The sequence below is a fragment of the Vitis vinifera genome, chromosome 4 (genome assembly GCF_030704535.1).
Source record: "Vitis vinifera cultivar Pinot Noir 40024 chromosome 4, ASM3070453v1".
Classification (NCBI taxonomy): Eukaryota; Viridiplantae; Streptophyta; class Magnoliopsida; order Vitales; family Vitaceae; genus Vitis; species Vitis vinifera.
Window position 1 is genome coordinate 15,274,400 of NC_081808.1, and position 72,089 is coordinate 15,346,488.

At 32.5% G+C, this 72,089-nt stretch overlaps 1 protein-coding gene and 1 long non-coding RNA gene across 2 annotated transcripts; one reads left to right on the plus strand and one right to left on the minus strand.

Moving 5' to 3' along the window:
• The first annotated feature begins 4,946 nt into the window (after window positions 1-4,946).
• On the plus strand, window positions 4,947-7,774 carry LOC132253589 (uncharacterized). The gene is made up of 2 exons (XR_009465451.1): window positions 4,947-5,013; window positions 7,505-7,774. It is a non-coding gene; the product is annotated as an uncharacterized LOC132253589 (long non-coding RNA).
• Window positions 7,775-41,650: 33,876 nt separating this feature from the next.
• On the minus strand, window positions 41,651-44,271 carry LOC100253522 (protein neprosin). Its single transcript, XM_002266794.1, has 7 exons — window positions 44,050-44,271; window positions 43,560-43,646; window positions 43,172-43,468; window positions 42,504-42,674; window positions 42,355-42,408; window positions 42,120-42,266; window positions 41,651-42,031 (listed from the first exon to the last, which is right to left on the minus strand). The coding sequence occupies exons 1-7, from the start codon at window positions 44,269-44,271 to the stop codon at window positions 41,651-41,653; spliced, it is 1,359 nt and encodes a 452-aa protein (XP_002266830.1).
• Window positions 44,272-72,089: the final 27,818 nt, after the last annotated feature.

Here is a 72,089-nt window from a genome sequence, read left to right on the forward strand (position 1 = left end):
ATGTTGCATTACTAGATTATATGGCAGCCTTACACACCAGAAATACTAGAAAAATTGCCTCCTATATGTGTTGCGGATCAGCAGATATGGCGCACAGTGGCTCCCCTTATTTGCTTTGAGATTGTAGAATGGCATCATCCTGATCGAGTTCTGCGTCAGTTTGGGCTACGTCAAGGGATTCCTGACACATGCGATACAGAAAAAGAACTGCATAAAATTGACAGACGAGGAAGGCATCGATGTAATTGGCGACGGTATCATGCACATTATATAAGGCTATGGGAGCAACGTGAGCAAAGCATCGTCACAGCCGTGCCGAATGAGCATCCAATGGATTACCATGATCCCTATATGGAATGGTATCGAAGCATTACTCGTCGCTTTATTGCTCCTCTTACTCAGAGACCACATATGCAATATCATCCTACAGCCGCAACCTCACATTTACTGGTGCAAATTATTAAACCCATTTTATATATTAGATTTAATTTCCCTTTGCCATAAGATTCACATTTTGGGATGTTTTACAGCTAATTCTGATATAACATACAGGTTCGGACTGTGACAGATATTCATAGGCGATGCGGTACTTCGTTAAGTGCTTTTTCTCTTGCCAACGTGCAGCAGTCTTTGATAGATATTCGGAATATGTGCAGTGACGTGCTGCATACAATTGGAGAGGAACACCAACTCCAACTTATAGAAAATGGGGAACCAAGGGCTCTTGCTAGAATTAGATCACCTCCCCTTAGTGCCCAAAGGAGGCGGAGAGCTTCGGACCGGGAGTATCAAGCAATGTCACTGCCTCCACAACCTCTGGTTGCACCTCGACTTGTCATAAACGCAGCTGATCATGAGCCATTACAGTCTATTCAAGAAGGTGCATCTACGTCTAACAATCTGTCCAGCACAAGTACAAATCTTAGAGGGCAAGGAAGAGGTAGAACTCGAGATGGAGGGCTTGCCATGATATCATTAGCACCATCATCATCATCATCAATGTCACAGCCACCTCGATTTGTACCTCAATCTGCTGGGACAGCTACAACTAATAATAGACAAAGCCAAGGGCAAGGGAGAGACAGAGCTCGAGGTGGCAGAAGCAGGAATCCGTAATAATCTCCAGTTGCAGATAAAGTATCACAACTACGTGTCTGGTCTACTTAATTAGGGTGAATGGATGCCTTAGAAAGTTGAATTAGGGTTTGAGATTTGTCTCGATAACAGGAATTCATATGTACATTACTATTATCTAACTTTTGGTTTATGATATGAAATTGCTTCCTGCTTCTACCTAATATTAGTCATGTTTAAATGTCATAGTTATCTTTTAATGGAAAATAAGGCTTTAGGACTTTTAAGATGCTCAAGAATCTTTTGTTATTATTTTATTGATCAATCTTCTCACAAAAAAAGGAATATATATATATATATATATATATTTATTTTAATAATGGCAATGAACCAATTTGCTACTCAGCTGAAATTGTTAAAGAATGGTAAAAGTAAAAGCTGAAATATGTATGTTATTTTAAAAATTCAATACAAGTAAAATAATATAATTTCTTTTGAACTTGTAAAATTATATATATAGAAAATTACATAATATAATTTTTCTTTTGTTTTCAATATATATTTTCAAATTTAAATATTATACATATTTTATTTAATAGAATTTAAAATATTATTAAGACATCTATATAAAAGCTGAAAAAAATAAATATTATTGATTTTAATTATATGTATATATATATATATATATATATATATATATATATATATATATATATATATATATATATATATATATATATATTTCTTAAAATTAGTTTTAATTTTAATAAATTATAAATTATATATTTATGACGTTACCGATTTGATTGTGGTTCGATCATCGGTCTGATAAGTAAACCGTGAATCACTAACTTTTCTAATTTAATGATCAAACCAGATTTTAAAACATTGAAAATAATGTCCTAAAACTCCTCAAATAAAACCTAGTTACACTTGGACTTTGGTAGTGTCAAAATTCATCAATTAGTCGTTTCTTTATTTTTCCATTCATAAAGTTACTTTTTGAGTACGTAATTTGAATAACAAAAGTTTTTACTTATCCTCTACTACTACAAGATTTATTTAATGGACAATTTTACTACTTAGCCATTTCTATATATAGAAAAATTAAAAGTGGGTTTTAATGAAAAAAATATTATTCAATCAAAATTATAAAGTAATACTTCTAATTTAAAACGGCTCTTTGAAATGTCAATTATTGTTTGAAAAAAAAAGAAATTGATAATTTTTTTTGTCCATATTTCTTGTGTTAATAGGAAAGTCTACAACTCAATTGCCACATAAGAAAGATTATAAGTATTTGGTTATTTATAAATAATTGAGGATAGTTTTAGGATTAAAAAATTACAATTTTTTATAAATTAAGACAACATTAAAAAGGGGAAAACATTTCCTTCATTCAATTTTGAATTTTCCACTAAAAAATTAATTGAAAGAGTTTGGTTTTTATATTTTTATTTATAAGTTAACAATTTATTTTTTATGTTTTATGTTTTTTCTATTAATAAGAAGCCAAGTTACAAATTTATGGAACCTAGGGATATGGTTGCAATAACCAGAATCTATGGAACAAGAAAACTAAAGAAGAAAAACTAAGGACTCGATTGTGATGAAAAAACCCAAGGAACTCGAAGATAAAACTTAATGACCTAGTTGTAATGTTCAGGGTCCATGAAATAGGAAACTAAGAAAAGGAATACCAAGGATGTGATTGCGATAACTAGAATCCATAGAACTTGAAACTAAATAGGGAAAGCCAAGGACGTGGTCACAAAAATTGGAGTCCATAAACTAAAGCTAAATAAGGAAAGCCAAAGATGCAATCACAATGATTAGAAACCATGAAACAAAAAATTAAAAATCAAGGATATGGTCATAGTAAGTGGAATCCAGGGAACTAGAAACTAGAAGTTAAGGACTCAATCACAATGACTAGAATCGATAGAAGTGAAAACTAAATACAAAAAGTCAAGGACATATTCATGATGGTCAAAGTCAATGGAATAAGAAATTAAAAGTAAAAGAAATGGTCACAATGACCAAAATCCATGGATTTGAAGCCACTGACACAATTGCACCAAAATCCATAGAACTACAAACTAAATTGTAGACCATCTATTTTGCCCTCTTAGCACATATAATACTATTTTCTACCCTGTCTTTCCCTTTTACCTTGTGAATGTTCCTTGGTAACCCATTGATACTCATAGAACTTTTTCTAGGCCATCTTCGGGGACCCTTTTGTAAAGGGGCGCATCAGGACCCTCACCATGAACTTAGTTACTCTTCACACCTAGTTTAGGCCATGTAGGCGTACCCTAACTTATTCAGACACGCCTGGCTCATTTGGACACACTTAGACCCACCTAGGCACACCTAGACATCTTCTACGCAAACTCACTTAGTCACAGTTCAAATCATTCCAATCCACTTAGTTACACTTTAACTTAGTCCACTTGGCTGCAATGTAGGTGCACTTCCAATTAGTTAATTTAGATACATATTCATTTTAACTTGAATTTTGGTAAGGTGATTTTTATTTAATTTAATTATTATTATTATTATTATTATTATTTTGGTAAATTAATTTTTTGAAATGTTTCAATATAATTTTTTTTTAATGAATAAATTTTTGGTAAGTTATTATTATTATTTTAAAAAATGTGTCAATATAATATATATAATGACGTGTATGTAAATGGAATTTATTGGTTATTATTTTTTTCTTTTTTAAAGTAAAAATCAAATAATGGTCGTATGTGAAAAATTATGCATGATGCAAATATATGATGTTTGAACCAAAGAAAAAAAATAAAAATAGGATTCGTTGAAAGTGAGTGGCGGCCATGAGGATTTGGTGTGGTGAGATCATGATATATATATATATATATTTGGCTGAATTAAAATGATATAAAAAATGATTGACACATGCATTAAGAGAATAATTGAAGAGCCGGCGGTGGAAATGCAAGCTGCCACATGGGGAAGTGTTTTGAAAAAGGAGGGGATAGGGCGTTTTGAAAAAGAAAATTAGGGGGAAGTGTTGAGAGGATTTAGGAAGGTGGATTGGGGATTGGAAGAAGTGATTTCTCTTTTTGGGAAGGGATGAGGAGGCAGAGAGGTAAAAAAGAGATTATGATATAAGAAAGACATGGGAGAAGCCTGAAAAACGAGGGGGTCTTCTGAAAAATAGAGGTGGAGAAATTCTGGTAAAGAGGTTTTTGAGAAGCAAAAATAGAGGAGTAGAATCAGAGTGACACCTTGAGGTATGACTATTCCAAGTTTCCTATTCATTCTCGTTATTACCATGTTCTTCATTCATTTCTTGTTGTCCCTGGATATCTATTTGACACTTTGGGGTATGGGTAGCAGATGGCCATATGCTATTTATTAAAGTCTGAGACGTTTGCATGTTGGTTGCCATTATTTCCAGCTACGATTTCTTTGCTTTTGTTGAATGAATAATACAGATGTAGTTTAGTTTTGCTGCGTGATGATTAAAGATCATCTTCTTATTATTTTTTGCTTAGAATTCATGGTTTCTCTTATCTACACTACTACAAAAATAATATATGATGTCACTATTTATGGTGTCGCATTTAAAATAATGACACCATTGAACTTAAAATTTATAAAGGTGACACATCATATAAAAAATCTTCAATTAGGATAGTTAGATGATGCTAATTTCAGATTTACGGTGTCATTTTTTGGAAGTGACACCATATGAAATAAAAAGTTTTAAATTTTATAACTTAATGAGCCCTTTTTAAAAATAGTGAGTAGGAACAATTTATGAAAAGTCCATTGTTTCCATAGATACATTAACTAATATAAAAGATCTTATTGCTTAACCCTAACCATCGTTTTCTTCTTCTTCTTCTCACACCCATGGTCGGCACACCCATAATTGATATTCTTTGCTTCGTAAAATCTCGGGTAAGTCAAAATCTCTTATCTACCATTTTCATTTTTTTTATTAATGCAAAAAACTTTGTTAGTATAATTGTTTTATATCTCTTGATTTAGTATATCTATGATGTGGGTTTTGTAAATGGTGTTTTTTATCGAGTTCCAGGGAAGTAAAAACTAGGTTTAACATTCTAACATATTTTTTGTTTCATTGCTAATAAGCCCCAAAACAAATGAAAACAAGAAAAATGAATTATTTTTAAAAATTTTGTCTAATTGAGAATGAGAGATACACTAGTTTGTAGTAATTTTTCACATGAAATAGTATTTTATTGAAGACTTGACTATATTTGATACTTTTTTCCACCGTGCTAGGAGCTTTTTGGTGAAGTCTAACAATAGAGATTGACATTTACTACAAGATGATACTCAATTAATCCAAAAGCACTTAAGTTATTTAGGGTTTTCTTCAGTTAACCTAAGAAAACATTCTCATTTTCTTTGTATTGAGTCACCTAAATAGAATAGAATATTGGGTATCAGAGTCGTAAAGGGTATTATAAATATGACTTTTTTTTTTAGAGTCACCTACATGGAATGAATTATTGGTAGGTGAACAAAATATTGGGGTGATTGTAATAGTTGAATTAGTAAATGGAAGATAAGTGTATGTTGCTTTGTTTATTCTATAAAAACAATAATTTTAGTAGTTGAAATTTACATGCTTTGTTGTTTTATAAAAACAATAATTTTAGTATTTGAAATTTTAAAATGTGAATGAAATGCCTGAAAATATGTTTTGAAAAATAGGATAGTAATAAATGGAAAATAACTCATTTCCTAAAAATATTTTGATAAATTAAAATAATATGTGGTTAAAATATATTTTTGTGAAAGTATTTAAAAATGAATCAAAATATTAATAATTTTTATTTTGTTTGAAAATAATTTAGGAATATAAAATAATATTGGGGATAATTTTTGAGTTTAAATTGGGTTATAAATGGTTAATTTTTTTAGGATTGTCCTTTTTGAAAATAATCCAATGATAATTTTTTTAAATAAGAATGTTGAAAATAATTTTAAAAATAAAATTTTGTTGGTAATGATTTTTCTAAAAGTATTTTAGGCATAAATGGAAATTTCTTGTATGAAAATAAGAGAATTTATATATATATATATATATAATAGACATAAAAATAGACTTCTTTGATATTTAATAAACAAGTGAATTTTTCTCTAAAAAAAGAATAAAATAAGAATTTCTCTATATAATAAAATAATTTATATATGAGATAGTTTTCAATAAGAAAGTTTTGAAAATAAATTTGGGATAAAATATTTTTTAGTAAGTTTTGTTTAGATAATTCAAGAATAAAGTGGTTTATTAACTTTTCTTAAAAAATAACATTCTTCTTTCTTTTTTGAATTGATCAATTTTTTTAGAAATAAAATTGTTAGATTCTATCTTTTGTAAATGTTTAAGATATTCTAAAAAATTCTTTAAAAATGAAATGACCTTTCTACCACATTCCTTGTAATAAATAATTGTTTTTTTTAAATACATATTGTAAAGTAAAAAAAAAAGTCTTTGTTTAGTTAACCTAAGAAGACATTCCTACTTTTCTTTGCGTTGAGAGTCACCTAAATGGAATAAAATATTCAATATCATAGGAGAGTAAAAAGTATTGTAGAAATGATTTTGTTGAGAGAGTTATCTAAATGGAATGAGATATTGGTAGGTGAATAAAATATTATGGTGATTGTAATAGTTGACTTAGTGAGTGGAGGAGAAGTGTATGCTTCTTTGTTTATTCTATAAAAACAATAATTTTAGTAGTTGAAAACGTGTATGAAATGACTGAAAATATTTTTTGAAAAATAAGAAAATAATAAATAGATAATAGCTCATTTCCTAAAAATCTTTTGATAAATTAAAATAACTTGCAGTTAAAATATATTCTTATGAAAGTATTTAAAAATGAACCAATATATTAATAATTGTTATTTTGTTTAAAAATAATTTAATAGTAAAAAAATAATACTGAGTTCAAATATGACTACTTTGTTATGAGATTCATTAAAGAAATAATTGTTGATTTTACAGTTATTGCATTAAAGGTTTTACTCGTTTAATGAATTGTACATAATTTCATACTTTCAATTATTGTGATATTAATGTTATTCTCATTTGATTTCAGTTTGATGACAAATAAAACATATTATCAAGTAGAATTTGATGAAATTAGAGAAAAATAGATTACTTTTGTGTTATAACTAATCATGAATCATATTGATGTATTGTGATCATTCATGGTAAGTCCCTTATTTGTTATATGATTGAATTTTCCATTGATATTGTATAACATTACTTATTCTTTACGAACTATTTTTATACCAAAATGAGAAAAAGGAAAAATAAAAAGAAAACATTAGTACTTAGATTTGTTTATTGTTTATAGCATCACATTTTTATTTTCAATAAGAACTCTAAAACTCATTAAACTATGAAATGCAGGTATACACTCTTGGGAGGACAATATGAAGAATAAAAAGAAAGGAGAAAGAGGCAACAAGATTTAGGTTTTTAGATATGACTCTTATGTCATACATTATAGGACATAAATGTTACTTTATTTGGAATTGAGAATTTTGGGTTTTTGGATGCAACTCTTGTGTCATTTTATGGTTAGCCGGTTTTATGCATATGAAATGCAAGTATACATGAATGTTGGGAAGCTTAACATTTCTAAATCATGTTTTAATGTGTATTCACTTTTCTTTTTTAGTTTTGGTGGGTTTGATGTGTTTGATGTACTATCATTTTTGTGAACATTTGATATACAAATATTATTGGATGATGTAATATGTTACAAATTAATTCATAAGCATTATGAAAATATAAGTTAAATGTAATATGATTATTATATTTATGGACAATTTACACAGGTTAGTCTTATTTATTAATAAGCATTACAAAAATCTACAAACTAATCAACAAAAAACAACCCTATCTTCCATAATCATTTACAATGATATGACACCATAAATTAAAGGTGATACATTTAATGTGACACCATAACTCAAAGATGATGCATTTAATATGACACCTTATATATCTCATACAACTCTATATCAAATTAAGCATCACTAAAAATATATGGTGTCTCTTTTGAATGTGTCACCATTTATCTGTTTTGGTGTCACTTCCAAATATGTCACCAATTGATACCCTCTATGGTGTCAGTGGATAAGGTGACGCTATGTTGTAGTGACACCCTATGTTTATAGTGACTTATTATAAATGTCACCATATATCTTTTTCCTTGTAGTGCTAGCCTGTAAATGCATGAGGTGAAGCCTCATTTAATGGCTTAATGATTTGTGTTTATAATATGTTTCTTTTGTTGTTATATGGTTGTGGTTTTCCTTGAGTTTTGGTGTCCATCCCGTAGTGTGCATTAGGCTGTTTACCACCATGTGATTTTTCTGGGTATAATGCCTTGGTTATGAGTATGGTTCAGGTGTGGGTGACGGTGCTAGAAGTGGAGCTGTTTGGTATACAAACCAAAGTTAAGGAAATTATGTAGTGACGGGTGTCTTTGAGAACCTCTGGCCGGATGTGAAATCAGAGGTGCGAGGGTAAGGAGAGGAGGATGGAACTTCTTAGTGATATCCAGCATTCTGGATGGGGTTTGGAGCAGAGTTCGAAGGTGAAAATGAGGCAGATTTTTTTTTTTATAAAAAATTTGGAACAACCCGGGTTTTTGAGGGGCTGCATCAAGGAAGGATTTTGACAGGATGCAATCTTTTGGAATCGACATAGGACGGGGAATGCACTATGGGAATGAGGTTTTTCCATGGACAACATTTATGCATATAGGAGTATTTTCCATGGACAACACACATACATATGATTGTAATTTCCATGTACAACACACATGCATGGATTTGAGAGTATTTTTCATGGACTGCAAGTATGAATGTGAGGATATTTTCATGCACAACACGCACATAGTGGGTTGCAGGGAGATACCTTCTAGAAAATTCAACATGAGTGCTAAGTTACAAAGTTATAAGCTTTGATGTTTTGATTCGTTTCATTTTAAAGTTTGTAATTGTTTTTAGAGTTTTGTTTGTTCAATTTAGTTAAATCTCATATTGTGGTTTTCTTGTTCCAAGTTTATTAATTTTTAATTTTTCATACCCCAATATTTATTTTATAGTCATTTTAGAGTTTTAGTCAATCAAATTATTTAATCATATGTAATAATTGCTTTTGTGTGTGTGTGTGTGTGTTTTTTTTTTTAAATTTTGGTAATTTTAATTTTTATCCATCAATATTTAGTTTGCATTTTCTGGAATTTAAGTTAAACATGTGCTATTATTTTTATGTTTTTAAGTTCGATAATTTTAATTTTGATCCATCAATATTTAGTTTGAGTTTTCTGGAATTTCATTTATTTATTTTAGTTAATTTCATGCGATAATTTTTACGTTTCAAATTTGTTAATTCTAACCTTTGATTTATCAATAATTAATTTTATAGTTATTTAGAGTTTTAGTTAATTAGTTTGGTTAATCACATGTTACCATTTGCATGTTTCCAAGTCATTTATTTTAATTTTAATCCATCATACTAGGTATACAATTGTTTAGAATTTTAATTAATTAATTTAGTTAATCTCGTGTTTCTGTTTGCATGTTTCCAAGTTCGTTAATTTAGGTTTTAATTTATCATATTGATTTTGTAGTCGTTTATAATTTTAATTAATTAATTTAGTCAATCTCGTGTTACTGTTTACATGTTTCCAAGTTCGTTAATTTAGGTTTTAATTTGACAATATTTTACTTTGTAGTTGGTTAGTGTTTAAATCAATTAGTTTAGGTAATTCCATGATATTGTTTACATATTTTTCAGCTCGTTAAGCTTAGTCTTTGATTTATAAATATTTATTTTGTGTATTTATTGGAATTTTAGTTAATTGATTTAGTTAATCATAGGTTATTGTTTTCAAGTTTGATAATTTCTAGTTTTTGATCCATCTTGTTTTAGCCCACGTGCTTTTAAAATTCTAATAGTAAGATTTATTTTATTGTTATCATGTTATTCTATTTTATCAAAAAATACTTTGCTTATTGCTTTGGTGATCATTTGTTTTATTTTCTTTTTTTAAGGCATTTGGAAAATGATGAAGTTTGACCTCTATCCTCACCATATCAATTTAGTTAGTTGTCAAAAATTTTCCTTCTCAAATTTCCATTTTATCTTGTTTTCTTGATTTTTGATTCCAATTATTTGTTGCTTTCAAACAATTATTTATTTATTTATTTATTTTCTCTCGAAAAGAAATATTTTTATCAAAATACTCTTTATTTAAATGCATTAAAAAAAAAAACTCACTTAGGATCCATAGGATCAAAAATCTTCCTTTTAAAAGCATGCAACCAAATTTCATTCAGTTTTCACCTTATTTTAATTTTTCATAAAACTTTGATTTTGAGTGAATCATGAACCCAAGCTTGTAGTCCTAAATAGATAGGAATCTATAAGCTAGATTTGTGTATACCAATTGAGGAATTGGTGGAACCTCTACATAAAATCATTTTTCAAAAACCTTTTATTGATTATCTTATTCAATTTATTACACATTTGAAAATAAAATTCTATTTGACTTATTTATGATATTTTGAAAAGTTTCCCAATAATTATATGATATTATAGACATCTTAAACATGAATTTAGAACTTTGTTTGAATTAAAAAATTTTTTTACAATGAAAGATATAAATGAGATTTTTAGGGGTTATGTTTTCACCCTGTTTTGGACATTTAGAATGTTTTTTTTGTAAAATTAAATTATTAGATGACTTTGTAATTTTGATTTGATATTTTTCACTGATTCTATACTTCTTAAAACTGAATTTTGGCATGTAAAATATAAAAAATATATGTTTTCTTGAGGAAGATATGATTTTTGAAAGTCACACTTATTGCACATGATTGAATATGGACAGTTGATCAATTATAATGTTCTAAAAATTCTTATGAATGTTTTATACCCTTGGATTAATTTTTTGTACAATCCAGACATCTTAAATGACTTGTGTAATTTTTTTAATGAATTTAGTAGGCCTCTAGGTATTTTCTAAAATTCAGTATACACTGGTTACTATTTTTTGCCAAATTCTAGACCTTTTGGAACTTTTGGATATTTTGAATTGAATATGTTGTTTACTTGAATGCTTGAACTTTTTGATGTTATTATAGACATTGACAAGAAGTCTTTTGTGATTTTGTGTGATCAAAGTCCATTTTTTATGTATTTTTTTAGGATTTATTCTTAAAGATGCCTTATTTTGATTATGTACTAGATGTTTTGCATCATACCTGCATTGTTGTTTAATTCAAGGCCATTTAACATCTCATAACTTCTTGTTGGTTGTTGCATTGTTGATTTTTGGAGTTGTATACATGACTTGTGTGATAATTGGTGTTTCCTTATACTTTGATTATTTATGTTATGCTATTTGGATACCATGCATGCTAGCATTACTTTTCTTTGTTTGTTATTGTAACTTTGATCCAACCTCTCATGTCTTATGGAAGCGCATTGTAAGCTATCTATGTTATTAAGGTATGCTTATTACCTTCACATCTTAATTTCATATTCTTTTGATTGCCTGTTTGAATTTCCATGTAGGATTAAGAGCCTAGGGTAAAATACAAGTTCTGTGTTTTATTTTTAACTAATCATTGATGTCTTGTGATAATGCTTAAGTTGCGATTCAGGTATGCTTACTATTCTTTCTTTATAAATGTGTTTAGAACCCTTTTTGACATGCTAGTATTGATAGAGTTTTGAAATCACCTTAGCTCATCTAAGTATCCATAATCAACTGACTAATTGTCATATTTCCCTCAACTAAGCTAGTAGAGACCATTTAGGGCTTAGAAGGGTGCTACCTCTTTGGAGGTGCCTTCCTAATAGGTAGTCTGATCCCTGGACCTAGACTCGGGTTTTTTGTAGACAATTTTTCCAAAAAAAATCAGGAGTCCTTTTAGGGGTTTTGTTCTTACTTGTTTTCCCCTCTAAAAATAAATAAATAAAAGTAAGTGGTGACTCCAACTTTTTATAAAAATCGGTTTTTCACTTTGATCAAAAGTGAGTCTCGCCAATCGAGTGGGAATGCATCGTGAAAAATGTGAGTCCACATAAATAGGGAAAACTAAGAATAACGTTGTGATGGTTGGAATCCTAGGAATTGAAAAACTAAAGAAATAAAAAACAAGGACACTGTCAAGATGAAAAGTTATAAGGAACAAGCAAACTAAAAAAGGAAAGCTAAGGATGTAGTCATAAAGATCAAAATTCATGAAACTAGAAACTAAAGAAAAGAATATGTCAAAGACACTATCATGATGATCAAATTTCATGAAACTAAAAACTAAATAGGGAAAACCAAGAATGTAGTCCAAATGATCGAAATCCATTGAACTAGAAACTAAATAAGGATGTTAAAGGACCATAATCCATAACACCACAAAAAAGAAAAGAAAAGATAAGGATGCTTCTCTAAAGTGCCATTGAATACCTTTTTAAGAAAATTAAGCAACTATAGAACCTTGACACTTCAAAAAAGCACCATCTTCTTTCAATGTAATATTTCACACTTACAAGAATTATCATCTTTCATCACTTCAAGCGTTATCATTTCTATCACAATTTCTGCTACAAGCCAACCTTGATGCTTCCTACAAGCATCAAGAAAATTCTAAGCATCATTGTTTAATGCTTTAGTAATGTTGATACAAGTAAAAAGTGTCATATTACAATTTACATAGACAACAAGACTTGTGAAAGTGCCATTATCTAATGTCTTGCCAACATTGACACTTTTATAAGCATCATTGTATATTGCAACAAACTTATCATTCTTTGTGAGCACCATGAAATGCAAACCTACATTTTAGCCTATTTCCATTTAAAAATGGTACCATAACTCCTATTGTAGGAGAGAATATTTAAAATTGTATCATTTATAAATTAGATTAGAATACGTACCTATTAGCCAATTTAGATTTTTTTTAAAAAGTGTGTGTATATATATATATATATATATATATATATATATATATATATATATATATAATATTGTATCTAAGATTTTCTACATTGTGTTTTTTTAATAGGTCCGCCCAATTATAAAAAGTGACAGTTGCATCATCTTGGTCCAACCCAATAAACTTGTAAAGAATATTAGTTAATGGAAGGATTAATATGTATGTAGGAAGCTCAGTAATATCTCTTATTCTTTGGGTCAAATTTTAATTTGTTTTAAATATAATTATAATTGATAGGTTTATTTAGAATAAACTTACTAAAGATGCATGTAAAGATCCCACAAAGGTTCCATATGTCCTATTTCCTTACCTTAGATTATTGAGGAGAGACATTTAACTTTAAAATATGAATTTCATTATAAGTAAATTAATTATAGACATTTACTTTAGAAGTTAAAATATTGTATTATATAATGAATTGTAAAGTTACAAAAGGTTGTAAATTTACAATAGAATAATGTAATGTAAAAGATACTAATGAATTGTGAAGTTACAAAATGATAAATTTACAATTAATTGTATACAAACAAAAGTTATAAAATCACCAATGAATTATGAAAATAAAAAGGTTGTAAATTCACAAATATATGTGATGTTATTGAAAAATCAAAATTCCAATAAGGAACACCCAAAGGGTGGGGGAGGGAAAGGGGATGAATGAGTGATTTAAAATTTAAAATAAAGATTTATATGTATTATCCCCAACTTTTTATCCTGAGAGATACCTAGGAATACCCTGTATAACCAAATGAGTTATACTTGAAATTTTTAAGTATAAAATTATGATTTTTATTTTCTAGGGAAAACCTGTGAGATGTTAGGGATAACAATGATAATCAATTATTCAAAGACATAGCAATGAAATTAAAAAATATGTAATGAGAACGAGATTTTTACGTGGAAAACTCCCACACTAATTATGGCGATAATTTAAAAACTACAAGGTTTAAGACCTACTAATCTAAATCTATTATACGAAATCAAATTACATAGATTTACTTGACAGTTTTACCCTAAAGACTTACTCTCCAGTACCTATAACTTGATTCACGTCCACAACGACAACCTTCGATTGTTCCAATGGATCACTTCAGCCTCACTGAAGGGATGAAGGCCTTCAACCCAAGATTCAACACTTCAATCCTTTGTATGAAAAATCAGGAATGGTATGACACTTTAGGCTTTTCTCCTCAATGAAACCCTTTAAAAAATTATACGATTTCTCACTCCTAAGGGGTTATAATGAGGTAGATATAGGCAAAAAACTCAAAGAGTTTCGATTTTGGAAGAATTCTAAAATCAATTTGTGTGAAAAAAATCTTGGCAAAATAGGTATGACCTCTCAAGTGGACTTACACTACTTGAGCGGTCCAGGCCGCTTGAGCGATTTGATCATTTGAGCGGTGTTGACCACTTAAGTAGTCATTTTGCTCTTTAAAAAAAATCAATAAAATAACATTTTAACTTGAGAAAAGATATTGATTCTCTCTATACCTCAAATGAGCCTAATATGCCATAAGTTAAACCTCTTTAGACGTACCTGTGACTTTCCGGTTGGTTGAATAACAACCCTTGATCTTTAATGGAGAGCAAGTCACTATTTAAAAAGACTTCTGTGACCAAAATTAAATTGGAACAAAATTGTCAACATACAAACAAGACTCAATGTCCAAACAGTCTCTCCATTTGGCAATTTTGTGACAAAACATCGTCACATAAACCCACTTGCACTCTCATAAATGAGTTTAGATAATGCACAATAACATTCAATTAAAATTAAATTAAGAGAATGCTTTTCACCATCTTGTAGTACTAATCTTCCAACTTTGTAGCCTACACACATACAAAAAACTATACCAAAAGTAAAGTAATGTGTGAGATAAGATATGATCAAAGAAACATAATATGATGGTTAGAGATTTTTCTTGATGCATTGTGAAAGTATGAAAAATGAATAGATCCCTATAGCGACACTAAGGTACAAAGCTAAGCTCGAGAGGAATCTAGATGTATGCAAATCAACCAAACGCAATAAAAGCTTAATAAGACACAATAGATCAACAATAATACCTAGAGGTCTATCTCCAACTAGAAAATAGGTAGTGAAAACCATAAGAAGAAGCTTCTATAACTCGTAATAGTTCTAGAGAGATAGACAATTCAAATAGAAATATCTTATAGGAAACATCTATATTAGGTATCTCGCTTTAACTTCTAAGTTATGCTTCCAAAAGTTGATTTGGTTTTCTCTAGTGTCTTAGGTTTAATATCCTCCAATATTTCAATTAATTTCTCTTAAGAATTAAAAGAATAAAAGAATGAATTAAATAAATGATTCAAAAAATTATTAACTCCTCTTAAGTTAAACGAAAATAATCTAACTCCTCTAAGTGGAGACAAGTTCTCCTATTTTTTACTAGCTTTGACTTTATCTAGTGATGTGTTCTCACTTTTTAATTCAATGAAACAAGGTGATTAATAATCTAACTCCTTAATTTTCTCCCCACTTTTGATCATAAAAATGTTAAAGAAATAAGAAGATATTAGTGTGAAAGCCTAAAAGAGAAAAGAAAGATACATAAAAGAAAGGAAAAGATCATTATATATATATATATGTGTGTGTGTGTGATTCTGGATACAAAAGATATATAATATAAAGTAAATCTAGATAAAGTAAAACATAAAAAACACATAAAATCTAAGTATTAGGAAGAGATAGAGAAAGGTAGAAACTTGAGGTACTCTATGAATGGATCCATGAGATGATATATTAATCGAGTTGTTCTCGAATCTCACAGAATTGAAAATCCTATGAGTCTATCCATTGATGAACGTGCTCCATGAAGTCCATAAACTCTCTAGGAGTTGAGTCGGTAGATATCGATGTGTCGTGAGAAGCTCGGGAAGAACTAGCATGACCACGACTCAAGCGACTCCTCTGAGCTAGCTCGAGGAAGTCATCCTCTAGAGTGGGAGCATCCTATTCCATTGCTAAGATCTCGTTCTTCTCAATGATAGCCTCTTGAGTTGCCTATTGTGTTGGTATTGCATCTCGTGGGCTATGGGGAGTTGGAGGACCCATGAGACCATACACGTTACTATAATGCTTGGTCTAAGAGCTCTCACTTAGTAGGACATGAGAAGCTTGGACCCTTTTTGGTATCATAGATCTCAAAGCTAACATTTTGAAGGATATGGGAAACTAGGAGTGTGAAGAGAAGACTACTCAAATGAAAAAAAGGATCATAGTATCAAGAATGACCTGGTTAATGTCGAACTACTAGCTAGTGATAATGACATGAATGAATCAAGCAATCAATTTCATTGAATCTCGGTACGATGGGTAAAAGGGTAGAAAGAATAAGTGAGAAACATAGCAATGATCCATGCTGGCTTGGATAAACCAACAATGGAGATCTATGAATGAAAGACTTGATTGGCACCGACAAGGGTGGTTAAGATGGTCGCAAACTTTCCTCAAGTGAGAGCCTATACCTCTGGAGTGAAGGAAGAAACGCAAACATCCAATCTAGGCATGTTGAGTACATGCTTGATGGAGCGAGAGGAGACGAGAAAGGACTGACCATACATCATCACTTGGAAGGTGACACCGACCATGACGGAATTCATGTTCACATAGAACATGCAAACTAGGTGGGAGTAGTAGGTCCCTTAGAGCAAAAACAAAGGTTCCCAACCTCATTCTCAAAGAATGATAAGGAGAGGAGTATCTTAGAATGGTAAGAGATCGATGGCCTGCTCGACCTCAATGTGTTGGCAATGGAAAGATGCATAATACCGATCCTAAGACTCCTGATAGTAAAAACACTCTATTGGCAATATAGTAGGATGAAAAGGACCTTGAAGCGCGATGCCTTGGATTGGCTTAGGTGACTTAGGAGGAATTACTTCTCATGGACATCTACAACTTGCCATAACAAGATGATAAAATACAGAAAGCCATGAGAAAGGAGAAAAACTATGGAAGAAAACTAAATTTCTAGAAATGGTCTAAATGATGTGTAGAACAATACTGTGAAAACGAAAACTCAAAAAAACAAAGTTGACCTCAAATGGCAAAGAAACAAAATCCTAGAGTACTCAAAGAAAACATAAATGTTTGAAATGAAAATGGTGCACTGGATGTTTAAATAGTTGTTAGGACTACTAAATGTAGAATCACATATTAATGCTCAAGCATCACGAGCATTGGAAGCACCACTAGATGCAACTTATAGTGCATGAACGATCTAACTACTTGAAATGACATTGGATACAACTTACAATGCTTGAGCACTAGAAGAAGTGCTAGGTGTGTTGGAAGGAACACTTGAGTGTTGGTAGCAGTGCTCGAGTGTTTGAAGCCCCAAAACAATTCAAAGAGAAGAAAAAAACCAAGCCAAGAGAACCAGGAAACTAAACAAGATTAACTTGAAACTAAGAAATAACAAACATAAGACGAGAAACATAAAAACAATCAACTTAGGTAGACAATCGAGTTCAAGAACTCTCAAGATTAGTTTAATTAGTAAGAAATCAAGTAAGTTTTCTAGATATTATGCATCAATCCATCAAGGATGAGGTTTGAAGTTCTAAGGTTAGAGTTAATCATAATCTCAAATTCAAAACCTAATACATAACCATTAAGAATAGAAAAGCCAACATAGAAACATAAGTATTGATATTCAAGGGAACATGACTTGCTGTCAAATTCTATATTTCGAAATTGACCACTTAAAAAAGACCCAATCAAGTATTTGGTCAAATTATAGTACACATCCAATAAATTTATTCTAAGATCGCTGATTTTTTGTTTAACATGGTCTCGTTGATCTACATACAATACAATTTGACTTTCCCTTAATTTGATATCATATTTTTTATTTTATTTTTCTTTTGAAAGTGGAGGCATTGTACACCATGATCAATATTGAATTTTTCATTTTATTTTCATTCATGGTTGCCTTTATATCCACTTTGGGGGTGTTTCCAAATGTTGCAAGTGAGCAGTATACAACTAAGAGCATGAATCTTGGAGAAGGTATAAGAGAGTTATGCTTAACTAATGATTTAAGAATTTGGCATTGACTCACTTTGGGGAACAAGTATAATGATCCGAGTCAAACAAGGTAAGTGGATAATAAAACTTGAGCATGAAAAAGAATCCTTCCAAAGTGAACAAAGTCTACTTTATGAATTAAACTTAAGAAGTCTACCTTTTGATTAAGCACAAGATGTAACTAAGGTTGAACTTCCACTATATAGAGATATTTAATTATCAGGAATCAAGTATGTTAATAGTGATTAACAAATATCTATGAATCAATTCACATCAAGTCTTGTAGATATAGTATATTTCTCTAGTTCACAAACTCAATATATTACAGATCATGCTAAAATATCAAGTAATTAAACAAAAATCATATGCCTAAAGTAAAAGAAGACTAAAGGAAACAAACAAAAAATAGACAATAAGCTCAAAACCTTTGAAGCCTATAAATCTAGAAGATTGGTCGATTAGGCATTTGCCCAAGGATTTCCGAAGGAACTTAAACCTAAGAGAATCCAGGGGTTTGGTAGGAATATTTGCCAATTGATGTTCAATGGGGATAAAATCTAGAGAGACAACCTTTTCTTCAACAAGATCTCTAATGAAATGATGAAGGATTTCAATGTGTTTAGTTCGAGAATAAAGAACAAGATTCTTTGAGATATTTATAACACTAGAGTTGTCATAATGTATGTTCATGGTCCTTTGCTTAATTCCATTCTTTTAGCATTTGCATAATCCACAGGAATTGTGTAAAACTTCCAACAACAATGTATTCAGTTTCGGTAGTAGATAAAGATATAGAGTTTTGTTTCTTACTAAGCTAAGATACAAGACAATCACTAATAAAAAACAAGCATTGGATGTGCTTTTTCTATCCTCAACATTTTCAGACCAGTCAACATCAGAATAACCAACAATCAAAAGACAAGAATCATAGGGATACCATAAAACATAGTCAGAATAACGTATAATTCTTTTAACAAAAGTTAAGTGTGACTCTTTAGGGTTTGCTTGGTACCTAGCATAAGCTCCAACTCTAAAAGATATGTTAAGAAGACTCACTTATGAGGTGTAGTAAGCTTCCTATCATACTCTTGTAGAGCTTTTTCTCAACATCTTTTCCAGATACATCCTTACTAAGCTTAGTGGTAGTTTTCATAGGTGTTCTAGAGTGTTTGGTGGATTCTAGACCAAATTTCATAACTAACTCCTTAGCATACTTGGATTAAGAAAGAAATATATCATCTTTTAGTTGCCTAATCTGCAATCCTAGGAAAAAGGTTAGTTCTCCTACCAAACTCATTTTGAATTCAGTCTTCATTTCTTTAGCAAAACTAAGGGCAAAGTCACTAGAGGTGTATACCCACCATTTTGTCCCTTTAGCACATGCCATATTAGGTGTTCTTTTAGTACTTTGCAGTAGTTCCCTAGTGGCCCATTGCTACTCGATATAGCTTACATTTTTAAGCCACCTTTGAGACTCTTCGTTGAAGGGCTTAGCTGGACTCTCACTGTGACCTTGGCTACTTTTCGAGCTTAGGTTAGGTTTCACTTAATTCAACTAGGCACTAGACTTAGGTCACTTAGGCACCATTTTTAGGATAGGTTCACTTAGATGTTTTTGGGTTTAGTTCATTTATGTTAGGTTTTGAGTTTGATTGGCTAACTTAAGTTTAAGTGAGTGTTTGGTTTGATTTTGATTGCATGAAGTGAATTTTTTATATTTAATCATGTGAATTCGATGTTCCATTTTTAATTATTAAAAGTTGCATTAGATTAACATTTGAATTTTGATTGCATGTGTTTAATTTTTATTTTTCAATTACATGATTTCTACCTTATGTTTATTTTATTTTTGCATGAGATATATAAGCCGCTATCAAGGAGATCTTTCACAACTTTCTTTTCCCATGGAAGATAATTCACAAAATATTGAAGGCCAAAGTGGAATTACAACTTATCATAAAAAAATGGAAGATCGAGCTTTATATCATTAGAGGATTTCTGATTACTACCAAAAAGTGCTATTTTGTAGACCTAATTATAATGGTTTTAAGCACCTTTGAGTAGTAATCATATTCATTTAACCCAATTAATTCATTAAGGTCCTTAGTAATTGGTTTTAACCATTTTGTGGCAAGTTTACATGTTTTTATCAGCTTATGAATCAATTCAAGCATGCCAAATGATGGAGGAGCTACTTGGACAATTCATGGCAAAGCTTTTGGAAGCTCAAATTTATGAAGAAACCAAGCTTTGGAGCCTCATAATCCTTTGCCTTAGTCGTTCAAAGGATGCAAGGAAAGAACAGTGGAGAAGAGGAAAACAGGGTAAGGAAAACAGGGGACACAGCTGCAGTCTTTCATCGCACTTTTGGAGCACTTTCTGAAGTCCATTTTCTACATTCTATATACCATTTCAAAGCTCAGAAAGTCAAGAATCCAACGCTTCAAACCGTGTACGATTTGGAGCTGAAATGAGGAAGATATGGCCTTCGGAAGACAACTGCTCCAGGCTTGTGCGAAAATTTCGCACAACACCTTCCAAATTCGCACACCCCCTTGCGTGGTGCGAATTTTCCCCTGTTTCTGCCGACTCCACACGAGATCTTTTCTTTTGGATATTTTTGTATAAATTTCCATTCTTCTCCTTGTAATCCACCAATCATAAGATTTATTAGCTAGGAAGGTTGGAAAAACTTCTCTATTTATATCCCCTTGCATCCGTTGTAACAAATATTGATAGATAGATATAGAAATATATAAAGTTCTTTTTTTTCTCTCTTCTCCGGTTCTTCCCCATTTCTATTTTCTTAGTAGCCAAACATCCTTGGTGGATGAAATCCCCAAGGATGAGAGGCTAAAACCTTTTAAGTTTCTCAAAGTATGGATGTTATGTGATGGCTTGGATGCAATCCCATGGAAATTTCTCGCACCCGGAAGGTAAGGTAGTCGTTTTTCATTAATGGTTCATTAATGCAAAGTTTGGTTTTTATTTCCTTTTGACAACTTCCAACGGCCAATACTTGATAAGGTTTTGGATTTCTATCCATTAGTTATCTCCTACGAGCTATTGGAAGGTGAGGTTTTCAATTCCAAGTTTTGCATTAATCTGTTAGAACCAATTTCAATGGCCATTGAAAGGTGAGTTTATCACCTGGAATGACTTTGAGTTGCCAATATTTGGTAAGCTTTTGGCTTTAGACCATTAGTTATCTCTTACGAGCCATTCAAAGGAAGTCTAAGGTGAATAACCATTGATGAAATTCACTACCATCTGTTTTGCCATTTTAAAGGATTAAAACTTGATTTGCTAAATCCATACCGGTTCGGGAAGCAAGCATCACCATAGTTGCAACCCCAACGCGAGGAGCCTATCCTGAGATTTCCAATTTGCATAAGAGCCAGAGCATAGCTATCCTATCTTTGAGAAACTTGTTTTTACACCCTTTCATTTTAGTCTTTAATGTTAGCTTAGATTAGTTTAAATCTTTTTAAAACATTTACATCTTCTTTTAAAGCTAACATCCATAAGAAAATCACCTATTTTCCTAATTTGAATATCACTAGTGTTTGCGAAAACCCTTCCCAGTGAACGATCCTAGAACCACTATGCTATAGTAGCTTGGCTACTTTAGTAATAGTATTCAAGGTATAAATTTTGTTGATACGCCTTTAAAGCTAAGCTACCATGAGTCGAATCAATTTCTAAAGATTAGGGGCAGTATTTTTCCAAAAGGAGGACGAGCAACCACGATTGCATATTAGGCACAAATTTGGGAAGGAATCCACATGAGCCGCACCATCCAGATTTTTTCGAAATGGACTGCACCATAGATCTTCCATGCATCATATAGAAAAGTAAGAAAGAGATTTTACAGGATGGACATGCATAGTCTATCTTCCTATTATTTGGATTGTTTGGGTATGGATAACATGTCATGCACTTGGCTTTTTTCTTACTATTATTTGGATTGTTTGGGTTGGGTTATAGTGTGTTCATGTTTCATTTTTATCGGGTTTTGTTGAGATTGGTTTGGCTCTGTTTTAGTTTCTCTATGAGACGTTTGCAACCATGTTTTGATTTCCATTTAAAATCCGTTTGGTTTCACTCACCAATATCTAAGCCCGTTGATTGAAACATGAAATGTGGTTTTTGTTGCTTCATGTTTAGTTCCTATCATTTGTGCTCTATTTTGTTGTCTTTCTTTGTTTCTGGTGTCCTACCATGATACACGTTAGGTTGCACATCCCTACCTGAGAGAGTTGGCACTATAAATACAAGACATGAGGTTATGGGTATAAGGGGTTGTATTAGTTCATTGGTTTTGTAAGGATTCTCAAAATGGGTTGTGGTATTATTGAAAGGAAATCTTAGCTTGTAGATATTGAAGGTGATTGAAGTTCTTTTGGGGTTGAAAGTTGTTTTGATTATGAAGAATGGGTGTCTCTCCATCAGGTTCTACTTATCAAACAGAGGAAGGTTAATGAGGTTCTGTTCATGGTTGATGCTCTTGATGAGTATGTAGTAGATCAAATGAAGGAGTTTGAGAGGAATAATCTTATTTCTTCAACTAAGGAGAGTCTGAAGTTTGATGAGAGTGGAGATGGGATGGTCTCAAAGAATCAAACAGGGTTCTTATTAATTGATGAAGGTAACAACAGTGTAAGTGCAGGTAGACTAATCACTTTAGACCAAAGCTTAAGAAGAGAGCATTCACTGTAGAAGAAGAAAGGTTGCTAAATTTATCTCTAGATGGAACAGACTTATTTGTGCAACAGTCATCTATGAAAAATCTTCAAGAGCCAGTCAAATTAGTCTTGGTGCATTATAAATATCCATAATGCTCCTAACAATTGATAAATATCCATAGAAATTGGAAAACATAGTGATTTTGTGCTAGTTCTTTGGAATGTTGTGATGTTGCTTGCATATAAATTATTTGATGGGTATGCTTCAAAGACATGCCACTGGGCAGATGGGTATCCTTTGAATAATATATTGAAAGCTACTAGAAGCTTATTTTGGACATCAATGATGAAACATCTATTGTAGAAAAGGTTAATGATGTCATTGGAATTGACTTAGGTACCAGTACTACCCACTCATGTGTTGCAATCGTGGAAAAAGAGAATGCTAAAGGTAGCAAACATTGGCAATCTTCTTGAACAAGAACCACCAGTTTTCTTTGATATCTCAAATATGCATTCTACCCTGATCGAAAGAGGTCAAACTCGTTAGCAAGATTATCATTGCTGATTGCAAATAATGCATGTAAAGAGTAGGCCACTTTTGGCTTATCCAAATTGTGACCAAGAATGTCCTTGATGCCCGTAAATCAAAACCTGTGAAAGTTTTAAACTAGTACTATAATAATAATCCTATCTTCAACCCATCAGAGTTGAAAAATAATTGGTCCTTTTGGAAGCATGCAAAGAGTTGTTGTAACACCTGGGTTTTAAATGACACATTAGATTCATGGATCCGAAAAAGTTTTCATAAAATAGTTAGTCAAATGGTAAAAAAGAATGGTGAAGATCCACGTATTAATATTTAATTGAGAGAGATTTTGGAAAAGTTGGTCAAAAGTCAATAGTTTGAAAATTTCGCACGTCAGATGCAAAAAGTAGGTATTTAAAAAATTAACTTTAAATTTGGAGAAAGATTTAGCCATCAAATAATTGAGATTATATTTTGAAAAATTGAATATTAAGTACATTATGAACATTAATTTAATTATTATTGGATAATTATCAAAGAATCGTAGTGAGAAAAACAAGGTAAAAAATTATATTATATCAAATTGTTATAATGGACAATTAAAAAGAAATTGAATTTAATTTTATAACAAATCAATTTAATTTTTATAATTAGAATTAAACCTTATAGAATTAAAAAACATGAAACAAAATTGAATTGAAATTAAATTATGATATATGAATTTTAAAAAATATACAAAAAGGCAAATTAATTAAATATGAATTAAGTGAACTTAACTTTTGAAAGTTTGATGCAATTGAGGAATTTGAAAATGAAGTAAATTAAATAAAAGTTATACCAAAATGTTGAGAATTTGATTTTTTATTTTTATAAATTGAATGACTAATTAATTTATGGAATTAAGTTTCAGAATATTGCTTAAATTTTTGTTGGTAAATAAATATTGGTAAAATTAAATGATTAAGGATTATTATGAATTTCAACTTTTTGATGTTGAAGAATTATTTTATGTTTTAGACATTTTATGAAATTGAATTTTTTTCATAATTAATAAAATCATGTTCTAAATGAATTTCAGAGTAAAAATGCTTTAGGTAATTAAAGTCATATTATTCTTTTTGAAAAGCAAGCTTGTAGTAAATTTAATTAAGAATACAATGGTATTTTCATAAGACAAAAATCATAAGTCAAGTATAATTTATAATTATGGAATATGAAATAAAGAGTAATAGTTTATTTTATTAAAACAAAAGGATGTGTGTGGTATTTCAAAATTGTTTAATAATATCTATATATATATATATATATATAATGTGAGGTTGTTGGAGAGTTTCTAGGTTGTGGAAGTTTTAAAATAAAAAAGGAAAGAAACAAAGAAAAAGGGAAATGCAGGGTAGGTTCTTTGTCACGTGCCTCTTCCAATCCAACAATCAGACAACTTTCGATCATGAAAATTTTTTAGACAATGATAGTCTTCAACTTGTGAACACTACGACAGAGTCGGATTTTCGATTCGACGATTGGATTTCACTGTATAGGTAGGGGTTTGTTTTTCCTTAAATTTTCTCTCGAATTTTGTGGGACTTTTCGTTTTGCTTTTATTTACTTTCAAAAAGTTCCATGGAAATGGGTGAGTTGTTAGGTTATAAAAGATCGTCATATAGTTTTCATTTAGGTTATTTTTGGAAACCATAAAACTTTGATTTAATATTTTTCTTTGGAAAATATTATATATTGTGTTGTTGGAATATAATAGATATTATTTATATTATTTGAAGTATGATTATGGTTATTAAAAACTTTATTTTGCGATTTATGGGTTGTTTTGAAATTTTGGTAATGTTTGAGATACTTAAATATAGAAAAAAATAGTTGTATTGAGTGTTAGGAATTATTGAGATTGTTGGAGATTAGTAAAATTATGGTATAAATTGTGTTTTTGTCGATATTTGAATTATTGGAAATTTTCTTGAATGTTGTGGTGGCTTAATTGTGGAAAATTGTTGTATTGGGTGTTAAAATTATTGAATTATTGAGAATAAATAAAATTTTGATATAAATTGCATTTTTGTTGATATTTGGATTATTGGGATTTTTCTTTAATATTTGGGATGATATTATGAAGAAAAAAAATTGTTATGTTGGTTTTTGGAAATTATTAAACATGTTGGGAATAAATAAAATTTTTGTGGTTAAGGTTTAAATTATGTTTTGATGATATACAAATTATTTGTGAGTTTTCTTTGATATTTATAGTGATTAAAGTAAAGAAAAATCATTGTGTGGATTATTGGAAATTATGAAACATAATGGGAGTAAATAGAATTATATTTTGGAAAATTGTGGATGTTAAAATATGATTTGATTGCAATTCATATGAACCATGGTTGTGTGAAGAAAAAGAAAAACAAATTGAAGAAATGGTTGTGTGAAATGAAAATGAGAATGAAATGATCCCAAATAGGACAAAAATGAAAAGAAAAGAGAAAAGAGAAATTGAAGGACCCTAGAGAGGGCGAATTAAGAAGGGAGTGAGATCCCTAGGGTGAAAGACCCAAAAGTTTACCCCGAGAAGATTCTGAATGGGGAGTGTATTTGGGTATGAATGCGTATCCTTCAGTGAAAGCCTGAGAACAATAGTGCATTGTGTGATCGTGTGTAAGAATTTGCATCATGCTGCATTTAGAAGAAGGAATTGTATCATTTATCAATTGTATGTTTGAATATATTATTCGAGACTGAAATGACTTGTTTATTTTGTAAATTTAGAATTGTTGATATGCTACACACATGATGGAATAAGAGAAGTGATAATTTTGATTGGTTTAAATGTGTATAGTTGTGGTTCATTTAATGTATACAATGTAGATGTAAAATTACATTTTGATATATGATTGTGTTTTATTGACTAAGAATTTCTAACCCATGTGGATGTAAAACACCATACTAAGCAATGTGGAAATGTCTACCCTTTTATTTTCTAAAATTTTTAGATGTAGATATAGTTTATGAGGGACCACAGGATGATTAGGAAGTGTTCTAGAAAGCAAAAGAATCATAATAATGGTTATTTTTAATTTATATTACTTTTTTGACATGTACTAATTTGAGTTATAAGAACTTTTGTAAGTTAAATTATATTTTGGCATTTTGTAATTTTTCTTTTTTTGGAAATATTCTTTTTGACTTAGAGATTATTGTAAATATTTGAACTTTTGGGTGGAAAGATGATTGATGAATTTATTATACTTGTGAACAGATGATGGTTGGTTTTAAAGATAAATAAAATAAAATAAAATGATATGATCTAGTAAATCTTAGTTTAATAGAATTTATTTGGGATTAGATATTTTAGTGAAAAGAAAAATCAAGGTGCTTTAGTTGATTGCCAGTTTGGATTAGGAGAAATTCTTATGGTCAAACCTTTGACCTAGGTTGATGGGTTAAGTTATGGGTTGCCCAAAATTTGCGTTGTGACAGTTGTCGTCTTGGCTTCAATCAAATTGAACTAAAAGTGGGTCTCCTTATTGTAACTACTGCACACAACTTCTCTTGCATGGACACCTTTGTACCACACAGAGGAAGACATCATCAGCTCGAATTTCTAGAAGTTTAACAAGGGTGGATTCCTACATATTTCACAATCTCGTAATGCCTTCTAATGATGGCAGAAAGAATTCTGAGGATGTAACCATTAATGGAACAAGGAATGGATCTTTGAGGAGAATGACATTGATGCTATTGTTTTGACTGGCCCATATGCTGGTGGACACCTTGTCATTCTAATTGATGAGTCTGTTCCACCTTCCACCAGTGTTGCTCCAATGTGTCCATTTTATAAGAATTCATATGAGTGGGATGACTTTGGTGAAATTAGCAATCTAGAGAATTTCACAACCATATACTTAATATCAATGTGCTTTGATCCTCCTGTAGTCTTATTATTTTTAGAGAATCGCTCAGCAGCACTATTATCACAATATATACTTAATGGTCTCATTATCGAATCAATAACATGAAGCCCTAAGACAAGGTTTCTTAACCATATTGCATGACATGTGGCTTCATAACATGCTACATATTCTACTACCATAAGAAGCTATCAATGATTGCTTATGGCTCTTCCATGAAATAGGTCCCATTTAATAACATAAAAATATAGCTAGATGTAGACCTGTTGGTATCTTTACAGCTAACATAATCAGAATAAGAATAACCAGTAATCTCTAGATTATTTGATCTTCTGTATGTAAGCATGTAGTCCTTAGTTTCTTGCAAATAACACGATACTTTCTTGACTACTTTCCAATGATCAATACCTGGATTACTTTGGTATCGACCAAGCATGCCTACCTTATAAGCTATGTCTGGTCGAGTGCAAACTTGAGCATATATGATACTCCCTATTGCAAAAGCATAAGGAATTTTGTCCATTTATTTCTTTTCAAGATCATTTTTGGGATATTAAAGTTCAAAAAATATGTCTCCTTTCACAATGGGAGCAACACTACTAGAACAATTTTGCATGTTGAATCTTTTAAGAACTTTTTCAATATAGTTCTTTTAGGATAATCCTAATAATCCACGTGACCTATCTCAATGAATTTCAATTCCTATCACATAAGATGCTTCACTAAGATCTTTCATATTAAAATTCTTGGATAAAAATTGTTTGGTCTAAAAAATCATTCCCATATTGTTGCTAGTAAGCAACATATCAATACAATACAATAATACAAATTTTGGTCCCATTGATCTTAAGGTATATACATTGATCCACTAGATTATCTTTGAAACCAAAAGTGATGAGAATTTCATGGAACTTAAGATACCATTGTTTAGAAGTCTGTTTTAGATCATATATGGACTTTTTAAGTTTATACACCATATGTTCCTTGCCTTTATCTTGAAAACCCTCAAGTTGATCCATATAAACCTCTTCATGCAAGTCACCATTCAAGAAGGCAGTTTTAATGTCCATTTGATGTAACTCTAAGTCAAAATGAGTTACTAAAGCCATGACTATTCTTAAGGAATCTTTCTTGGAAACAGGAGAAAATGTTTCCTCATAATTGATTCCTTCTTTTTGAGTGTATCCTTTTGCAACTAACCTGGCCTTGTATCTTTCGACATTGCCCTTAGAATCATGTTTGGTTTTAAAAATCCATTTGCAACCAATAGTTTTAATTCCTCTAGACAATTCTACAAGATCCATTTGCAAAATGATTTCTCACCATGTCAATTAGAGTACGATTTTATCGCTCTGCTACACCATTTTGCTCTGGTGTTCTAGGCATTGTGTAGTTTGCAATGATACCATGTTCTCTTAAAATAAGGCAAAAGCATTAAGATGTTGACCTGATTTGGTGAACCTACCATAATATTCACCACCTCTATCATATCTTACACTTTTAATTCGTCGATTGAGTTGATTTTCAACCTCAGCTTTATAAATCATAAAAACATCTAATGCTTCAGATTTTTCCCGAATAAGATACACATAAGAATACCTTGAAAAGTCATCAATAAAACTAATAAAATACTTATGTCCATTAATAGTTGGAATTGAATAAGGTCCCCAAATATCAGAATGAATACATTCTAACAATTCAGTAGCCCTTGAGGCCCCTTTTTTCTTAACCTTAGTGTATTTTCCCTTTATGCATTCAACACAACTAATAAAATAAGAAAAATCAAGTGAAGTCATAATTTCATTTTTAATAAGACGTTCCATCATTTCTCTTGAGATGTGACCCAATCGCTTATGCCATAATATGGTTGAATTTTCATTCACTTGATTTCATTTTTTAGAGAATTCATGCACATAATAAGATAAAAGAAATTGTGAATATTTGCAATCTAAATTCAATGAATAAAGATTATCATGTAAAATGCCAGAGCCAACCAAAGAAGAATTATAGAACAAGGAAACTCCATTATTTCCAAACTTTAATTCATAACCATAAGAATCAAGTCTTGGAACTGAAATTAGGTTTCTAGTAAAAACAGGAACATAAACTGTATCTACTAAATCCATAATAAAACCAGTATCCAAAATTAAACGAAGAGTGCCAATAGCCTCAAATTTCAATTTTGTTCCATTTCTCAAAGTAATGGTTTGCTCTCTTTACTTAGTATCTTGCTTGTAAGGTATCCTTGCAAAGAATTCGTTATGTGAATGATTGCATCAGTGTCAATCCACCAAGAATTTGGTGATATATTAACTAAATAAGATTCATAAGACACTAAGCATTGAGTTTTACCTTTTTTTTCCAACCAAGCCTTAAAACCAAAACAATCTATTTTTTTGTGACCTTTCTTGTGGCAAAAATGACATTGTATCTTATTTTTTTTGGTTTTCCCATTGTGAGATACATCATTACCTTGCTTTTTTTTTTTTTTTTCTTACATTTACCTTTCTTGAAGGATTTTTTTATTTGGACCAATAGTGAGGTGAGCCATATTGGGCTTTTCCACTTTAAGTCTCTTTTCTTCTTGAACATACATGACAATTAGTTCACTTATTTTCCACTTATCCTTTTGAGTATTATAATTAATTTTGAAAGGACCAAATTGTGAAGGAAGGGAAGTCATTATGAAGTGAACAAGAAAACCTTCAGAAATTGCCATGTCCATTCCTTTCAATTGAGAAGCCATATCACTCATCTTCATGATGTGCTCACATACACCACTATGACCATCATATTTCATTGTTATCTGTTTGATCATAAGAGTACTTGCCAAGGACTTACAAGTTCCTATGAATTGTTCTCCAATAGATTTAATATAGCTCATTGCATTATTAGAATTTGAGATTGCTCCACGAATTGCAGGAGTGATTGAACCTTTCATAATCATTAGACTCATGTGATTAAAGCGCCCCCATTTTTCATATAAAACCTTTTGTTCATTACTACTTTCAGAAGTAGGCTTTGTGGGTATAGGCTCACTTAAGGCATAGTGCAAATCCATGCAACCAAGAACAATTCCAATTTGTTCCTTCCATTTTTTAAAATTTGCCCCACTTAATTGTGCAATAACAAAAAAATAGCTTGTAAGATTCATTGCTGCAAAATAAAATTTAATTCAAAAGGAAAATTATTTTATATCATGACAATATTTAACACCACACTTTAAAATAATTTAACTACAACAAAAATTAAGTTAGATATCACATTAATCATAAACATGAGAGATCATATCATAGTTCTTTTGTTGGGCCGAACTACAATAACATAATTCAAAAACCTATTATTATAATCTCTCCGTTGGGTTGAATTATAATAATTTATAAATCATATGGATATGACATAATTATTAAAATAAAAGTATTAAAATGTAAAGAAGCCTAATACTGTTGGGTAAAAACTTCATCAACCTTTTATTATTAAAATCTTGTCATATAATCAAACATGGTGATGATCCTCTGATGGGTTGATCAACACTTGTTTCATAAGTTGAACAACACACACACACACACACACATATATGATCATCTTCAAACTAATCATATTTTTGCAACTTTTAGAAAATCATGCAATAGATATAATTTAAATCATGAGGCATTGAAAACATATGTTACTACATCATTCATATGCATCACATCATATATATTTTAGTTGTCCATAAGATCAAACAATTATCAAAAAATAAAAAAACATGTTTTAAGATCTAAGATTGGTTGGCTCTAATACCAATTGTTAACCAAACTTTTATAAACTTTATGTGGAAATAATTATTTTAAAAAACCATTTTGGATGCATAAAACAAAATAAATATAATTACTAAAATAATGATTATATTCTTACCTTAATCCATGATACCAATAACACTTTTGAAGTGACATTGAGTCACCTTATGAATTGTATTGTCAAGGCCTTCAACTCACTACTCTCATATAGTGGATGGGTCACTTGTGTGGTGTATGTTGTTAGAAAAAAACAACAAAAGAACATAAGAATGAGAGTGTGGCTTGGGACCTTAACTTATAAAAAGATGTATATCTCTTAGTCTTCCCATCAAAGGCTATATGGGAGTTATACTCATTATTTACAACCATTATGTACAAATTAATGGGTAATGATGGGTTATTAACTTGAATGCATCTATATAATTGCATAGGTTATACTTTTCCATTTTCCTTCATTACTAATAAACATAATGTACAAATTAAATTTCATAATGATGAGGTTACAAAAGTTGTAAAACCACATTCATATAAATTAAATTTTCTAACTCCTCATTTATAATATGAGTCTTCCATACATAAGACTCTTGGATGCCCAATTAATTGATTCACCTACCTATCAATTGATACTCTTAAATAATATTTACACTAATATAATTATATATGGTCACACATTATAGAAAAAAAGCTAACATTAAGATCATCACTGGCATGGAAGAAGCTTATCATGGACGGGTAGCTCTTAACCATCACACTAGTACATTAGGGTCCTCATGGAAACAAGAAATATTTAGTGCACTTGACCTGGGTGGCTTGTCGTTACAAGTTACTTTTTAGAGTAAGTTATGCAGATAGAGAGTCTTTTGTTGTAAGCGCTGAGTTGTTTGTTCTTGGTCGTGAACTATCAGGATTTACAATCTAGATGTATAGCTTGCTTACTCTGGTATTCAGTTATGGGATTCTACAGTTATTCAACAGTTGGGATTTCCTGTTATATAGATCCAGAGTGTCAGTAAATAGGCATGTCAAGCATAAAGTCTGATGTCTACTCCTTTAGCATCATGCTTCTATAGACAACAACAACCAAGCCACCAGTGGGGTTGACTTATTTTGTTGAAAGAGCAATTGAAAAATAGACATAATAAGGCGTTCAAGCATAGACCTTTCCATCAACAACACCTTGGCATCCTTGGGACCCACTCTTGCATGGTTGCATGGTCACCTTCTTAGAAACTTTTCAGGAGCATCCCAGTACTCTGACATTAGGATCCTTCAATCCAAAGCATAGGAATCCAAAATATCTCTCAATGCCCACAAGCCTTGACCCTTCAGAGGAATCAATTCAGTGGTCATTTTCCATCTCTCAATGGCTTATCAGAATTGCATTGCAAAATCCAGCTTAGTTGAGCAGTTTGCTGTTGGTAAATTACAATTTGGTTGGTCTTTTGCCAAAATTGTCTAGGCTTAGCAGTATTAAAATTGTCAACGAATGCAACTTCAGGTGGAATTCCAGTGAGTCTTAAGGACTCAAATTTAGAAATTCCTTGGTTGAATGATCAGTAAGGAGTAGGATGACATGTCCTATTGATGTGGTAGCAACAATGTTATCTCTTACCGTACTGTGGCTTCATGAGAACAAGTTCAATGGGCCAATTCCTGAGAGCATTGGAGATTTAGGGTATGTTTGATAACTGTTTTTGAAATAGTTTTTTTTTATGATTTTTTTACAACAAAAGTTTGTTTGGAAATATAAAATGTTTTTAACTTGTTTTTAATATTTTTAAATATGTTTTAAAAATAATTCTTATGTCTAGTATTTTATTTTTAAACATTCTACATGTTTGTATAATTGTTTTTTTAAAACAGCTCTAAAAATACAAGTGAAAATAATAGAAAAAAAATTGAAAGATGTAATATAAAAACACTCTATTTTCTTTTATTATCAAATTTATTTTCTATTCTTTTGTTCTAGAGAATAGAAAATTGTTCTAAAAAATAGTTACCAAACATACCCTTAACTTCTTTAAAGGATTTGTATGTAGCTTGCAAGTCAAATTAGGCAAGCTGAAAACTACTGCACTTGGTTACTCAATAGATCTTGAAGCTACAAGTACTCAGGTACATGATTTGGAGAAGTGGGTGAAATTGATGGATAAGGAAAGAAATGTATTGGAGAAGAGTAAAAAATCTTCAAGATGGAGAAATTGTCTCAATTGAGTTATAGGAGAAAGACATCCAGAAAGAGTGAATCTGCTACTAGGGCTCTATAAGATTAGCTTGAGAGAGTTGGAGGTGCAGGAAGCCAATTTTGAATTGGAGAAAAGACAAGTGTTGACTAGTACCTCAACTAGGTCTTACCACCACCTAAGCCTCCTCCTAGGCCCCACTTTTCCAACTCCTACATTGCATGACCATTTTTTCTTCCTCATGGCATGCTATTCTTTTATTTTTATGCAAATTTATATGCTTTAAATTGTTTTTTCAAAACTTCTCCATTTAAAATATATTTTTTTTTAAAAAACTCCATCCTTAGGAAATTCCATATTAATAAAATCCTGATTTCATAAATTGCATGCTATCGAATTTCCTCTTGGCATGCATTCTTATTTTCCTTGATTTTCAATAATTTTCTCAATTTTTAATAAACATGAATAAATATCATAATTTAAAAAATAATGGAATTCACCTAAATGCCTATGATCATTTTCCATGATCATCAGGAAAATGAAATTTATAAAATCAATTCATGCAAAAATAAATCGAGTAGAGGTGGGGCCCAACGTACATGCTATTTTCTTTTGTTAATTAATCCTGATTGATATGTCTGATTGAATGATGATTGATTTTTGTCCCGCTCTATGATATACATGTTATTATCCTATAGTTGTTGTTGCATGTACTAACTTTGTTTCCATGAAGTGCTTAGTTAGCTTCTTAGGTACGTCATTTATCATTTCTCATCTATTTGATTATATGTCTACCCATATCATAATCTTTACTTAGTATCCATAGATTAACCAATCAATTGTCATATCTACCTTAACTTGATTGTAGAAATTCGATTCAGGGCTTAGAGGGGTGGTACGACTTATCATCATACCTTCCTGATAGGTAACCTGACCCTTAGACCTTGACTCAGTTTTTATAAACTTGTTTTTCCTTTTTCTAGGAGTCACACTTAGAGTTTTCTTTCTTATTTTGTTTTTCCTTTAAAAAATAAAATAAAAATAAGTGGTGATTCCAAAACCTTTTCTAAAATCAAATTTTCACAATAAAAAGTGAGTCTCGCTATCGAGTAGGAACACATATGACAAATACGGGTCCACAAAAGGTGGCTCCAAAAACAATATCATCAACATAAATCTATGCCACTAACAACTCATCCATGGACCTATGAATAAACAAGGTTCTATCAACTCCCCATCTTTTTAAACTTTTTCTCCAAAAGATAGGTCGTGAACCTCTCATACCAAACTTTAAGAGCTTACTTAATCCATAAAGGACTTTCTTTAACCTATATACATGATTGGGAAATTTTGGGTCCTTGACTTAGGTTTCTTAACATTAAACTCTTCACTCAAAATCTCATTCAGAAAAGCACTCTTAACATCCATTTGGTAAAGCTTTATCCTTAAGGAGTATGTTATTGCCAAAAGTATCATAATTGATTCTAATCTGGCTACAGGTGTAAATGTCTCTTCATAATCAATTCCCTGTATCTATGAATATCCTTAGGCAACCAACCTTGCTTTGTTTCTCATAATGACCCCATTTTCATCTTGTTTGTTTTTTAAAATCCATTTTGTACCCATGACATGCATCTTTAGGCATAGGTACTATATATCACATATCATTCCTAGCCAATTGATTTACTTCTTTCTAGAGTGCACTAGTCTAAGACTTAATCACCTAAAGCTTCCTCCACATTCTTTGGTTCCAATTAGGAGGCATAACACATAAGACCCATCTCATTTAATCTTGATTATCTCTTGGTAACCACATGTTTGTTTACATTACTCATAACATTTGAGATTGGGTGGTTCTTGGGTACTCTGGATCTATGCTTATTCCTTGTTTCTTTAAATGTGTCTTCTAGAGGTACAATTTCATCCTTGTTAGGGTCAATGTCTCTTTCAGGGATATTATTTGGGTTCTTTTCTATGTTTTTCACATTTTCAGGGTTATCCCAAATTGATTCCTGGGTTAAAATTTGAATATCAATTATATCTTGATCATACCTAGTATCATTTATAACTACATTTGAGGACTCTTGAATAATCTGTGAATTTTGATTATAAATCCTATAAGCTTTGTTACTAATAGAATAGCCTAGGAAGGTACCTATATCAGATTTAGCATCAAAATTTCCAAGGTTTTCCTCATCCCTAAGTATATAACACTCACTACCAAAATCCTAAAAATACTTAAGGTTAGGTTTTCTCCTAGTCTACAATTCATAGGATGTTTTCTTTGTTCCTGGCCTAAGAAAAATCCTATTGACAGTATAACATGCTATATTAATTGCATTTGCCCAAAACTGCATAGGGGTATTATGCATATGAATCATCATCTTAGTTAATTCTTATAACACTCTATTTTTTCTTTCAACCACTCCATTCCATTGAGGAGTCCTAAGGGTTGAAAATTAATCTTTAATCCATTTAGACTCGTAAAAGAGGTCAACATCCATATTGTCAAACTCTACCCCCTATCACTCCTAATCTTTATAATTGTATGACCTATTTTCACTTGTATTTTGTCGAACAATGACTTCAAATGTTCTTTGGTCTCTAAATTCTCTATAAGAAAACTCACAAAAGAGTATCTTGAAAAATCATCCACAACCACTAGGACATATCTCTTTCCTCCTCTACTCTTTGTGCGCATGGGACCCATAAGATCCATATGAATAAGGTTTAAAGGTTTAGTGGTACTAATGTCATTAACCTTTTTATGTGTTCTCTTAGTTTGTTTACCTTTCATACATTTACCACAAATTGGTCTAGGTTTGCCACTTAGTTTAGAGATACCTCTAATTTTTTCACTATTCACTACATGCACAAGGTCCTTATAACTTATGCGAGTTAGCCTTCTATGCCAGAGTTTAGTAGGATCCAACTTTGCCCTACTGCACACAAGAGGTGTTTTAGAAATAAGATTTATTGCATAACAATAGTTAATGGTCCTATGTCCTATGATTATGACTTCTCCTTCTTTATTGATTATTCCATAAGAGTTATGGGAAAATTAACCCTAAGTTCATTTTCGTACATTTGACTAATGCTTAGGAGGTTTGCCTTGAGTTCATCTACATAAAAAACTCCATCAAGTTTGGGACAACTCGAGATAGCTATACTACCTTTGCCTTTCACATGAGCTAAGCTTCCATCTCCAAAGATAACAGTGCTACCATTATAGGTTTCAAGAGAAGTGAAATAAGTTTTATCACTCATCATGTGTTTAGAGCAACATTGAAGACAACTTGACACTTATTCATATCATTTCTCATCCAAACTTGCTTAATCCTAGGTAGTGACTTAGAGGATCTTTGTAGCGTTTTAGGCTTTTGATTAGATTTATTCCCTTTCCTATTATTCAAGATGTTATCTTTAAGAGACTTAAATTCATTCATTAGCCTACTCATCTTAGTTTCAAACTTCTTTAGGAACTTAGTATAGCATCTAAACTGAGTGTGTCTAGTTTTCTTACAATGTCTGCATAGTGATAGGTTTTTAGGAGATGCTATTTGGTTAGAGGTTTCATCTTTACCTTTGACAAACATAGTTTCTCCACTAGTGGGAGTTTTATCTTTATTAATGTATCCCAATCATCTTTTATTACCATGGGTTTTGCATTTATCAAGTATCTCATTTAGCACTTTAGTTCCAAGGTGAAAGATTTCATTCATAGATGAAGGCTTATAACTTTTTATCTCTTGAATGATAACATTATTCTTCTCAAGGAGAGAGTGATGTTCAAACTTAAGAAATCTAATTTTCTCAAGTAATTAGTCTTTTCTTCTTTTAACACATCAATGTTGGTTTTAAGAGCTTCAAGAATATTATGATCCCTTAGATAGTTCTTAATCATTTTTTCATGCTCAACAACAAGATTATTCAAGAATTCAGCCTTTTGATAATCAGTGAACTCATCATCAATATCATTATCATGCATAGATTCCACAGATGCAATAAAAGCTAAGAAGTCATTGGGATTGTATCTTGCATTTTCAGAAGCTAAGGATTCACTCTCTTTAGAATCCGTGTCGCTCCAAATAGCCTACATTAACTTTTTGATATCTTTGGGACTAGGACAATCAGCAACAAAAATGTCTCAAGCCATCATAGTTAAAGCAGTCGATTTCCTTACCTTTAGAAGAACCTTTTCCTTTCTCATTAGAAGACTTTTCAATTCTTTTTCCCTTTCTAGATTCTTAATTCTTTTAGAATTTCTTATTGAATTTCATGATCTTTTTAATTCTTTTAGCCATATGAGTTAGTTTATCCTTTGTTGTGTTGTATGACATTTCAATATCTTTTTCTTCATTCTCAAAAGTCTTAAGTGCATAGTCCCTAGGCTTTTGAGAGTTAGGAAAACTCATCCCATATGTTTGTATGGAGCCTACAAGTTCATCAATCCTCATTGAATCAATGTCCTTGCTCTCCTCTATGACAGTAACTTTTGACATAAATCTCTTAGGAAGATATCTCAATATTTTTATAACTACTTCAGAATTAGGAATAGGTTCTCCAAGGTAAAAGGAACAATTAACAATATTACTTAATTTAGAATAGAATGAAGAAATTTTTTGATTTTCTAGCATCACAATATTCTCAAATCTCGTGGCAAGAATTTACAACTTAGAGATCTTTACAACAAACTTAACTTCATGAGTAACTTGGAGTATATCCCATGTTTCCTTTACATGTTTACAATTTGCTATCCTGCAAAACTCATATGGACAAACTTCATTAAAAATACTAAATAAAGCTCTAGCAATGACTTCACTATCTTCATTATTAGCTTTGTCCGATTTGTATTTAGGTTTAAGTTCTTTGATTGATCTTCCTTGTGCATCAAGGATCAATGGGGGTTCTCATCCATATTCTACTGAATTTCATGCCCTTTTGCCTTGCCTTTTAAGAAAAAAACCTCATATTGGCTTTCCAATGAGAATAGTTACTCCCATCAAAGTAGGGTGGACTATTTAAAGGGGCACCACTTTTAGTTTGTTCCTTATCAAACTTACCAGATCAATAAAATTTTGATTTTTATCCTATAGGATCAATAAAGATTTTGTTTTAATCTTGTAGGATTAATAAAAGATTAATTTTTATCCTATGGGAGTAAAAATTTGATTTTTATCTCGCTCTGATATCAATTGAAAAACTGAAAGTCCAATAGGGAACACCTAAAGGGGAGAGGGGGTTTGAATGGATGATATCAATTGAAAAATCGAAAGTCCATCTTCTCTCTATTTTCCACTTTTACCATTGCACACTAACTGCTCCTTTTGTTACCAAAGTCTCATATCTTAATTGATGAAATGGAGTAGTCTTGTAATAGAATGACTTTTATTAAATTAACCCTATTTTAAAGTTTAGTGTATCCATGCATTATATTTTGATGCATTGAGATGAGTCACCAAATTAGATTGACATTTCATATATCAAACTTATTCTAAGTCATGATCTCAAAGCTATCTCATGTCATAAGCTTATGTTTTTCACATCTACTATTTATCTGCAATAATGAAATTATAATCCACATTTTACACATGAGAGAATATCAAACAATTAAAAGAAATACAAATAATAGAAAATTTATAAAAGATACATAAATAAATAATGTGTTGTATCAATGAAAAATAAAAATAAGAAGACAACTCAAATCCTTAGAAATAAAATAAAATCATATTTTCCTACTATCTAGTTTTGATAAATAATTTGTTTCTTGTAGAAAGAGATAGAGAGTTAATAACAATTATTTCAATCTAACAATGGAACCAAAACCTTAGAATAGGAAATTTACAAAAAAAATAATATGTTGTGTCAATAAAAATAATTAGGATTGAAATTTCTCAATATTTTTCAAGTCTTAATTTTTAGAAATGAAGACTAACAACTATACATAAATTTACCAACTACTTCAAAAAATCTACATATGTACTCAAATGAAAACATGAATTGTCCATTCAATTTGATATACAATGGCAAAGAAAGAAGGGTTACAACTTAGAAATACCTTAAGCATAATATCTCAAAGGTTATCAACTAGCTACATAACTATTTTGACATGGTATTATTACTTTTTGTAAGACCATCTTTGGTAGATTTTGAGTTAAAAAAACATAGCAACAATTGTCAAGAGATTAGATTGCAATAGTCTTTGAGGTCTTAGAAGCTCAAGATCTATAGTGAGATGCCCCTTAAAAAGGTATCCTAATTAAAAGATAAGCAAAACCTTAAAAAAAAAAAAACAATATGAAATTTTTTGTGAAGGGAAAACTCTTATGGTAGAGCTTTTGAAAGCATGACATGATGTAAAAGAATAAGATTTCATTAATAAATGTGTATGTTATGATTTTTAGTCTCTCTTTTTATCCTTGGTTGCATTATTTATTATTCGAGGATTCACACCTATATCACTTGAATAGTACGTGACTTAGGTGCATTATGAATTGCATAAACGATCCAAATCATAGGTTCCAAGCAAGATGATAAGTTGTTCATGGAATTAGGTAACCCATTAGAGATTATTGTGCACAACCTCTTAATCAAAGGGATGATTTGTCTTGGTCCTTGGGATGAGTTTCTCTTGGTGAGTGCACTAGTATGTATGGTTATACATTGGACATGACCAATGGTCAATCATGACATTGGTTATTGGGTAGTCATGAATTACAAAGCTACTATGCTACATGGGCTCTTAACCTTGAGATAATAATGAACAAGTGTTGAAGTCTTTAGTGGCTTTAACATATTGATGAGACCTTAAGATGGTTATATATGTTGGGATAAAACCCTTAAAAGCAAGACATGATGTAACAAAATTAAACTTCACTTTCCATTTTCCTATCCACTAATGAAATTAAGGTTTATTTAAGCATTCAAGCCCTCATCTCTTGCATTGTATGACTTGGATGCATTAGGAGTTACATGAAAGATACAAGTCATGGGTTCCTTACAAGTTGATGAGTTGTTTGCAAATGGACTTGGGCAATTCATCTAAAGTTGTAGGGCACTACCTTCTAATTAAAGGGATGACTTATCTTGATCATCTAGAGGATTTTTCCATGGTAAGTGCAATAGTGTTATGGTTACACATTGTGCAAGATTTATGGTGAATCGTGACATTAGCTATCATGCAATCATGATTTACCTAGCTACTGTGCTACATGGACTCTCAACCTTGAGAGAATATTGAGTTAATGTTAAGGTGTTCAATGGCTTTAACACATGGGTGAGACACTAAGGTTGTCATATATTCCTTGTGAATTAAACTACTATTGATTAAGATAGGTGGCAATATTCTTAAGATAGACACTGTGATATCTCATGAGTTTAAGACAATGTGTCTTGTTAAGTGATCCTAATGACTTTTGATCATGAAATAAGTGCATTAGGATGGGTTATTAGTGACTCTAATGGAACATAAGCAATGCTTCAAAAGTTACTGCGAAATGTATTACTTTAAGAGATAATATGTTAGCTGCTAAGAACAATGAGTTCTTAAACCTAGAGATTGAAGGTGATTTAAAAAAAAAAAAAGATTGTTGTAATAAAAAGAGTAATATTCCTAATTTTATTATGTTATTAATGAAGGATATTTGGAAGTTATTTCAAGATCTAAATATTTACAATTGTTGTTATATTTATAAGGAAACAAATAAAATAATAGATTGTTTAACTAAGAAATGTATTTGTAATATAGAGTCAACCATTTGGTGGTTAAATTTTCTGAAAGATGTTATAAAATTTGGTTTCAAATATTATTATGACTCATCTTTCAATCAAATTTGTAGGTATTCTACTTCGTAAACTCTTTTCATAATAAATAAATCAAATTCAAAAGCTCATGTCTAGATGCATCAATCCAAATTCGAAATTAAAATGACCCATTTAACACATTAAAACCCATATATAAACAAATCAGCCCTCAATATTAAAATAAGTCCAAACTCATTTTTTTTTTTAAAAAAAATACATCATAAGAAAGCCCTATTAGACAATAACATAAACACCTTGTTGCTTGATATATTACAATGCAGTTCATAAATGAAGATGCCATGACCACTATACAACAACAATTACAAATCCCTAAACGTTTCATGAAAGTAGATTAGTACTTGAAAGGCCTTAAAATAACAAGCATTCATGCTATCATCAACTAAATATAAAAGAGATTATTACTCTCTAGAATATGAATATTCCTGTTTCCACGCCTGTTCTGTTTATGCAAGGTTGTACAGCCTTATTCAATTTCAATTAAATACATCTAGGGGAAAACAAACTAAGAGAATTGGAAATAGCAGAGTTGTAAATTTAGGAAAGAAAATAGAAAGATTTGAGTGCGAGGATCTAAGGGCAGTTAGGATTAAATCCAGGTCCCCCAAAATAGAAGTGAGTGCCCCAATCATCATTGTTGTTGAGGAGATTTATGTTGTAGCAATTGCTATTATCGGCTTGGGTGGATATGCTTTGGGGTGGGTTGATGTCGTTATTTGAATCGACAAGTCCCAGGTTTCGGAAATAGCTGGCCTTTCCATTGCCCTCTTGGGCGAAGCGGCCTGAGCCCATTTGGGTGGAAGTGTGGGCGCCGTTGGGCTTGGAATTGAACACCTCCCCACCCCACTCCACCAGCGTCGCATTCGCTGCTAAGTGTGTGAACAGGTTTGACGGCCAGTATCCCACTGCATTGTTGTTCCCGTACCCCAGCCACCAATTTTCCGTCTTTGGATCCTAAAATTTTCATTTATTTTTAATTCTCCAAATAATATATATAAAATTATCAAAGTCAAACAAATCTATCTGATGAAGAATCACAAACCTTCCATATGAAAATATTACTTTCGTATAGCTCGCCGGAGATGGTGGAGACCGGAGCAATGGCCGTTCCCACAACTATTTCTTTGTCCACCTGCACAAATCCTGGACATAGAGTGTTGTAACACCCTGTTGATTGATATCCATCTGCCTGTCCCCATTTGGCAAACTTAGGTTAAAAATCATTTTAATGCATCTACAACATATTTGACTTTTGACTTGTTAGAAAGAGATCTGACCGTCCAATAAGCAAATAATCTGGTGCTCTTGTCGCCATGCAGATCCGGCAGAACCTGAGTACGTATCGTATAATATAAAAGAATAAGGGGTTATTAAATAACAAATAGTAAGTAATGGATTATAATTAGAAAAAGAGGAAAAAGTGTACATGCCACCCAGCTTCTACGCTATTCAGATCTGACCCCTCGAATGATCCGGCAAGAACCCAAATCTGGGAGATACTCATCTCTTCCTCCACTTGTAAGGATGGGTTCCACACGTTTATTGTTGCAGATGCTCCGTACACCGCCTCCGATGGTCTCGAGGTCGCGATGGCATACTATCATTTCCAATGCACTCTAAGTTATTCTTGATTGCGAAAAAATAATCCAATTATTAAATTAGTTTCATAGCACCTTACGAAAGATATTGGAAGATAATCTAATGATATCAAGTTTATAGAATTAAAAAATATTATTATTATTATTATTATTATAATTTAATAAAACTAATGTGGAGTTTATTCCCATAAATACGAATTTTTTATTAAAGTAATCAACTCAAATCATCCTTGCCTAATGGGTATTTAATAGAATCGTTATTTTTTTTTATTTGAAACAAAAAACAAAATATTTTTATTTAAAAAAAAAAATTAAAAGTCATGCTAAATGGTGTTAATTTTTGTAAAAAAATAAATAAAATTAAAACATATACCATTATCTTTCCTCTTGAAAATAAAAAAATAAGTGCAAATTAGAAGTAACATTGTTTCTATAAATGAAGCAGCAAAAATCTTAGCTGAGGAGAAAAGGGAATGATTTTAATGAAGAGACAAACCTCATGGCCTTTGGCATTAACATCATCCGGGGAAACGGTGTGCCTGGCTAGAGCCATTCTTGGTTGCTTCTTCCCAAAATCATAGAGAGATTTGGCCCTCAACACATCATCCACCGTGGTCCTCCTGATGGGCACTGTGCCCTTGGGGCACCTTGTCCTATTTTGATGCCATACTTGCCATGCACCTCTCCCACTAATCACCACCCTTTCTTCATTCTTCCTACTTGAAGTATGTTTGTCTCCCTTCACTTCCTCTTCTTTCATTCTCCTCACTCTTGGCATCTCTGGTGGAACCAACTGATCATTATATTCATCACATAATAAAAATTAAAAATCAATACAAAAGGCCTCTGATAATTGAAGAGAATTTGGAATAGACGTTGTATACCTGAAGCTTATGATTCTTGAGAAGAGGATGATCAAAAGCAGGTTGTTTCCATTTATCAATGCAATCTATGATATCTCCATCTGGGCTCTAACAAATCAATGAAGAACACAAAACCCGTAAACATTATCATCTTCTGCAAATAATTAAAGAAACCCCACTTGAAATCTAACTAAAAATTGGAAAAATAATATTTAATAACCCATTCCTTCCAATGTCTGCTTTACGTCAATTAGCCATGATGACTTTAAAACATATGTATTCTTTTATGAGATGTCCACTATATATATATAGTATTAAATGAAAGTTCTTAACTCTTATTTAATGTCGAATATCACCATTACTATCATTGAAGACACTCATTCAAGTGGCTCTCTCTTAAAAATATTATTCACTTTAGTCAATGGGCCGTTATTACTTTAAGCATGCTAAGAGAAGTTTGTTCTATACATAATGCTTGGAACTCCTTCTCATTTAGAATATCATAAAATACCTCAATGGTCATGACAGCAGGCTTATTGATCTTGTCTAAGTGCTTCTGAATCCTCTCAAGCGTCAAGCTACTTGCTTGCTTGTCCTTAGAGTACTCCAAACCTGAAACAATATCGACTGATCTTTCCAAGAAAATGGCTAAGAAAAAAGCCCAAAAAAGAGGTAGAAGAACAACAGAAGAAGAAGATGAGTATCTTCTCTTCCTTTGTAGAAGACCACCCATATCTCATTCAATGCCAAAGGAGAAATTAATTGAGGTAACTAGAACTATCAGTAGATAAAACAAAGATGGGGAGGGGAGGCAACAACCAAATAAGAGCGTATACGTAGCGAGCTTCTCCTCCAAAACCCAAAAAACACTAAACATTTTATAGCGCCACTTTGATTTGAAAATGCGTATGTGCCACCACACATTTTCACCTTTCTTTCCTTATCAATATCTCCATTCCTTTCCTTTATTTTTCCATTTTATGTCTGTCGTTCCACCAATTCTATATGCTTCCTGCCTTTCTAAATATACAGGTGCATATTAATAAGATATATTCTTTGGATATTTGATTTCCAAAATTATAGTTTTCCTAAATCTATTTGATATTTTAGTTTAAATAACCTACCAAATCTATAGTTTGAAATTGGAAATTAAGAATCCAAGCATATGGGATAAGTTCAGATGAATGCACGTATGGGAAAAAATGCCCCATTATGAACCACTTCTTTGGGTTCATTTTCAATTGATACTTTCCTTTCGTATTTCTTTGAGAGAGTGGGGATTGGAATAATGTGTTTTTGTATATTTGATTTCCAAAATTATAGTATCTACATCGTATTTAACTCTTCTTTTATCTCTCACATATTTATTCTTTTATCTATAATCTAGATGTATCGGTGCTAATGAATAAGATATATTCTTTATATATTTAATTTCTAAAATTATTGTTTCCTAAATCTATATGATATTTTACTTTAAATAACCTATCAAATTTATGATTTGAAATTGCAAATTATCTATCCAAACATATGTGATTAGGTTATAGTACCTTGATTTGGAAATAAATGTAAAAAAGGAAGTCATCTGTTAATAATCGAAAATATACTATATCACTTCAAAATATTTAAAGTTTAATGCACAAGTGATGTGTTTTTACGTTCCAATAACATCCTACCACGTATGCTTCCTCTAGTTAGGTTTATAAAGAAAAGAAAATCCTAGTCTTTTCTATACATAATAGACAACAACCCTAACCCTTCTCTACATCATTCTCTCACTCATGAAGCTCCTTTCAAGCTAATTTCCTTCTTCAAAGGTACAATATCTTATCTCTCAATTTTTGTTCATGCTAATCATCTTCCTTAAATATATTCCTGTATATTCGATTGCCAAGATTATAGTATCTCCATTCTATGAACTCTTCTTTTATCTCTCTCATATTTATTCTTTTATTTATCTATAATTTAAATGTATTGGTGCATATGAATAAAATATATTCTTTACATATTTGATTTCCAAAATTATTGCTTTCCTAAATATATATGGTATTTTACTTTAAATAACCTACCAAATTTATGATTTGAAATTGCAAATTAAGAATCCAAACATATGTGATATTAGGATAGAACCCACATGATGTAATACACTTTTGGATTTTATTATTCATTTAATAAAGTTCTAGTACATTTTTATCTATCCTATTTACTTCGGCTTGCATCTTTTGCATTGCATGTGACTTGGGTATATTAGGAGTTGCACGAAAGATCTAAGTCATGGGTGCCTTGTAAATAAATGACTTGTTCATAGTTAGTATATGGGTCTAGGCAACCCATTAGAGGCTATAGTGCACCACATCCTAATATGAGGGATGGCTAGTCTTGGCTATTGGGATGAGTTTCCCATGGTGAGTACACTAGGGTGTATGGTTACACATTGGATAAGATCAACGATGAGTCATGACTTAAGCCTATTAAGTAGTCGTGATTTCACCAAGTTGTTTCATTCTGTTGTCTCTCAACCTTAAGAAAATATTGAGTTTGTGTTGAAGTTAGTAGCGGCTAACCTACAAATGAGATCATAAGCTGATCATATATTCCCTATGGATTGGGTCACTGTTAATGGAAGTAGATAACAATAGGTATTCTCAATAGAAACACTGTGATATCTCTTGGGATTGAGACAATGTGTCCCTACTGGTGATCTTAAGGAGGTGTGTTCATGGAAACTATGGTCATAGTATTTCCTTAAGTAAAACTTGATATAGACCCTTTGAGACTTAAAACATGTCAATTGAACATACAATAGGAAGATCTGTAACTCAAGGATAATAGAGGTAGTCATGAAAGGTTGATAGGTTTCACCTTTTTAGATTATGGACATAGTTCATAGGGAGATTAATGTAATGAATAGTAGGGCATGGACTCGAGCACTCGGTGTCTTGTTATTATTTACATAAGATGCTAGAGTTCAATTGATTATTTGAAGTGGGATGTTGAATCAACTTCAGAATTGGATTCTAAGGGAGCTAGTATTCCTATGGGTCTTGCTCTTAGCTCATATACCTTGTTAGCATGAGTTAAAAGGGTCATATTGACTCTAGGTTCACTTTTATGCATAAGGGCGTTTTGATAATTACACAAGGTTGTAAGGGATAAGTTAACAAGGTCTCTAGATTGGGTTAATTGTTGAATTAGTAGACTCTATTAGGTTAATTAATCAATTAAGACATGTTTTGGGTTAGATTAAGTGACCCAAATCCTTAGTGGGCTCAAATCACTTAAGCCTAGTGAGTATAAATACCCCTTTAGAGGTTAAGGTTTCTATAGTTTTTTTCTAGAGAGTCGTCTTCCACCTCTAGAGAGATTCATAGCTTCCACTCTCCTTTCCATCCCCACCAAAAATGTGTCAAGATCAAGGTTCGAGTCATCGAATGAAAGACTTCGAGTTTACAAGACTTCTGCGATTTTATTATTCATCTTCATCTCGTGGATTTAATTCAAGAACATCCATATTTGAGGTATGGTTTTCATTAGTACTTTTGAAATCCCTTTAAAGTTTAAAAATTTTATTTTATTTTTCTCTATGCATGAGATTTAGAAAATCCTAGGATAGTTATGCATGTACCTAACTTAATCCAGGCTTGGGAAACAAAGAGATCTGAGTTTTTCCCATCAGCTGATATCAAAGACATAGGTTAGTTATCGTGTTAGAATCATTCTAGGATATGATAACTTGGTTTTACAACGTTTTTGTTTATCCTATGGTCCTAAGGATAATGAATGTGTGTTCTACATTATGATTCTTTTATAATACAATAGTTATTTTTGTGATTACTTTTATTAGGGATGTAATAATTACTTGGATTGTTGTTTGCTTTTCCTAGATGGGTTGTAAGCCTCATAAGAGGTAAATGATTTTTTTTTTCTTATAAAAATCTCATTTTTATCTTAGAATAATTTGTAAACTCCAAATATTTGGAGTATAGGATTTTGTTGTAAAAATATGGCTTTTATCATTCGTTGTAGCTTATGGAGAGTTTAGAAGCAATCCAAAGCATCACAAAGTCATTGCAACTAGTACCCTACCAAAAAAATGAGCTTTTTGTAGAAAAAAACCATTGAAAAAAAAAAAAATCAAGAACTAGCTCTCAGGTTCTGCTATTATGTAGTAGTGCTTGAGTAGTGAGATTAGCAATTGAGTGCCTCAGAAGCTTGAGCGATGCATCTAGTGGCGATAAGCTACATCCAGTAATGGCGTCATCTAGCATGCCAAAAGTGCTACAAGTGTTCTTAAAATTTTTTTGGTTGTTTGGCATTTAAGGCAATTTTTAGGGATTTATTTCCAAAATACTAACCCTATTTTGTTGCAGGTATACTTTGGTTGTTTTGGATATTTGAAATCCAAATATTTGGGTTACCAAATAAGCAATAGGATCCCTAAGGCCATGGGATTCAATTTTATTTTTTCCTTTTATGCTTATATTTTTTATATATTGCATGTGTTAAGGAAATAATTGAAAAATATTTTGTAATATTTTTCAAAATGATAATTTTGGATTTTCTTTAAAAAAATAAATTTTCATGAGATATTTCCATTATTATTGATTTAAGGAATTGATTGTTGTCATTTGGGATTTCAAATTCCTTTTAAAACTTTCCTTTATTTGGGTTAGGTGGTTCTCATCCTCAAAGAAATTGAGAAAGACACCTGAATTAGTTCTCCAAGCTCTTCCTCCCTAAGAGAAGAAGGAAACCATTTAGTTTGAAAAAGAAAGTTCAAAAATAGGGAATAGGAAAGATATCCCTTTTTGGTACAAGAGTCCCAATTTAAGTAAAAAATAAAAGTTTTGGAAATTCTCATGATGGATAATTTATTTTAAGATGGTTGCCAAAAATATCTAAAAGTCTCTTTTTCCAAAATATTAAGTGGGAATGGGTCATAAGTAAGCCCATAGTCTCCAAGATCGAGCATGTCTTGATTTTGGGCCTATCACCATCCTAAAGATAGGGTGACCCAAGGAATCAAGGGATATGGACTATCCTAAAAGGACAATATTATATATGTTTGTAGTGGGAGTGGTTAATCCTAAAGATGGAACTCTTTACTTGGTGACATTGATATCAAGAATCATAGTTATATACTTAACTTAAAAATGAAGTGGTAGAATCATCTTAAGTGGTCCCACTTGTATGTGCTAAGGGATAAACACAAAGATATGTAAATCAATGCCTTATGATAATCTTTGGAGGTTTAAGGCAAGTTGGTTAATTAGAGAGGGTCTCTACCTAGTAATAAAATTCATGGCCTGCCTAAAGTAGGCTTGATTCTTATTATACTAGGATACCTTGCATGGATATATGTAGCTTGAGAACACTATATTTTTGCAAAATTAATTACCATATTTGTCTTGAGTGTTCGGTTCCTTTATTAATGCATGGAATTATTTTGTTTATTACAAGAATCGTGTCTTACAATCCTATCACCCTTATTTTCACTGATAATAAGTTAACTAAACCTAATTACGTTGACTGGAAAAGAAATCTGAACATAGTGCTCATAACAAAACAACTAAAATAGGTAACTCAAGAGGTTGTTTCATCCATTCGCAATGAGTTTTCCACACAGGAAGAGAAATATGTTGATTTCTAAAGGCAGATGAGAAGGCGCGTTGTATCATACTTAGGTTTCTCAGTAATCTGTGGCAACAACAACACATGAGCATTGCCACTACTTATGAGATTCTCTTGAGCCTGCAAGAGATGTTTAGTGATCAGGGTAAACTAGTTAGGCAAGTTGTTCTAAGGACCATCATGAGCACTAAGATGACAAAAGGAACTCCCGTTACAAATCATAAGATTCGTATGATTGCACTCTTTAATGAGATGGAGATCCTTGGAGCTGAAATTAATGGAGAAACCCAGGTCAATATGATTTTAGAGACCTTACTGGACTCCTTCAATCAATTTAAGCTCAATTACAATATGAATAAGTTAATGATGAGCTTGTTAGGACTGATAAAGGGACTTTAGACAGTTGAGGAGATTCTCAAGGATCCTAAGGGTGTTCATATGGCAACAAAAGAGTCTTCAAGTTCTTCTTGTAATAAAAAGAATAAGAATTCTTCTAAGAAATCCAGATAGGGAAAGAACAAGGTTGGGAAAGAAAAGAGCAATGACAAGGGCTAGTGTTTTACTTGTGGCAAGAAGGGCCACTAGAAGAAAGAATGCCCTGATTTCCTAAAGAAAAAGGAAGGTATATCCCATTCACTTTTAGTTGAATCTTTTTTAGTGGTGGATTCCACCAATTCTTGATGGATTATGAGGCCATTAACCATATCTGTAATTCATTATAGGGGTTTCATCTAAGGAAAAGGTTGAATGAGAGAGAGATGTACTTCATTCTAACATTTGTTGCGAGGATAGTTATGCAAGTAGTGGGAGATGTTACCTTAGTATTAGAGAATAATAAATATCTATAACTCAAGGATTGCCTTGATGTACCTAAGTCCAGAAATAAATTGATTTCAGTTTCTAGTTTAAATAAATTGGATTATTAAGTTTATTTCAATAAAAATGTTTCTATTAGAAAGAATGATTCATTTTTTTTCTTGGTTAACAGTCTCTTTTGTATTACTCTTATATTTTTGTTATTTGTTGTTGAAAATAATCATGTCTCACTTAAAAGAAAAATACCTAGCACTAATCAAATCTATCTATGACACTACGTCTAAGTCATATTAATCTAAATAAGATTGAAAGATTGGTCAAGTTTGGAACATTACACTCATTATTTCCAAAAGATCTTCTAGTATGCGAATCTTTTATAAAAGGTAAAATGACTAAGAATGTCTTGCTCCCATCCCATGGTTATTAAGGAAAGAATCAAACTCATGTAACATGTACTCTCCATCTCAATCAAATTGAAATGCCTTAAGGTGTTTACCTAATTGGTTCTCCAATTCTACCTTAAATTCCTTGAATTTATCCAAGACATCAAACTTCCTATGCATAAGGTAAACATAACCATACCTAGAGTAATCATCTGTGAAGGTGATGAAATACTTGTACTCTCCACGTGCTTGGACATTAAAAGGTCCACACACATCAAAGTATTCAAGAAAGAAAAAAAATATTAATTTTTTTTCTCATACTATTAAAAAAAATAAAAAAAATAAAAATATAATTAAAATTAGTTACAAAGTTATAAATTTTTGAACTATTTAATTTATGTTGAAGAATTAAAATAAATTTTATGAGTTTGAAGTAAGATATAAGAATAATTTATTGATTTTAAATATATATTTTTAATTTCCTTCTATTTTTGTTCTCTTTGTATTTTCTTTTGAATTTTCTAGAAACAAAAAATAGCCTAACTTAAATAGGAAATTGCGGACCCGCATTTTGCGCGTGCATCTTACTAAAAAATGATGAGACTTGCTTTTTATTTTTTGAAAAAGATTTTGAGTCAACCGCTTATTTTTTTTTAAGGGACAACAAAATAAAAAAGAAAACCATGTGTTACTTCTTATTTGGAAAATACATGTTTGTCAAAATCGAGTCTGAATACGAGGGTTAGGTTACCTACCTAGAAGGTACTGTGGTGAGCTGTAACACCCCTTTAAGCCTGTGTAACTATAGCCTCTACTAAATGAATTAGGAATTGTGAAAATTAATTAATTAATTATGGACATCAAGATTAAAGGTACAAATCAATATACAAAAAAAATGGCGATAAAATCTAATTACAAGAATGTACAAAATAAATGACAAAAGAATTATGAAAAATGATTTATCAAATTAATTAAAAAATATGTTTAAAGAAATTTCAAAGTAATTTATTAAAAATAATTTCGAATAAATGATTTCAATTTGTTTCTTTAGGAAAAAAAGTTGCAATTTATTTTCAACAAATTATTTAATTCAACTTTATTTGTTTTCATTTTTTATTTTCAAGAAAGTTATTTACACTTATTTTATCGAATGAATTTATAAAAAATGATTTTTATTTACCCTTGTTAGGAAATGAATTGTTATAATTTTATTTACAAAAGTATTTTGATTCACTTTCATTTAAGAAAAGTAATTTGTATAAATTATTTTTAAAAAAAACTTGTAACTTTATTAAAAAAAATAATTAAAAAAAAAAGAAGACTTTTATAGCTTTATTTTAAAAAATGTTAAAAATTCAATTCAATTTTATTATTAATAATAAAAAAATATTACTAGGAAAGTAGATTTTAGAAAATTATTTACAAAAGTGTCTTAATGCATTTTTACTTATCAAAAATGTTATATATATATATATATATATATATATATATATATATATATATATATATATATATATATATATATTATTCCTTGTATAATAATCCTATTGATTTGTTCTTGGAGGTCTGGAAAACCTAAGCTTGTGAATTGTTTTAAATCCTTAATTTCCTTCTTATACTATCTTATTTCTTCTTGAAAATCCTTTATGGTAATGTCTTTGGTAGATTGTTGGTTAAATCTTGATAAAATTTCATGTAAGTTATAAGGATTTACTATCTTCTTAAGCTCTTGCTTACCGACAGATTTCTTAAAAACTTCATAAAGATCTTGCTTAGTTTTTTCATCTTCAACTTTCCTTAAGACATCTAGGACAAGTTCTTGATCCTAGCTTATGACATTTATAATATTAGGTTGGCAATCACAATTACCCTTAATGCATTCTTCTTGGTCACTAGAAGTTTGGCTTGAGATCTCACCACTACTATCTAGTTGATTAATATCTTCATTATCTGAATCAGTTCTTGATTCAAATTCTAAGGTGTTTAACATTACTTCATAAAGCATATCTTTTAAGTCTTTTGAGACATTCAAATTATTAATTTTATTTCTAACTCTACAATCTTTTTTACAGTGGCCTACTTTACCACACTTAAAGCAAACAATTAGCTTAGATTGTGAAGGGGCTTCTATTTTTTTCTAGGCTTCTTTGTTCATCCTTCTTTAGATGTGCCTTGATCACTTGGTTTCATTCATTCTATAGTTTCCATAAGTACCTCTCTTATTGTGATAGAAGTTTTCTTTACTAGGTTTTCTGCTTACTTGTTTCTTACGTTGCTTAGAGGGAGGCTTAGTTTCTTTCTAGTTGAATCCAAATTGGCTACAGAATGAACCAAATTTATTCTTGTAGATCCTTTGTTCATTTTTGATCTACTGCTTAAGCTTAAAGTCATTGGACAATTTAATACCTTATGTTGTGACAATGTTTATGATTTCTCCGTAAGTAAGCTTATCATAAGGGATTTGTCCATTAAGCTGGTCCCTTAGCTTAATCTTAATTCTCTCAGAGAAAAGTCTAGGTAGTCCTGAGATGAACTTTTCTTTCCAAAAAGATTGATTACAATCTGATCTTAACATGACTTTGGTCAAAAAAAACTTCTCTATACCACCTAAAGTCATGAAGCTTGGGACACTTAAGGTTGGTTAAGAGATTTGCAGTTTTATCCTTATTCTTTGCAAAATCTCCAATGAAGTGCTTTGAAGTTAAATAGATTAGAGTAGTCACTGCATCCTCTATATCTTGTCCTTTTTCGTCCTTAACCACTTCATTTTCCTCATTAATCCTATAGGCTTTTAGGATACCATTTCTATACTCAAAAGTGAGATACTTATCCCGCCATCCCTTAAGTTGACTTGTAAACCCAACAATAATTGTTTGAGCAACAACATGGTCTGACAATCTATCGTTTAACTTATAGGTTATACTAACCATGGTCATTTCTTGAAGCTTAGTGAGTATGTTATACTCAATCATATCATCTATGTTCCATTCATAGATAGTACCACTAGAGTAGGAAGCTTGAGTGTACTGGTTTCTTTCTTCATACTGCATATCAGGAAAGGTTGGTCTAGGGTAGTAATTCCTAGTTCCTGGTGCTTCTTGGTTGTGGATAATCCTCATAACTGTTTGGTTAGGAGGTTCCTTAAAGATCTTGATTAGTTCATCAGCCTCTACTTCAAAACTAATATCTCCTTTAACGATATTGATTCTCCTATGAGAAGGCTGAGGTGTCTCAGGGATAACTAAGCTATCCTTAACCTTTTGGCTTATCCTATTAATGAAAGCTTGATTAAGATGGGGATTCTCCTGGAATTTCTTAGAGAATTTAAGAGGCAATGCTTATTATCTTTCTTAACAAGCTTATTATCTTTCTTAATAAATGATATCCTAATGTGATCTTGGGTTTCAATGATCTTTTCAACTCTATTGAGTTGATCACCTAGAGTCTTAAGAAACATGGTAGTGTAGTTGTTTTATTCCATGATCCTTCTAACATCTACAGCGCTAGCAGTTCCTTTATCATCTGGCTTGGTCTTAAAAGGTGAAGTCTTAACTATAGTTTCATTAATATTCTTTTCTATCTTAGCCTCAGGAGGGTGAATGGATTCTATGACAGTATCATCACTAGTCTTCCATATCTTAGCTTTTGTGGAAGTGTTATTAACACATTTACCAGGATAATTTGGATATTCCTCTTGTTTGAAGAGTTCAAACCAAATCCAATACTTAATGTTCTTCTTTTCTTGTCTTAAGTAAGTGTAGAATTCTTCTTGGTAGAGGGTTCTAATGTCCTTAGGGACCTTGCTGAAGAACCAAACTCTTCTTTTCTTATTGACTTCAAAATAAAGTCTTTCCTTAAGAGATGCTTGTTGATCTCAAAGTCCTCGTCATCTAGGCTTATAGTGTTAACCATATAGGAATATGTAGGAGACAAATCAAGAGATTCATCCTCATGTGATTCCTGGGTATACTTTTTTTCTTCCGCGTAAAAGGGTTTAGCCAAATTGGTGTGACATCTAACACCTGTTAGCTTAATATTCTTAGGATTTTCTAAAGTGGATCCTTCTTCTATCCTAGTGGTTCTTACTAGGATAGATGAACTTGAAGCTCTAAAGGGTTCATAATTTGAAATTCTAAGGTTGCTAGAATGACGGAAATAGTTGGATAAAATTAGATCTCTTCCCCTATCAGGATATTGAACAATTTGTTCAATCATTTTAAATCTTTGTGATTCGTGCCCAATTGGTGTCTCAGCTGATTCGTGTCCAGCTGGTGCTCCTTGATTGAGGGAGTAATCAACAAAATTTATTACCTATAACACCATACACTAGGGTAGCAAAGAAAAAGCTACTATAGTATAGTGACTCTAGGGTCGTTCATTGGGAATGACTAACAAGCAATCAATGATACCAATTCCAAGTGAATTGGTTTTGTTTCATTTCATGGTTAGCTTAAGAAGTAAAACACAAACTTTGATTGGTAAAGGTTGAGACTTAAACTAACTAACATAACAGAAGTTTGGAATAATTTAGGAAGAAAAACATTCCTTGGAGAATTAGGTTCACTGGGGTGGTTCCTCATGCAAAAAACATAGCTCCGGTCAGATGGTTCATTTCCTAGCATTAGAGATTCAACCTATAGTCAATTCTCTAACCGGTGTTATACAGAGACTCCTTCAATTAGATTTCACTTTAATTCTCTCACTGATGCACTTTGCAATGGTTTAAGCCTCTCACTAAGCCTTAACCATTCAAGGTGATCTTTAACCTTGGATTACCCGTCAAAAGCTCGCAAGAGATAACTAATGGATGCCTCCTAGGAGTCCAAAAGCTTACCAAGTGTTGGCTATTCTAGAAAATCCTACCCTGAAGTCACCTACCAGAGGCTCGCAAGGGGTAAACTAGTGCATTTCCATGGTTGGAAATCACTTGCCTTACCAAGTGTTGGCCCAGGTGACTCTAAGGTGTTTTAAGTTAACTAAAAACATAGAAATCATTAAAGGATTTCACTTCCTCTTCATTACTAGCTAAAACCACAGAGCTTTGCATTCTTGCACTTGGAACCTTCCCCGACAACCTTAGCTCCAAGGAATTAGAGGTTTAGTTACTCATTTTCTGGGGAAAACTCCTCAGAGAATTCATAACTTAGAAATAAAATGAAAATACAAAGTGATAAGGTAAGGTAGTAGAAAGAAAAAGACCTTTACTTGCTTACCCAAACTTTACAAAAGGAACTCCTCTCTGAGAACAGGCTCCCGAGAGGTATATATATATATGAACATAATATAAAACTAATTATTACATAGATATTTAGTCTTTTTACTAACTTAAAAACTAAGGAATCATGTAATTGGTGGTTTACAAGGAGTATTTTGGGATTTAGACAACAAAAATCTAATGGAAAATATCTCCCAATGTCGGTAGCAAATATCGGGAGGCTTCAGGAACCATTTCGCAGGAGAAAATGGTGTCTGCGAAATTTCGCAGACACTCAAGAGGGCTGCGAAATATTTTCGCAACACCAAGCTATCTTCACAGGGCTGCGAAGTTGGCTTCCACCTTGAGGTTCCTAGCTTCATTCTTGCGGCATAAATCGTGCATCGTCAGAAGGAGAAACACCTTACTGTACAAAAATGCTGCGAAATCACTTCGCAACAAAAGGGTGATTTCGCAGCACTTTGCAAAATGCTTCCTTCAGCTCGGAGTGATTGGCTTGTAACGGCTGCAACTTCTTCGTTTCAACTCCGAATTGCACACCGTTTGAAGCATTGGATTGTTGACTTCCTGAGCTTTGAAATGGTATATAGCATACATCATTTGGACTTCAGAAAGTGCTCCAAAAGTGGCTGCTACGACTGTCATCAAGAATATGCTTTATGGCAGATTCTCTTTGCTTTTTCTCCTTGCAATCCGGATTCACTCTTGGAAAATGACTTCTAAGCTTTGCCCAAGATTCCTCATAGCTCTCCTCAGTCTTGAATTGCTTTGGTGATCAAATTACTAACAAAAACACCAAAACTTACACAAAGTGATCAAAATTGCTTTAAAGGATCCTTAACATGCCAATTGAGTTAAAAGGCCTAAACAACTACTCAAAAGTGTTTAAAAGGATTAATTATAGGCTATCAAATAGCACTTTTTGAGTAGTAATCACTTTGCTCTATGGCTGGGACAACATTAGCAAAATGCCAAGTTTCAGGAAACTCAACCTCATTCCACATGATCCTTTTGGGAATTATGAAATTTGACTTGTTTAACATATCTGAGTGGAAGAGAGTAGTCTCACCCTTAGGACTGGTGCACAGTGCTCCAGATCCAACGCTTGTAGTCATACTCTTATAGACAAATCTGGTGATGATGGAAACAGGACCGTTTCCTTCCTTAAACTTAAATCCATGGGTCTTAACATGAAGGAAAACCGAATCTAAGATGTCGACATCTCTTAATCTAACTATGAAGTTAAGGAAACACTGGAAATAAATAGGACCATCATTCAATCCTGCTTGGACTGCTCCAATAATAGAATCTTGATAATCAAGATGTTTATTATCCCTTAAACACATGACAATAAAGGTGTTTAGACCTAGTCTTGTCAAAGGCTTAGCTGCAACTTGCATCATACTAAAGTGTATGAAGTTGTAGTCACACTTATGTCTCTCTATGGATTTACTATCCAAAAATCTTATCACTTGATCGTCTTGTTCTAAGCTTACAGACTGTTCAAGGGTCCTAATGGTGTAATCTATAAAGAGCTTAAAGGTTCCTTATAAATTTCTTGATTAGACACCTTAGGTAACTTCCAATCATCTAAATCATTTTAGATCTTAGGATAATTTATCTTTTCACTGTTTACTACAGTGTCTTGAGAATCAGTGGATTTCCTAAACATGATTCTGAAAATCAAACTCATTTTAAGGTTTCAATCTAAAGCCTAATAGCAGATTAACAAACCCATTGAGTAATCACCCTAACTCTTTTACAGCCCTAACAAATGCCTACCTCCGGTTAACAACGGGCTCAACCCGACAACGATCGCACTCAGGCACATTGCCACTTTTCATAGGATAGATCAAAAGATCAAAACAAACTTGACTTCCCTTCCCATGGTTTTGATACCATAGACACCCAGGACAAGGTAATATGCAATGAAAACATAAATTATGCCAAAATTCAAAACAAATTAAGAGAAATTGGAAAATACACAGGATATTTAATAAAGAAATTTACAGAAAAGGAACATAAAACTTTATATTACATAACTTAAAAAACATACATACTAGGAGAAATAGGGAATGAATTATCTTACAATGGTAAGGATAGGAAAGCTTTGAAGAAAGCTTTAGGCTTGAGGGCTTACATGATGAGAGAGAAAGAAGAGATAAGGGAGAGCTTAAGATGATAAGAGGGAGAATGAAAAATGTCGTGTTTACAAATGAGGATCAAGCCTCCTTAAATAGCTTGAAATAGGAATCTTAAACAGTACAAAGCGGAAGATAGGTTATTGTGCGCTTTTTGACTTCTGTTGTGAATAGTAACCATCTGTGAATGAATAGTGAACAGTAAAACTGACTTTTACTGTAGCACTCTTGACTTGTTGACAGAAGAATCTTGCTTTCGGCGAAGAAATGCTAGTATGCATCATGCGTGTAGACAAAATTGATTTTCGGTACAAACTGCTTAAAGCTTGTTGGTGGAGTATCACAAGGAGACATCAAGGGAGAATATGATATGTTCTAGTAATGGAAAGAAATATATTGTTGTGTTGAGAAAAGACTACCATCTGAGATCCATTCTAGAGCTTTACCGATGATGATGGTATCACCAAACTTCTTGTTCATCTTAAAACCTTGAATTAGACCCAAGACCACTTTTCTTCCAAAATTATTTGCTTGGTTGGGATCAGAGCAAACCAGTTGATGGACTAATCCGTAATTCAGGAGTCAGGATTAATTCCTCATTTTTAAAAGAGAGATTGATTGGCTGGTAATACTACAAGTCAAGGCAAACCCTATTGATAGTAAAGTTTCTATTGCAATTGCAACCAAACTTCTTGATACCTTCCTGGTGGAGAAGAGATTCATCAATAGAACGACAAATCTTAGAACCATCCAACTCCATATCTTTGACCAATTTTAAACATGGGATCCGAAGACCAGGTATGACTGAAAGATAAATATGAAGATCTTGAAGATAAGCATAAATAAAAACTTGTTTTTCTTTTGCAAGGGCCTTGGCTTTTTCAAAGATCAGAAAACAAACATCGTGCTTAAGAAAATATAATATCTATTTGTTATGAAAATACATTCTTACTTTGAAGTTATTTCACTCATCCTCACTTAAGTTTACTTCATTCACCAGTGGGGTGAATTGCTTACTCTCACCATTTCCTAGTGGGGAAAATGGGGCTTGAACCTTAAGCAAATCCGGATGACCTTTGAGAAAGTCAATTATTTCTAGTTTTCTTTCCAAAGTCCTACACCTTTCTTTCAAATCACAAAGACTTTTGAGATAAACAGATAAGGGGTTAGTATCATTAGAGGATGGATTTGTGGGGAAGGAATCCTCCACAGAAGGTAGAGAATTCAAACTAGATCATTTATCCCTGTTAGGGGGAGATGGATGCTTAAGAGTTGCTGAAGGAATAAGATCTTTGAAGAAGCTACAAGAACCTGCAACTTCAAAATGTTCACAATAAAGCGGCATGAATTTTTAAAAAAGAGTTAAATGGAATTTCTTAGAATCTGGAGATTTCTTAATAGGCTTAAGAGGTTGTTTTTCTTTTCTGGGAGCCATGATCTTATGAATCTTGCAAAAATTCATAAGTTAAGAAATTAGGGATTAAGTTATTTTCTCCTTTAATATATTCAATTTGAAAATTAAAATTACTTAAAATAGCTTGTCATCTAGCAGAAATATGCTTAGAAGCTATATTCTTAATATCCTTTTGTAAAACTGATTTTGCAGATTTGCAATCAACTCTTAATAAAAATTCTTGATTTAAAAGATCAACTTGAAATTTTGAAATGGATAAAACAATGCTTAAAATCTCTTTTTTAATGGTACTGTAGTTGAGTTGGGCATTATTCCAAGTTCTAGAAGTATACCTTACCAACCTTTCTGTGGACCCGCATTTTTCACGTGCGCCCCCACTCGATCGGCGAGACTCGCTTTTTATTTATTTGTGAAAATTTGATTTTTTGAAAAAAAGTTGGAGTCGCCACTTATTTTATTTTTATTTTTGAAGGGAAAATAAAACAAGAAATAAAACCCTAAAAAAAAATGACTCCATAATTTTTGGAAAAGCGTGTCTTTGAAAACCTAAGTCTTGGTCCGGGGATCAGGTTACTTATTGGGAAGGTACCTCTAGGAGGTAGCACCCCTCTAAGACCTAAAGAGGTCTCTGCTAATTAAGTTAAGGGGAATATGGCAATTAATCGGTTAATTATGGATACCTAAGTAGGCTAGGTGATTTCAAAAGATTTGCATGCTAAACAAGATCAAATTGCCATAAAAGAAAGGTTAGGATGCGTACCCGGACCGCTTCTCAAGCGCTATCATAAAACATCAGAGTTAGTATAGAAGTATAACACACAACATGTATTTAATCATAGTGAATCAAACATACATCTAAACACCTAAGGATTATCAAACATATGCATACTTCATAGTGACACGATTGTTTACAAAATTTAGAAAGTAGGCGATAGGGGGGGCGTACCTGGATAGCATAAATAACTTACAATGCGCTTCCATAAGACATGAGGGATTAGATAATAATAAAATAAAGAAACCCTAGCATGCTTGTTATCTAATTAGCATAACAAAAATTATCAAAGTATATGAAAACATTAATTATCACACACATCTTATATACAATTCCTAAAAAAGATAGACATAATTTCAACAAGTGACAAAAATGGCAACAAAAATAATTTTTGAAAAGATTTTCTTATGTAGGGGTTTCACCAATTCCCCAAATTAATATACACAAATTTAGCCCAGAATTATCCCATTATTTGGGACCACAAGCTTTGATTCGTGTTTTTGTTCAAAACCAAAATTTTTGTTGAAAATCGAGAAGGATGCAAACCGAACAAGATATGGTTGCATATTATTTTTAAATAATAAAAAAAAAAGAGATTTTGATCCTGAGAACTCTAAATGAGTTTTTGAAATAGATTTTTAAAATGATTTTTTTGAGAAAAGTATTTTATTTTAAAATAAAAGGAATTAATTTGGAAAGAATAAAATATAAGAAATAAAATACCCAACAAAACAAAAATGAAACCTCAAAGTAAAATTTTTTTAGTAATTAACAAAAATGATAATGGTGATGGTAGAGGCCAATCTTCATGATTTTCCAATGGCCTTTGAACAAAAAGGAAACTATCAAAGCAATAAATTATTAATATTTAGATCAAATAAGCTAATGAAATATCCATCAAGAATTAGCAACAAGGATTCAAGAAGCGCGTAAATTGAGAATAACAATCCATAATTAACATAAGATTAACTAAACACATAAATGCCTCTAGACTAAAAAAATAAATTAAATCAAGATTAAACTTTATCTAACGGGATTAATTAAACTAATGTATTCAAATCACATACATATTTAAACTAACAAATAAATTAAAAATAAACTATTTTGGGATTAAAAACATGAACTTTATCTAACATAATTATTTAAACTTAAGAATTAAGATCAACTAATGCATTTAAACTAAAAACGAATTGAAATCAAACTAATTGAGATTAAAAACACAAACTTTATTTAACGTGATTATTTAAAGTAAAGAATTAAAATCAACAAAATACATTTAAACTAAAAACAAATTAAAATCAAATTAATTGGGATTAAAAATACAAAATTTATTCGATATGATTATTTAAACTTAAGAATTAAGATCAACAAAATGTATTTAAACTAAAACACGAATTGAAATCAAACTAATTGAGATTAAAAACACAAACTTTATTTAACGTGATTATTAAAAGTCAAGAATTAAGATCAACAAAATATATTTAAACTAAAAAACGAATTGAAATCAAATTAATTGGGATTAAAAATACAAGCTTTATTTAACGTGATTATTTAAAACAAAGAATTAAGATCAACTAATGCATTTAAATTAAAAATGAATTGAAATCAAACTAATTGGGATTAAAAATACAAACTTTATTCAATACAATTATTTAAACTTAAGAATTAAAATCAACAAAATACATTTAAACTAAAAAACAAGTTAAAATCAAACTAATTGGGATTAAAAATACAAACTTTATTCGATATGATTATTTAAACTTAGGAATTAAGATCAATAAAATACATTTAAACTAAAAAACAAGTTAAAATCAAACTAATTGGGATTAAAAATACAAACTTTATTCGATATGATTATTTAAACTTAAGAATTAAGATCAATAAAATGTATTTAAACTAAAAACGAATTGGAATCAAACTAATTGAGATTGAAAACATAAACTTTATTTAACGTGATTATTTAAAGTCAAGAATTAAGATCAACAAAATACATTTAAACTAAAAAACAAATTAAAATCAAACTAATTGGGATTAAAAATACAAACTTTATTCGATATGATTATTTAAACTTAAGAATTAAGATCAATAAAATGTATTTAAACTAAAAACGAATTGAAATCAAATTAATTGGGATTAAAAATACAAACTTTATTTAACGTGATTATTTAAAACAAAGAATTAAGATCAACTAATGCGTTTAAATTAAAAATGAATTGAAATCAAACTAATTGAGATTAAAAATACAAACTTTATTCAATACAATTATTTAAACTTAAGAATTAAAATCAACTAATGCATTTAGATTAAAAATGAATTGAAATTAAACTAATTGGGATTAAAAATACAAACTTTATTCAATACAATTATTTAAACTTAAGAATTAAAATCAACAAAATACATTTAAACTAAAAAAACAAGTTAAAATCAAACTAATTGGGATTAAAAATACAAACTTTATTCGATATGATTATTTAAACTTAAGAATTAAGATCATTAACAAACTTAAACTAAAAGATAGATTAGAATTAAACTAATTGGGGATTTAAAAATAAAATAATATAAACTTTAACACAAAGAATTAATCAAAAACTAAAATTTCCAAAAAATAAAAAATAAAAAATAAAAAAAATAAATAAATAAAAATCTAGGCTAAATAAAAGTACTATATAGAAAACTAACCTTTGAAGTGAAAGAGAAAATCCTCTCTTGATGATTAAATGACAGCCCGATCTCCGTTCGAAGTCCCTTGCTTTTTTCCAAAATTCCGTGTGCTCTGCCCCCAAGAAAAAATCTCCTATTCTTTTCCTTTTCTCACCTATATATATCACCCCTCAAGACCTAAATTTGTTTCCAAAAAGGAAAATTCTTCTTCTTCCTTTCTTCTTCTCTTCTTTTTTTAAATCCTCCAATCAAAAGCAATCTTCCCAATTTCAAATTCCCCTCCAAAACCTTCCAAGGAGAGTCCCGTCTTCCTTAAACTCCAATGGTAAGTTTCCTTGCAAAAACATGAAATTTTTGAAGTTAAATAATTGCATGAATAGATAAATAAGTAAATAAATTAAAAAAATGGTAAAAATAATAAATAAATAAATAAGTTAAGGAAAATAATATAAAGAGGAAGATAACCAATAAAAAGTGAATGATAATCATAAAATTAAAATTAAAAACAAAATAAATAAATAAATAAATAAAATAAAATAAAATAAAATAAAAGTCTTCGTAGGCCTAGTGTGCCTAAATGGGCCTAAGGTGAGACTAAGTGGGCCTAGGGTAGTGCCTAATGGGCCAAGTGTATCTAAAAGCTATCCTAAAAAAACAAGAAAAGCCTAAGTCTAAGTTAGGGCTGCCAAGGGTCACAATAAGGGATCAAATAATCCCTCAACCAAAATCTCCGAGGTGACTCAGAAAAAGGTAAGTGGTATGAGTAGCCATGGGCCACCAAGGAACTATTTTGAAGCACTGAAAACGAACTTAAAGACGTGTGCTAAAGGGACAAAATTGAGGGTCTACAAATATGCCCCTCTTCGGTATAGATCACGAGTGTAGACAATGTGAGTAGAAACACGAGTAATGAGCGAAATGAAGTGAACTATATCGAAGAATTAAAGAAAGACCAGAGATTTTGTCCTAGCACACGAAAAGGTAAGGTCAAAAGGTGGGGTCGCAATGAGATGGAAAGAGGTGAAAATGGTGACTTAAAGTCATGAATGAGATGAGTGAATATAGGTCATGGACAAGATGAACGACTCTGGGTCTAAAATAGGATGAACGACTCTAGGTCGAGAGCCCTAGGCTCTAAATAGGAAAGAATGACTCTGGGTCAAAATGGAGAGTGACTCTGGGTCGAGAGCTCCAAGCTCTAAAATAGGAAAGAATGACTCTGGGTCAAAATGGAAAAATCGACACTGGGTCAAGAGCTCTAGGCTCTAAATGGAACAGAAATGACTCTGGGTCATAAATGAAAAAAAAAAACAACTCTGGGTCGAGAGCTCTGGGCTCTAAATGGAAAATCGACTCTGGGTCGAAAGCTCTAGGCTCTAAATGGAAAATCGACTCTGGGTCGAGAGCTCTGGGCTCTAAATGGAAAATCGACTCTAGGTCGAGAGCTCTGGGCTCTAAATGGAAAAGAAATGACTCTGGGTCAAGAGCTCTAGGCTCTAAATAGAAAAACGACTCTGGGTCAAGAGCTCTGGGCTCGAAATGGAAGATCGACTCTGGGTCGAGAGCTCTGGGCTCGAAATGGAAAATCGACTCTGGGTCGAGAGCTCTGGGCTCTAAATGGAAAATCGACTCTGAGTCGAGAGCTCTGGGCTCTAAATGGAAAACCGACTCTGGGTCGAGAGCTCTGGGCTCTAAATGGAAAACCGACTCTGGGTCGAGAGCTCTGGGCTCTAAATGGAAAATCGACTCTAGGTGGAAAGCTCTGGGCTCTAAATGGAAAATCGACTCTGGGTCGAGAGCTCTGGGCTCGAAATGGAAAATCGACTCTGGGTCGAGAGCTCTGGGCTCGAAATGGAAAATCGACTCTGGGTCGAGAGCTTTGGGCTCTAAATGGAAAACCGACTCTGGGTCGAGAGCTCTGGGCTCTAAATGGAAAATCGACTCTGGGTCGAGAGCTCTGGGCTCTAAATGGAAAAGCGACTCTGGGTCGAGAGCTCTGGGCTCTAAATGGAAAACCGACTCTGGGTCGAGAGCTCTGGGCTCTAAATGGAAAACCGACTCTGGGTCGAGAGCTCTGGGCTCTAAATGGAAGAGCAACTCTGGGTCGAGAGCTCTGGGCTCTAAATGGAAAAGCGACTCTGGGTCGAGAGCTTTGGGCTCTAAATGGAAAACCGAATCTGGGTCGAGAGCTCTGGGCTCGAAATGGAAAATCGACTCTGGGTCGAGAGCTCTGGGCTCGAAATGGAAAACCGACTCTGGGTCGAGAGCTCTGGGCTCTAAATGGAAAACCGACTCTGGGTCGAGAGCTATGGGCTTTAAATGGAAAACCGACTCTGGGTCGAGAGCTCTGGGCTCTAAATGGAAAACCGACTCTGGGTCGAGAGCTCTGGGCTCTAAATGGAAAACCGACTCTGGAGCTCTAAATGGAAAACCGACTCTGGGTCGAGAGCTCTGGGCTCTAAATGGAAAATCGACTCTGGGTCAAGAGCTCTGGGCTCTAAATGGAAAATCGACTCTGGGTCAAGAGCTCTGGGCTCGAAATGGAAAATCGACTCTGGGTCGAGAGCTCTGGGCTCTAAATGGAAAATCGACTCTGGGTTGAAATGGAAAGTGACTCTGGGTCGAGAGCTCCGGGCTCTAAAATAGGAAATAATGACTCTGGGTCGAAATGGAAAGTGACTCTGGGTCGAAATGGAAAGTGACTCTGGGTCGAGAGCTCCGGGCTCTAAAATAAGAAATAATGACTCTGGGTCGAGATGGAAAGTGACTCTGGGTCGAGAGCTCCGGGCTCTAAAATAAGAAATAATGACTCTGGGTCGAGAGCTCCGGGCTCTAAATAGATAGCCGATCAGGATACTTTCCGACTCAAGGTGTCGGGTCGAGGCCACTCACAAGTGGCTAGAGTGATGTAAATGACTCCGGGTCGTGAGCTCAGGGCTCGGGGTGCTATAAATGACTCTGGGTCAAGATGGAAAATGACTCTGGGTCGAGAGCTCTGGGCTCTAACTAGGAAAGAATGACTCTGGGTCAAGATGGAAAATGACTCTGGGTCGATGAATAGCTCAGGGCTATGAGCTCCGGGCTCTATGACTGATCGGCTAGAAGGAGAATGCGATGCGCAAACTCCAGGTCAAACCACTCATGGGCGACCAAATGATGAAAGCTCAGCTAAGAGCTGGAAAGACTCTAGGTCTATAGGAAATGATAGCTCAGGGCTAGCGGGCTCAGGGCCTAGAAGGAATGAATAACTCATGGCTACGAGGCTCAGGGCCTAAAAAAGGATAGCTCAGGGCTAGCGGGCTCAGGGCCTAAGGGAAAAAGGATGCTCAAGGCTATAAGACTCGGGGTCTAGAAGGAATGAATAACTCAAAGCTATGAGGCTCAGGGCCTAGAAGGGAATAATAGAGAAGACCAACTCGAAAGTGGACATGAAATAAATTGGCTCAAAGCCACATACTCAAAATGTCAAGGGTCGGACTACTGAAACTAAGAAGGGAAATATGCCCCAGTATCCAGGGTGCTCACACTGCCGAAACAACCAGTAAATCAATCATCCGCTGAAATCAATAGGTCAGAAACTGATGCATCGCGACAAACCTCTGAAAAGTCTAAACTGAAGGAACCCTCTATGTCTAAAAAGCTGCTCTGTCGATGAATCTCAAAAGGTAAATCTCAAAGAGTGTATATCATGGCTCATCTAAAAGTAAACCTCAAAGTGTGTAAAATACTGCTCATCTGGATATTCCAATCTACAAGGTAACAATGACGAAAACAAATCTGTCTCATGAACATCTGGCTAAAGGATCCACCCACACTCCTCGGGTGAAACCTGATGCGATCCGTCTCTATCTCAACAAATCCATGTAGGGAGGCCCTGATACAGTCGATCGTCGGAAGCTCTGGGCTAGTGCTCAATCTAAAACCAAGCTGGCCACTGTCTCAATCTCAAGGATACTCAAAGAAAATGGGAGAAATATGCCCCAGTATAAGATCTAACGTCAAAGTCATAAGCTAAACAACCGACACCAGTCATCCATCCTCATATCACTGCCCAAATAAATCTCGTAATGGAGAGGGGAATATGCCCCAGTATGGATATCGGATGTCGAAGTCGTGAGGCAAACAAACTAACAATGATCATCCATCCTCGTATCGCTGTCCAAACACAATCTCATCAAGGAGAGTGGAATATGCCTCAGTGTGGATAATCTAATGTCGAAGTCGTGAGGTAAACAAACTAACAATGATCATCCATCCTCGTACCGTATACAATAATAGATAAGAATCTCGGAGGAAGGGGGGAATATGCCCCAGTGTGGATATCTAATACACAACCAAAGGATGAATCCAACATCATCAATCAACTATCCTCAGCTCAACAATAATCTGCTAAGAAGTCAGGATGAAGTGTCGACCAATGCCTCAAGGGAGACACTCTAAATCTAATCTCAAATGAATTGCCAAAATGATGAGGAATGTGGTAATCTCAGGAGTATAAGCACATCTCTAATGAATCCCTAACTGAATCCAACATGAATCTGGTAACCTCGAAATGGGGAAATATGTCCCAGTATGCCAGATCTATACATTGCACTGAAAACTGCCTTCAACTCAGTAATAATCCACTAGTCTATCTCATAAATACTCTGCGAATGGAACTACTAGGTGCTCAACGATGCTCCACTAGAACTGATATAGTCTCAACATACTCCACTAGGGATCTCTGATCGGTGAAAATGCCCAGACTCAAAGAAAGTGCTCCACTAAGGGCTCATCTCAATCAAATGAAATGGGAATATGCCCTAGTATGGATATCCAATGTACAGTAGAATGGGAAGCCAAACAACATCAAATATCATCCATAAAAATGAAGCAATCGTCTACATCCGACACTAGATCACCTCCAAGCATAAAAAAAGCATCTCCTAGAAGAAGAAACAGAACGACGTCTATATATCAACCAAATCCCAAACACCAGCCTAAGTAGAGGCTGTTAAAGATAACATCTGATCTCATGGTCTCAGGGTGGTCTTAAGACACGGGACGTAACGTAGGCCAAGGTGATAGGGTGAAAGAAATGAAGGGAAACTAGGCTCAAATACCCAATGATCAAACCCATACCCTCATGTACAAAATGTAATGCATAGAAAAAATCTCATGAGCCATGGACCTAAAGGTAACCAAAGGAAATGTCGATGGCGAAATGAGAGAAAGATGAGTAGTCAAACCATCAATGAAATATGTGAATGATGTGAAAAAGGTATCAAATCAGTAATGGGTATCAATAAGTAGGGAATGGATAAAAAGTGGAACGAAGATCTGGAAAGAGGTAATGGGATACAAAAGAAAACAATGAGAAAGTGGAATGAGCGATGATCAACCCATGTTAGTACAATAAAGGAAAGTCATATCACCAATGATGGAATGGTGGGTAAGACAATGATCCGGAGACCCTAGTAAAATGTCACTCATCTCTCATACCTAATACATATCAACCATGGTCCAAGAAGCATAGGATACCATAGAACTCTCACATGAACCCTCGAGACTCCAAATGCATGACAAGAATGGCTTAAGGAGTGAAAACTCATGTAAAAATCTCACAAGAACCCACAATGACAAATATACCCAGTAAACAGACCTCAAAAGGTGATATAAGTGCCCAATGGAGTAAGATGTCATATATAAACATATCATTGCGCTTTTTCTTTCTTTTTTTTTTTTTTTTTTTTGTTTTTTGTTTTTTGTTTTTTGTTTTTTTTTTTTTTTTTCTGTTTTGTGTTGTTTTTTTTTTTTTTTTTTTTTTTTTTGGCGCATGCTCTAATCATCAATAAGTCAAACTCCAATGGGAAAGATACAAGAAATGAATAAACTCTCTCAAATCACTGATGAATACATGAACCCCAACCCATGAGACAACCTCTCAAACTAAGATCTCCGAATCAATGTCAAATGATGGAATGAATAGAGTGATATGACTGCCCTTTTTGCACTAAGACGTGAAGAATCATCAGCCCAAGGAAGAGAAGAGATAAAATGAAGCAAATAATGATAAAAGCAAGAAAGAGAATGGAAATGTGATGATAGCAAAATAGAACAAACCGGGTGATAAGGAGATGATGACAAGAATGAGAAGATAGGCCTATAAGTCTAAAGCTCATGAGACTTTCATAGCAAAGCATGCATATACACCAAAGGGTCCCAACCCGAGTGTAGAAATGGTAATCAAGGCTATAAGAAAGAAATAAGGCTATAACATACCATGTGAGGCTCAATGGGCTAGCAATGGTTTTTAATATATCAATGAAGGTGATAAGGTGTAAGGCTAACCGAAATGATGGCCACCCATCCTGCGACCATGGTCTCAAATGTAATACTTCTTCAACTAATCCACATTGGTGGGGTTTGAGAACTGGTCTCTATCCAGATATGTCAATCATATTTCCTCTCTGGGGTCAACTCTCTAATGACAAGTGGTGTATTCCAAGTAAGTCCCTAAGGTCTCCTGGAATAGATGAATCTCCATGACCATAACCGGGCTAATATCATCCTCAAACATATCATCAACATAAGCGGGATGTCCCAACATAAATAAACTGAATCTCTTCTGAACTCTCAACAATGAAGATCTCAAGCATATCAAGAGAGTGAACTATCTCTGGCTAATATGTGCCAAGCATCCAACTATCATCCAACACATCCATCTCATGCTCATCATGAAGAAAACCATGTCAATCAAATCTCCCATCTGAGAAAAACTAACTTCCTCTATAAGAAATCTCATCTGATAAACTTTGACTCATAATCCACTAAACTCATCATCAGTCATCCTCAACAATGTCACTAGCTAACTGGGTGGTGGGAGTGGGAGGTAATGAATCATACGACATCTCATCCTGAACTGAATGCTATCTATCTCACTGTCCATCAATCATCTGGCTCAAACCTGCTAATGCATCCTGAATAGAGTCATGGTGACTGTAAGTCGATCAACTGTATCATGCTGAGGATCCATACCTAACTGCTTTGAAACCTTGACCAATTTATCTCCAACTCTAATCTAAGAAGTCGAATCTAAACTGAAACGAGTAACATTCCTATAAGGTACAAAGACGCGGAAAGAGAAATGACATGAAGGAAGCTCAGAAGAGGTGGAAACACACTAATCACAATGCAGAAAGGTGGCCCAATTGAAACTCAAACATGTACCAATCTCTGAGCACACCAAAAGGAGACCATGAAGAGGATAACTGAACCCAATTGTGACCAAGGCAGCTCTGAAGGTCCACAGATGCACCCACGTGTAGGAATGAAATCTTAATTGGGTCTAGGCTAACCTACAAGGTTGTGGTGGTTCTATAAGATAAAAATGGGTGGATTAAAGGATCCCTAGCAGAAGCGATCGTACCCTCCGGCGGTACGCAACCCTCTGCACGCCTCCAAGGAGACGGGGTGCTTCCATGCAAGGTGGTCATCACCTCCACACATGCACTTCCTCGCGTTCCCAGGGGGTTTCTTAAGGGTGAAGGCTCTCCCATCTCTCAACACTCAAGGATAATCTAAAGTGCACAATGAAGGATGTGGGTGCATCCGAAAAACCTAAGATCTAAAGTGAGATAGTGAATGAAGACAAGCAATCATACGAACATGCAAGAGAAAGGGTTGTCATGCAACAAGCAGCCATGCGAAGCAGATAAATATCAAACAATCAAAGTCCTATCTAGCATATGTGAGAGTGAATCATGCTAAAGTGAACAAACAGTTAAGTGATCACATCAAAGAGTCATGCGAATCAAATAAATATCAAACAAACAAAGTCCTATCTAACATATGTGAGAGTGAATCATGCTAAGTGAGCAAAACAATCAAGTGATCATCCAAGGCAATCAAACATGTTAAGATAGCAAACTAAACAAGCAAGCAAATCAAATCACCTTGCCTAAAAAAAGAGGTACCCACTAATCGACCAATTAAACGCCATATTTTCCTTAACTAGTGTTCAAGCTTGATCCTCAAAATCCCCAGCGGAGTCGCCAATTTGTGGACCCGCATTTTTCACGTGCGCCCCCACTCGATCGGCGAGACTCGCTTTTTATTTATTTGTGAAAATTTGATTTTTTTGAAAAAAAGTTGGAGTCGCCACTTATTTTATTTTTATTTTTGAAGGGAAAATAAAACAAGAAATAAAACCCTGAAAAAAAATGACTCCATAATTTTTGGAAAAGCGTGTCTTTGAAAACCTAAGTCTTGGTCCGCGGATCAGGTTACTTATTGGGAAGGTACCTCTAGGAGGTAGCACCCCTCTAAGCCCTAAAGAGGTCTCTACTAATTAAGTTAAGGGGAATATGGCAATTAATCGGTTAATTATGGATACCTAAGTAGGCTAGGTGATTTCAAAAGATTTGCATGCTAAACAAGATCAAATTGCCATAAAAGAAAGGTTAGGATGCGTACCCGGACCGCTTCTCAAGCGCTATCATAAAACATCAGAGTTAGTATAGAAGTATAACACACAACATGTATTTAATCATAGTGAATCAAACATACATCTAAACACCTAAGGATTATCAAACATATGCATACTTCATAGTGACACGATTGTTTACAAAATTTAGAAAGTAGGCGATAGGGGGGGCGTACCTGGATAGCATAAATAACTTACAATGCGCTTCCATAAGACATGAGGGATTAGATAATAATAAAATAAAGAAACCCTAGCATGCTTGTTATCTAATTAGCATAACAAAAATTATCAAAGTATATGAAAACATTAATTATCACACACATCTTATATACAATTCCTAAAAAAGATAGACATAATTTCAACAAGTGACAAAAATGGCAACAAAAATAATTTTTGAAAAGATTTTCTTATGTAGGGGTTTCACCAATTCCCCAAATTAATATACACAAATTTAGCCCAGAATTATCCCATTATTTGGGACCACAAGCTTTGATTCGTGTTTTTGTTCAAAACCAAAATTTTTGTTGAAAACCGAGAAGGATGCAAACCGAACAAGATATGGTTGCATATTATTTTTAAATAATAAAAAAAAAGAGATTTTGATCCTGAGGACTCTAAATGAGTTTTTGAAATAGATTTTTAAAATGATTTTTTTGAGAAAAGTATTTTATTTTAAAATAAAAGGAATTAATTTGGAAAGAATAAAATATAAGAAATAAAATACCCAACAAAACAAAAATGAAACCTCAAAGTAAAATTTTTTTAGTAACTAACAAAAATGATAATGGTGATGGTAGAGGCCAATCTTCATGATTTTCCAATGGCCTTTGAACAAAAAGGAAACTATCAAAGCAATAAATTATTAATATTTAGATCAAATAAGCTAATGAAATATCCATCAAGAATTAGCAACAAGGATTCAAGAAGCGCGTAAATTGAGAATAACAATCCATAATTAACATAAGATTAACTAAACACATAAATGCCTCTAGACTAAAAAAATAAATTAAATCAAGATTAAACTTTATCTAACGGGATTAATTAAACTAATGTATTC

Excerpts from the sequence above, each read along its gene's own strand:
- LOC100253522 (XM_002266794.1), bottom strand. The coding sequence starts at position 44,271 with ATGGGTGGTCTTCTACAAAGGAAGAGAAGATACTCATCTTCTTCTTCT. Across the intron at positions 43,647-44,049 it reads CTGCTGTCATGACCATTGAG|AGCCCAGATGGAGATATCAT; the intron begins GTATTTTATGAT and ends TTGATTTGTTAG. Across the intron at positions 43,469-43,559 it reads TCAAGAATCATAAGCTTCAG|TTGGTTCCACCAGAGATGCC; the intron begins GTATACAACGTC and ends TATAATGATCAG.